General features: G+C 45.1%; 1 protein-coding gene across 1 annotated transcript; it reads right to left on the bottom strand.

The window, feature by feature from the left end:
* Positions 1 to 32,436: 32,436 nt before the first annotated feature.
* On the bottom strand, positions 32,437 to 55,781 carry ACRV1 (acrosomal vesicle protein 1). Its single transcript, XM_077919565.1, has 5 exons — positions 55,644 to 55,781; positions 54,324 to 54,445; positions 34,948 to 35,036; positions 33,614 to 33,748; positions 32,437 to 32,682 (listed from the first exon to the last, which is right to left on the bottom strand). The coding sequence occupies exons 1-5, from the start codon at positions 55,740 to 55,742 to the stop codon at positions 32,534 to 32,536; spliced, it is 594 nt and encodes a 197-aa protein (XP_077775691.1). The 5' UTR covers positions 55,743 to 55,781; the 3' UTR covers positions 32,437 to 32,533.
* Between the last annotated feature and the right edge of the window lie 16,308 nt (positions 55,782 to 72,089).

Here is a 72,089-nt window from a genome sequence, read left to right as displayed (position 1 = left end):
AATAAAGACTTTACAAACTCAATTTGCAATGATAATAAATAAAGAAGTGGAATGGAATATTAAAAGATTGAGACAAAAAAACTTTGAGTTTGCAAACAAATCAGGAAAATGGCTTGCGTGGCAATTGAAGAAGAGGAAGGAGCAGAGTACAATCAATAAAATCAAAATAAATGGAGAGGAGACGGCTGATCCAAAAGAAATAAGGAAGGGATTCTTGGACTTTTATACGAAATTGTATAAAAACAAAGAAAGGAACAAGAAGAAAATCGAAAGATATCTAAAAGAGAAAATGGTGCATAAGATCCCGACAGACCAAAAAGCACAACTGAATGCCCCAATAGAAAAGGAAGATGGATTCACGGCTAGCTATTATAAAGAGATGAAAGAGGTGTTGGTGAACCCATTGACGGAAGTTATGAACAACATTCTGAAAGGAAGAGACATACCAGATACATGGAAAGAAGCGTACATCACATTAATCCCAAAACAAGATTCGGATTTGATGCAAGTGAAGAACTACAGGCCTATTTCACTGTTGAACACGGACTATAAGATTTTCCCTGGAATTTTAGCGAAGAGACTAAAAAGGATATTAAAAAAACTTATACATAAGGATCAAGCAGGCTTCCTACCAGGCAGACAAATGAGAGACAATATAAGAAATATAATTAACATCATAGAACTTCTGTCTGGTAGGAGCGATAAACAGGCAGTCCTAATGTTTGTAGATGCAGAAAAGGCCTTCGATAATGTAATTTGGGAATTTATGTTGAAAAATTTGGAATTTATGGAGGTGGGTCAAGAATTCTACAATGGCATAAAGGCAATCTATACTGAACAGAGAGCAAAATTGATAGTAAACAACGTGATTACAGAAGATATAAAAATATCTAAAGGAACAAGACAAGGCTGCCCATTATCGCCATTGTTATTAATAACGGTACTGGAAGTCTTTTTGAATGCAATAAGGCAAAATAAACAAATAAAAGGGGTAACAGTTGGGCAAAATGAATACAAAGTTAAAGCCTTTGCTGACGATGTTGTAATGACTATGGAAGATCCAATAGAGAGTACAAAAGAGGTGTTGAGAGAGATGGAACAATTTGGGAAGGTGGCGGGTTTCAGACTAAATAAAAATAAGACGAAAATGATTGTGAAAAATATGGAACAGAACATGATTGAATTAATGCAGCAACAAACTGAGATAGAGGTGGTGAAAAAGGTCAAATACTTGGGAATTTGGTTATCACCTAAGAATATTGACTTGTACCAAAATAACTATATTCCGATTTGGAAAGGTATAAAGAAAGACCTGGAGGTATGGTCCAGAATGAAATTATCGTTTTGGGGAAGAATATCCATGGTTAAAATGACGGTGCTACCAAAGATGTTATTTTTATTTCAGACTATACCCATATTAAGGGGTATAGGAATATTCAGAGAATGGCAAAAGGTGATTTCAAGATATATCTGGCAGGGAAAGAAGCCTAGAATAAAATTTAAGTTATTGACAGATGCTAAAGAAAGAGGTGGCTTCGCCCTGCCGGACATGAAACTGTATTATGAGGCAGCATGTTTATGCTGGGTAAAAGAATGGGTAAAGTTAGAAAATAATGAATTATTGGATCTTGAAGGTTTTGATAACAGATTTGGTTGGCACGCGTACCTATGGTGTGAAAAAAAGAGGGTTCATAAAGGATTTGGAGACCATATCTTCAGAGGTTCATTAATAGAGGTGTGGGAGAGATATAAAAATATATTGGAACCAAAAGTGACGCATTGGTTGTCCCCATTGGAGGTAATAAGTGTTAAGAAAATTAATATGAGAAGTAAATGGGGCACCTATGGAGAACTAATGATTAATGAAGGGGGGAAATGGAGATTGAAACCATATGAACAAGTAAAAGAGCATATGTATGATTGGCTGCATTATCGTCAGGTAAATGAAATAATTAAAAAAGATTTGAAGGGAAAAGGTTATGCAGAAAAGGAATCGGCCTTCCAGAGAGACATAATAAACAATGAATATAAAATTCTGTCAAAAATGTATAAAATATTGTTGGAATGGCATACTAAGGAGGAAGAGGTTAAATCAGTCATGATACAATGGGCAAAGGATTTTGGATATAATATTCAATTTGAGGAATGGGAAAAACTGTGGAATGAGAATATAAAGTTTACAGCATGTACGTTGTTGAAAGAGAATATAATGAAAATGTTTTATAGATGGTACATGACTCCTGTAAAATTAGCAAAGATGTACAAGATTGATAACAAATGTTGGAAATGTAAAGATAAAGAAGGGACATTCTTTCACCAGTGGTGGGAATGTAAAAAAGATAGAAGTTTCTGGGAAATGATATATAATGAGATGAAAAAAATGTTAAGATATACTTTTGTGAAAAAACCAGAAGCTTTTCTTTTAGGGATGGTAGGAAAGGATATAAGAAGAAAGGACTTTAAACTTTTCCAATATGCTGTAACGGCAGCCAGAATCCTGTTGGCCCAAAAGTGGAAACAAGAGGAGATACCGACAATAGAAGAATGGAGATCGAAACTGTTAGACTATGTTGAATTGGACAAATTAACTGGGAAAATTAGATATGCTAAAGACCAAAAGTTCATCAAAGACTGGGAAAAACTGGTTGACTATCTGAAAAATACATGTGGTTTTAACACAACGTTGGCGGGACTTCAAGAGGCTTTGTAAAAGACAAATAAGTATTGTTTATTAAAAATAAGAGGAGTAAGGGGGAATAATGGCAATATGGAAAAAAAAGGAATGTGTATTAAAGTCACAAAACGAATGACTATCAGAGACGCTGAAGGAAGTTCAAAACAGAAATAATTTGTATTAATTTGTTGTAATTTGGATAAAATGTATAATTGGATGAAAATTTAATAAAAATTATTATAAAAAAAATAAATAATTTTGAGCAGCAGATGGAAACTAAAATATAATAGTAATGAAATTACTGTGGAATAGCTAATTTAATACAGCATATATGGGTGGGATTAACACCACCTTGGAAGAAGGGTGGGGACAACTTTTAAAGTATGTATTAAATTTGATATTAAAATTAATGTTAATTTGGTTTTTTTAAAAATGAAAATCAATAAAATTCATTGGCAGAGAAGAAAAAGAGAATGAGTACTTTGTGCTCTCTAAGAATAACAGTCTTCTAGATTCACCTTGGGTAGTGAGACGAGTGAAGCAGATGTTCTGCGATGGGGAACTGCACTGAGTTTCAGGCACCATGCAAGAGTTATCTTCAGCAACATGTTTACATTCAATGCATGTGATAGCTCCAGCTGGGCAAGAAGACGACAAAGGGGAAACAGTAAGAAATTGGCTGCTCAGAGAATTTGCCCTATGGCCAACATTGGATATGTAACAAAGGAAATCCCCTGTGCTGCAAAAACAGACAAACTTAAGCAATAACAGGCAACACGTGGCTAATAATATACTAACAAAATCAATATTGTATGAACAAAATTAGAGAAGGTAGTCAATCAATATCACAGAGGCAAAGAAACCTTTCAATAGTCCCAATCCTGTAATCATGCGATAATAGAAGCTCCAAGCGTAGCATTTCTTAAACAGAGAATATGTAATAGAAACACAGCACTGTTGCATGAACAAGATTAGACAATATAGTCCATCGGTACTGAAAGAGGCAAACAAGCCTTTCCACAGTCACAATCATGTAACCGTGCGATAATGGATGATCCAAAAAACGTAGACAGTTTTCCCAGATGACAAACTGTTTCGATGGTAATAATTCTTCATCAGCTAGCGATGATGTAAAATAAAATCTATTATATTTGCATACAATATACTGGTAAATATAAGAATGACAATCCTGTAAACATAACCAATCATGAATAATAAATACATACCATATGAATGGTCCTAACAGGTACATCAAGTAGCATAAGATCAGCACTCACTAAGGAGTGTAGAAAACTGATACTAGAGGCTGAATCCGAGGCCATCCCGAGAGTGCTGAGTCATGTACAAATTCAGAAAATTTAAAGATACATAGGAAATGGACATGCCTGTCTCAAAAGCAACACATCAAGCTAGGGATCAATGTGCATTAGGGCTGCAGTGATTAATCCAGTAGACTTCAAAGCATTGAATTAACAACAATAAAATGTTCCCTTGAAGAAATGAGCAGGAGAGTTTTATGGTTTTGTTTTTTTAAATTAGTAGGACTGCTTCTAAAAACATCAGATGGTCAACACACCATCATAAAAGAGGCTCATTCCCTTTTCTCACAGGAAGAATGTTGAAACCAACACGAAGCCTACTAGGATAGATAGATGCAGTGGGTTTTTCCCTGGGGGTACTCAAGGGTATTCAGTGCTGGCACCTCCCCCCCCAAAAAAAAAGGTTGAAAGTGTAGCACTTACTGTAACAACTTCATGGTGAGTTCCAGAGCCATTTCACCCTTTTCTAAAGCAGTGCACAGATGCATCATTTAAGAGCAAACAAACTGTGCTTCTTGCTTGAGAACTGTGTTTACCAAGCTATGCGTCAACTCTAAGAGATGAATTGGGGTAATTTATGGATCTCTCCCCCCGCCTGTCAGGATGCATTGTCAGTAAGACCCCCTCCCAAACGTCATATCAGAGCCCCCACAAACCTTTGGTCACCCTGTGCCCTGTTGTTTCTGCAGTTCTGTATCACTTATACCTCTGTATTGTCATATATTTCTATTTTTCTCTATGTTCGTGGGCTTTGCAAAAAGCCAAGATACCCAAAATGTCACCTGAAGAACACTGAAGAACACTGCTACATTAGTTTATGTTAGAGCACAGCAGTGGAGAAGTATCCCACCCTTTTAAAAATCTACTTTGTTCCATGTGAGGAGGCAATAGTGACTGGTTCATACCTCTGTCAATGTTTGCAGGAAGCTTCCCTGGTAATAATCAATGTCAGGTTAGAGGGGACACCTCCTCCTCCGAGTATGCAGAAATAAAAAAGAAACGTTGAGAGGGTGTTGTGGGCTTCAAAGAGAAAGAAAGGGGTGGAATGGAAAACAAGACAACTCCAGGAAAAACCCAACTGCAGCTGATGCTTACTTCAGGAATGTAATAAGGTATGGAGAGACGTTTTCTGGATGCTTCATAAAGTAGTAGCAATAAATGATAACACAGCATAAACAACAACAGCAAAAGGTAAGAATTTCATTAAATACCCGGGAAGCAATGCAAGCAGGATTTAAATCTCAATTTAAAATTGAGAGGAAACCTTTTCAAACCCAGTACCCACTTTTAACCCAAACAAGACCCATTTCTTAACTTCATAGAATATATTTGCAAAGTGGCACTGCTCCTGTTGCAACCCAAATTGGGTCAGGCCATGACCCATAGTGGAAGACCTGTGCTCTAGGACAGCCTTTGCTTATCAAGTGACCAGCACAGGTGGTGGCAGCTGTAGTCCAAAGTATCTAGAATGCACTGGGTTGGCAAAGGCTACTCTCTAATGTTTGGTTTGTATTGTGTTTGGGACATACCTGTGTTAAAGCACAGCCAGGCTAAGACGCCCATTTCCAAGGCCTTGTTCATCCTGAGTTCCTTCCTCCAAGCAACAGTGGAAGAAAAGCCAAGGACCTCAAATATAAGGGGACAATGCGAAGTGGCAATCTTTCTATACTGGATGATGGGAAGAACAAAGCGGGTGGATTTCATTGGCCATCCTCATTATTAGAGCCTTATTATTGTGGGCACTGAGCATGAAGGACAGCAAGATACACATGTACTATCTGAAGGTCTGTCATGTTCCTGAGGAAGAATGGTGTGGGTGGGTGTTCCTCACAGTGTCTGAGGCCTTCACTCTTCATAAGACTGAGTCAGAGTTGAGGCCAAGGATGGACCTCAGAGATGAAGTCAAATGAGCCCAACAGTCCTGGAGGCTCACAAATGACCACCCTGAAAGTGTGGTCCCTTCCAACCACGAAGTTCTTTGATTCTATGATCATCTTGCCCTGGGGGGAAGGGAGAAGAAACTGTAACAGCTTTTTCTGAGCAAGCAAGTTGCCTATTCTATTCTATTCTATTCTATTATTCTATTCTATTCTATTCTATTCTATTCTACCTTCTACCTCAGTGAATCATTGTGCATCAAATTTCACCAGTTCTCATTGTGCATGTGCCATGTGTGAACATAGCATTGGGGGAACTTCAGACCTGGGGAACCACTGTGCTTGACCCTCAAAACTTTCTCCAAGCCACACACCTCATCAGTTTCCATGAGTGTTTTTGCCTGACTGGAGTGTTCCTTGAAACTCTGATAATGGCCTCTTGCTTGTCTAAAAGGAGGATGGTGTGTGTGTGTGTGTGTGTGTGTGTGTGTGTGTGTATGCATGGATTTTAGTCTACTGCACAAAGGTAAAATTTACAGTAATTGTTCTCTCAGGACCTGCCCACCGCGAGTCTGTGACTCCTGGAATAATGCCCGGAAGGGAAAGTGGTCTTGAGGCTGAGAAAGGTTCCCAACCTTTGCATCCATAAGTCTGCTACTGTGGAAATTCAGTCAAAAACATAAATTCATTCCCAATAAAGATTTATTCTTCATCTCTCTGCTCAGAACTATTTATTTGTTGTGCCACATGTTGTGTGTGTTGCAAAGGTTTCTCACGCAACACATCATTTTCTCATCGCGTTGACTTTTCATATTCTTTACGCTGCGACAAACCACAGAGCATCCCCGATCCACACTTGAGGCGGCTCCTGGGTAAAAGAGAAAGAAAGACAAAAATGTACCATGGGACACCCCAACTTGATAAGCGTATTTCCCCCGAAAGAACCTTTCCTCCCTTACCATGTAATCACAGGTAGGATTAGGAAGGGTCTAACACATTCATTGCCATTGTGAGCGACACCCTTGGGATATTCCAGGGTGCTGGGTCCCTGCCCATGGGTGCTTTGGGTTGATATTGGAGCTAAGTAGCCCTTGCCTCTTCCCTAACTGAGAACTGCATGCATTCCAGATAATAATAATAATAATAATAATAATAATAATAATAATAATAATATATTTATACCCCACCCATCTGGCTGGGCTTCCAACAAAATATTAAAATACAGTAATGCATCAAACATTAAAAGCTTCCCTTAACAAGGCTGCCTTCAGCTGCCTTCCATATGTCATATAGTTGTTTATTTCCTTGACATCTGATGGGAGGGTGTTCCACAGGGCGGGTGCCACTACCGAGAAGGCCCTCTGCCTGGTTCCCTGTAACTTGACAGTGAGGGAACTGCCAGAAGGCCCTCGGCGCTGGACCTCAGTGTCCGGGTAGAACGACGGAGGTGGAGACACTCCTTCAGATATATGAACCGAGATGTCTCCTGGTAGACAATGGCCCAACAGACTTGCAAGATTAAAGCAAAAAAACAAAAAACCCCAGTCACGTGGAGTTTCATATTTTTTTAATAGTAAGCAACAACAAGCTAAATAAATTGCATTAATGATAACTATAACAGGATTAGCAGAAATGCCTCAGTTAGTACAGTGGGGAGGTTAGCTCTGAAAGGTCCTCCTGAGCTTCCTTTCGGTACATTCAATAGACATGTGATATGACATTTCTAGACTTGTGTCTCCCTCTCCTGTAACAAACTTCAGCCATTTACAGAGGACGAACTCTTACCAATTACAGCCATACCTTGGGTTGAAGTAGCTTCGGGAGAAGTATTTTTGGGTTGCACGCTGTGGCGACCTGGAAGTAACAGAGCACGTTACTTCTGGGTTTCACAGCTCGCGCATGCGCAGACGGTCAAAATGAGGTCACATGCATGCGCGGAAGCGGGTTGCGTTCGCTTCTGGATGCGAAGGGGCTCCGGAACGAATCCTGTTCGCATCCAGAGATACCACTGTACGGGGCAAGAGTATGAAAATGATGGTTTCATCTTTAGTGGAATGCAACCTTAACACACATTTCCCCCCCTATTTCCTATTTCTATTTTTTCAGTTGAGATAGCGCGGTGGCAGGGTTTTCATGGCAAATCACCTATGTATTTAACAGTACAGGTAACAAGCAAATATCTACCTAGAGCCAGTGTGGTGTAGTGGTTAAGAGCGGTAGTCTCATAATCTGGGGAACCGGGTTTGCGTCTCCGCTCCTCCACATGCAGCTGCTGGGTGACCTTGGGTCAGTCACACTTCTTTGATAATATTTATTAATTTTACAACAATTTAAACACTACAAAGAAAGAACAACAACAACAACAAAAAGACAAAAAACAACAACAATACAATGCAATGCAAAAAAAGACTAACAAAACATATCTTCAGTTACAGATGGGTAGCCGTGTTGGTCTGCCATAGTCAAAACAAAAAAAATTCCTTCCAGTAGCACCTTAAAGACCAACTAAGTTAGTTCTTGGTATGAGCTTTCGTGTGCATGCACACTTCTTCAGATACACTGAACTGTATCAGTGTATCTGAAGAAGTGTGAAAACATATCTTATCTTCCTTTCCCCTATTTCCACGACCTCCTCACACCTCCCTTTTTGTATTCCACTTCTATTAATTATTTCAGCAATTCCTTTCCATCTTCCCCTGTTTTCTATCCTATAATTATCTTAACACATTTTAACCTTATTTTTCCTTTAATACTCTATTAATCTATTTATACTTAATTCCTTATAACATTTCTACTAAAGCCATATCACTTCACTCCAACGTTCTTCTAGCATTCATTAATTTTACAAAGTTTCTGTAAATAATCTTTAAACTTCTTCCAATCTTCTTCCACAGACTCTTCTCCCTGGTCTCAGATTCTGCCAGTCATTTCCACTAGTTCCATATAGTCCATCAACTTCATCTGCCATTCTTCCCTGGTGGGTAAATCTTGTGTCTTCCAATACTTCGCGATGAGTATTCTTGCTGCTGTTGTTGCATACATAAAAAAAGTTCTATCCTTCTTTGGCACCAATTGGCTGACCATGCCCAGGAGAAAGGCCTCTGGTCAGTCACACTTCTCTGAAGTCTCTCAGCCCCACTCACCTCACAGAGTGTTTGTTGTGGGGAAGGAAGGGAAAGGAGAATGTTAGCCGCTTTGAGACTCCTTAAAGGGAGTGAAAGGCGGGATATCAAATCCAAACTCTTCTTCTTCTTCTATCTTGGGACGCGGGTGGCACTGTGGTCTAAACCACTGAGCCTCTTGAGTTTGTCAATCAGAAGGTTGGTGGTTCGAATCCGCATGATAGGGTGAGCTCCCATTGCTCTGTCCCAGCTTCTGCCAGCCTAGCAGTTCGAAAGCATGCCAGTGCGAGTAGATAAATAGGTACCAATATGGCAGGAAAGTAAACATCGTTTCTGTGCACTCTGGCTTCTGTCCCACTGTTCCATTGTGCCAGAGGCAGTATAGTCATGCTGGCCACATGATCCAGAAAGCTGTCTGTGGACAAATGCCCGCTCCCTTAGCCTGAAAGTAGGATGAGCTCTGCATCCCCATAGTCACCTTTGACTGGACCTAACCATCCAGGGGTTCTTTACATTACCTTACCTACCTATCTTGCAGTCTTTTGAAAGAGAGTCTGGAAACTGGTATGCTTGTATAGTGATATACAAAGGGTATATATCGGTATAGAGAAGCAGCTATTCAATCGATAGACAAATTAAACATGCCAAGGATGACCAGCGGGACCAGAAATTCTTGAAAGATTGGAGTAAATATACAAGTTATCTGAAAGACAATTGTAACCAACTGACTACGCTTGTAGGACTACAAGAAGTTTTGTAAGGAGAACTATATGAAATATTGCAGAAATGATTTATGAGAATGGATTTTAAGCTATGGATTATTAAAAGTAATAGGATCAAATGTAAGATTAAGAGATGAGGTTTGAAAATCATTAGACGTGGTTGATGGAAGTCTCAGGCTAAAATAGCCAAAATGTTGTATAAGATGAGATGAGATTATATGTTCTGTTTGGAAAAATATGTAAAAACTAATAAAAATGTATATTAAAGGTAAAGGTAAAGGTACCCCTGCCTGTACGGGCCAGTCTTGACAGACTCTAGGGTTGTGCGCCCATCTCACTCAAGAGGCCGGGGGCCAGCGCTGTCCGGAGACACTTCCGGGTCACGTGGCCATCGTGACAAGCTGCATCTGGCGAGCCAGAGCCGCACACAGAAACGCCGTTTACTTTCCCGCCAGTAAGCGGTCCCTATTTATCTACTTGCACCCGGGAGTGCTTTCAAACTGCTAGGTTGGCAGGCGCTGGGACCAAGCGACGGGAGCGCACCCTGCCGCGGGGATTCGAACCGCCGACCTTTCGATCGGCAACTCCTAGGCGCTGAGGCTTTTACCCACAGCGCCACCCACGTCCCTAAAAATGTATATTAATAAAAAATAAATAACATGTCAAGGGTGAGTGGCACAGCCCCCCAACATCAGTAGGTCTTCACCAATAGGAGGCAACATCAGAAAGTGCTTTCTGTATGTCTGCAGCAAGATCTTTCAAAATGTATTTTAAGAACAAGCTGGATTATAACTATTCCAGCAGAATTCTCTTTCCATTGTGTGTGCAGGATCCCAAAAGTAATCATTGCCTCCTGGACTCACCTTCAACCTTCAGCCGGGAATAGCAGAATCTCCACAATCTCGCTGAGCATGTTTTTTCTTCATGCGTACAGGTGTTATCCTGTGCAACTTTTTTACATTCCAGGCACTTTAGAGCTCCAGCTGAGCCAGATGAAGAGAAAGGGAAAACATTAAGTGAGTGGCTACTAAGAATGGGAAAATGTGTCGTCATCTCTTAGAGTAATCAAATGAAACATTAACACATGGCGTGATCAAAAGTCTGCAATTTTATCAGGACAAGTTACTTGTGGTTTACTGTTGTAGCAATTGTTTTCTAAAAAAATATTTTCTGTACCATGAAAATGAATGAAAACAAGAAAGAAAGAAAGAAAGAAAGAAAGAAAGAAAGAAAGAAAGAAAGAAAGAAAGAAAGAAAGAAAATGGCTCCCCAAGCTAGAACAGGCAACAGCCATAGCTGCATGAAAAGCAGCACACTCGACAAAATATCAGGAGAAGTTCTCTTATGCACAAAGTGGGGTGGAGCTATCCAAGATTCTGACCCCCCCCACAAAAAAACCCTTCAAAGCCATGGTTCTGCCATCGCAGGAGAGAGCAATGATGACCTCTCGGCGCACGGTCAAAGCCTCCCCTCAGAAACCCCTTTAATGGGGAACCCTGGTATCGCCGCTTCAAAGAGGAAGGGGGCGTGGGTCACCGCTGCACGCCCCTCCGATTCAGGAAGATAGACTAAAGGATTCCGCCCAAGGCCTGATACTGCCAAAGTTGTGACGTTTTGCTACGGGAAAGGCAAAACCTGCCAACACACTCAGCAAGAGGTCAGGGGAAGTTCTCTTATGCTCAAAGTGGGGTGGAGCTATCCAAAATTCTGACACCCCCCCCCCCACAAAAACCCTTCAAAGCCATGGTTCAGTCTTTCTCCTGTCACAGGAGGGAATCAATAGCATCAATATATTTCCAATTACTGAGAGCCGTCTGTCCACCTTCTCTGCTTAGCCAGTCTAAAATAACTTGCAATGGATCCCACCTTTGGAGAGGAAACAGTTTTTTAAAAAAGCAAAACTAAGCAACTCTTTTGACTAGAAAAAGCTAGGGAGAAAATGTCCGTGCCCATTTGTCCCTGCTTTTCTCACTTTTAGAAACCATGCCTCAAGGCACATAGCCTAACCTCAGGCAGCAGGAGCCACACGAGCAGCAGATCCCAGTGTAGATCTTTCTCTGCCCTGCCCCCTGTTCCTGATGTAGATCTTCAACCACCCCGTCTTCCCTGACGGAGAGGGGGAACCATTTTGTGGTTCACTTCTGGTTCCAACATGTCTTGGGCCAGACCTGGGTACTTGATTTCAGAGGGAATCTATTTTTCCCCAATGGGGGATGAAGGAAAGAGAGAATTCTGGAAGCTTCAGTTGAAATTACAAGCTGTCCCATATACCGTATTTTTTGCTCTATAAGACTCTATAAAAAAGTAAGGGGAAATGTGTGTGTGTCTTATGGAGCAAATGCAGGCTGTACAGCTATCCCAGAAGCCAGAACAGCAAGAGGGATTGCTGCTTTCACTGTGCAGCGATCCCTTTTGCTGTTCTGGCTTCTGAGATTCAGAATATTTTTTTTTCTTGTTTTCCTCCTCCAAAAACTAGGTGCATCTTGTGGTCTGGTGCATCTTATAGAGAGAAAAATACAGTCATTTTCTTTACATTTAAGTGTAGAACTGCTGGTTTAAAATGCTCTACCTGGGCTTTTTGTGGTGAGGGGGGAGGCAAACATTTAAGTTTCGCGCGACACATTTTAACATGGTCTGATAAAAATAAAATTAAACTTTATTACTGAGCATTTGCTCAAGCAAACTTGGGCCTTGGGATAAAAATGGTTCCTCACTCCTGCTATAATTAATCTTAGCTTTTACATATAACTTGATATATTATAGGCCAGTGGTGTCCAAACTTCTTTCAAAGAGGGCCAGATTTGATGAAGTGAAGGGCCTTGGGGGCCAACCAAAGGGCCAACCAAAGTTTTTTTTAGGATTGAAGTTGTTGAGCTGCTTTTTTGGAGTTGGAGTTGTGAGGGATTTTACCCAAGGAAATAAACTGCCACAGGGGCTGGTGGGCCGGATTAGGGCCCCGAAACAGATGGAATATAGGCCATCCAAATGTCCAGTTAGGTATCCAAATGAAGGTGGCACTTCTGAAAAGTGTGTTCAAATGCAGCCAGGGCGTTAATGTTTTCAGACCCCTGTGTAATAGATAGTGGGTGTTTATCTTTGATGGTCAACATACCATCTTAAAAGAAGCATGCCCCCCTTTCCCCCATGCAAGCCCCCAACTTGCAAGAGTGCCTTCACACTTAGAAAGGCTGAGCATATGGCAAAGGGTAAGAAATTGTGCAGGGAATCTCCACTGCTAAAGAAGATTCTCTACTATTATTTGTTACTATTATTCTCCACTACAGCAGTAAGCTATAGCAGCTTCAACAAACACTGGGGTTCTCAAGACTGGGTGGTCTGAGTTAACTAAGCTCTCGCCAATGGCTTTTGCGTGCTGAGGTCCCCCAAAACACCCCTACCCCAATAACTCACACATCACTCATAAATTTTTGTTTAAGGTTTTTGGCAGAATTTTGGCCACAACTTTATTAAACATACAAATTGTGAGTGGTTGCTTAGGCATTGGTTATGACTATCTGTCCCCCCCGCCTTGGGGGACAGCACTGACTCCCGGATTCCAGCGAGAGCCAGTGTGGAGGAATAAGATCAGGGATAACTGGAGCTGCGGCACAGACCCTCAGCTTCTCCCCGCATGCTCCCAGGGGCTTACGAGGACCGATTCCAGGGGTTTGGACGAAAGAATGGTAAGCCCCTGAATTCCTTTAACGGAATTCCCATGCAGCAGCAGCATTGGAGGGGCAGGCACAGCCAATCCATACCCCTCCACCAACCAATTTAAACCAATGCCCAACTGCCAACCTTACAAGTTGTGACGATTTGCTACGCAGTAGGCAAAAACCAAATGACACACACTAATCAGCCAAATGGAAAAATTCCTACCAGGCCCCCGCACCAAGGCGGACGACCCCATGACAGGCATAGCAAGGTCAAAGCACAAGCCCAAAAGGGAGGGCGGGCGGGTGATCCGGATCCCACAGCGAAAGAGAAAGCAGCTTGCTGTGAACCTTGTTTAAATAACCTCTGTTCCCACCCCCAAATTGGCAACATCAATTTTACCCCAGCAACACAAACAGCCAATCCTTGCCAGGCCCCTCTATCTTATCCTGCCTGGCAACTACGGGGTGTCTTGCTAGGCCCCATCCGCAACACGTGCTCTCCTTTAGTGAGAACACGCTTTGTCCAAGCAGGTCCCTTTTACAGCGCTTTGTTCTTCTTGACTCTGTGACTTACCAGCATGAAGGTAGAGCAGGGCTAAGAAGCCTATTGCCAGAACGTTGCTCATCTTTTCGTTTCTTTCTTCCAAGGAAGGAACAGAAGCCGAGGACCTCAAAGTCAAATAAAAGCAACCGGTGAGACATTGCAGCCTCTTTGCTCTGGATGATGGGAAGCAAATTCTGGAGGACTTCATTTTACAACCTTGACCCTGGTGAGTTTTCTTTTCTTTTTTTTAAAAGAGCTTTATGAGGGCGAAGAACAGTTAGAGACTCGTGTAGATTTGGCAGGCTTGCCGTGTACTTGTAGAAAAATGGTGTGGGTGTCATGCCTGAAACAATCTTACTGTCTTCATGTGGTTGAGGTTAGGACTGTGTGTTTTTATCACCAACCATTCGGGAATGGGAAAGAAATTCCATTCAGTTCACATTCAAAGCCCAAACCAGCAAATTTGGAGCAATAAGAGAACCAAGATGTAGCCATTCTCTGAAATTTGTCCTTGTCCAAAGTTTGCAATGCAGCTCTCCCACCAGTGTTTATAAAATGCACGTTTAAGGGAAACGAGTGCATAAAAATGAATATATTAGTAAAAATACCAAAATATTAGAAGATGTGACGGGATGTGTAGATCAAGGTGTGATCTCAGGATACAAAGGGATCCTGAGATACCCGACAAGCTGGAGTGCATAAGAAAGATCAAATCTGATATACCGTATTTTTCGCTCTATAAGACGCACCAGAACACAAGACGCACCTAGTTTTTGGAGGAGGAAAAGAAGAAAAAAAATATTCTGAATCTCAGAAGCCAGAACAGCAAGAGGGATCGCTGTGCAGTGAAAGCAGCAATCCCTCTTGCTGTTCTGGCTTCTGGGATAGCTGTGCAGCCTGCATTCGCTCCATAAGACGCACACACATTTCCCCTTACTTTTTAGGAGGGGAAAAGTGAGTCTTATAGAGCAAAAAATACGGTAGGTCTTTAGCTTTAGGAACTGTGGTTAGATAGGGAAAACTGAATTATGTTTACATCTATGTTTGTTTGGCTGTACTTTTGCTCCATTGGGAGAAATTGCTTGTATGCATTGTAAACTGTCTTATGTTTAAACCTTTTTGTTTCTAAGAACAACTTTTTTATCCCATTAGTAAAGTGTTGATTTTGTTTCATCAATGACTTGTGATCTCCATTAATATTTCACTCCATGCTCAAGAGTCAAAGTCTAGGCCATCTTCAGGGTTCTGGAGGAGAAATAAGGAGGAGAAGAAAGGAGGTTTTAAGCAGTGCTATTTTTCTACAGGGATGTGGGTGGCGCTGTGGGTTAAACCACAGAGCCTAGGACTTGCCAATCAGAAGGCTGGCGGTTTGAATCCCTGTGACGGGGTGAGCTCCCGTTGCTCGGTCACTGCTCCTGCCAACCTAGCAGTTCGAAAGCACGTCAAAGTGCAAGTAGATAAATAGGTACCGCTCCGGCGGGAAGGTAAACGGTGTTTCCGTGTGATACGGAAGGGGGGGGCATGTCTTCTTCACCTTCTTCTTCGCTACAATATATCCATTTATTTCCAATTGTCAATGTCAAAAGGGACTAAAATCTATAAAATTCATAGAAAATCAACATGCCAATTTGCTCAATTTCTCTAGGACTCCATGACACCTCCCCTGTCCTCCATAATCCCTCAAGTAAGGTGTCAAGACCCTAATCCTGTCAAATCACTCTGCCAAGCCTTTCCTCCGGGCAATGCCAGGTGACAGAATATGCATACATGGACCATTGACTTATCATCACCGTTACTCAGGAAGTGCTTATCTGCGCATATTTCCAGCTCTGCATATTCCCCCTCCCTCCTCCATATGTTAATCTGGTGTAACCCAACCTCTCCTTAATGTATTCATGATGTAACCTGTGTAACCCAACCTCTCCTTAATGTATTCATGATGTAACTGGGATGTATTTTGCACTGTATTCTGGGACATGGAGGGAAGTTTCAAAAGTTCATGTCACCCCTTTCTCGCGGTTCAATCTCGTCTTGAACCGGTTGCGCAATAAACTTGGATCTTCTGCAGTTTGCTCCTGTCTCCGGCTGAGCTCATTTTCTTCCGCAGGGACCCGCGGACTTAGTCCAACGAGCTGGGTGGCAGAGTAGCCCCACACCCAGATTTTACCGTGACACGTGCGCTGCTCTGGTTCGCCAGAAGCGGCTTAGTCATGCTGGCCACATGACCCGGAAGCTGTACGCCGGCTCCCTCGACCAATAAAGCGAGATGAGCACTGCAATCCCAGAGTCGGCCACGACTGGACCTAATGGTCAGGGGTCCCTTTACCTTTACTATTTTTCTAGAACAAGAGGTGCTGGAACTCACCATGAACACCTCCCTTGTTCTCTCATAATGGCAATGGCACCCATCTGGGGGGGGGGGGAGCTCTGGTTTTATGGGTGATTGGTAAAAGGCATCCTGTAGGAAATAAACTTTTTCACCTGGTGGCAGAAAGAGACTAATGGGAAGGGTGGGCAAGCAGAGGGGGAACACCCTGTTTTAGCTAGATCTCCCTTCCCCTCAGATTCCGCACCCAGGGAAGCTGTGGTGCCATGACTGGTATGTTTTTCATGTACATTTAAAAACGGGTTGAAAAATCTGTAGCACCTGGAAGTAACCAACTCAGAGAAGTATGAAATCTAAAGGATAACTATGTCTTCATCTGTGCATTAGTGTGGAAGGTATAAGGTAAAAAAGTAAAGGTAAAGGACCCCTGGACGGTTAAGTCCAGTCCAAGGCATCTATGGGGTGCAGTGCTCATCTTGCTTCAGGCTGAGGGAGTTTGTGTTTGTCCGCAGACACCTTTCCAGGCCATGTGGCCAGCATGATTAAACTGCTTCCGGTGCAATGGGACACTGTGACGGAAGCCAGAGCACACGGAAACGCTGTTTACCTTCCCGCCACAGCGTACCTATTTATCTACTCGCACTGGTATGCTTTTGAACTGCTAGGGAGCTCACCCCATCACATGGATTCGAACCACCGACCTTCTGATCAGCAATCCCAAGAGTCTTTGTGGTTTTGACCGCAGCACCAACCACCATGGAAGGTATAATGTAGGTTAGTTTGCTTTAAAATGCGAACCAAACAAAATTATCTTCCCTCTGTATCTTGCAGCATTTTCAGTGGAGAAAATTTCCCAGTCTCCATGTTAAGGTGACAAGAGGAATGTATGGTTGGAAACCCCATTTCTCCTCTCCCATGACATCTTATTTTGTCCTGAGATGTATGGTAAAGAGACTGATGACCTGAAAACACAAACAGGCGTGACCTATAAACATAGCTCTTGTACCTACAAACAAGGGAATTTCTGAAGTGATAAATGAGTGGATTGTTCCAGTCTTTCAAAGTAGCTACCATGTGTCAGGTACATGATGAGTTACTTCCACCTGGCTGCTGTATAGACAGCAAGCAATAGCAGTGAGCTCTGACCAAACACAAATAAAACAATAAGGTTTAGATCCCATGCTGGGAGGAACATCCTAAGAATCAGGCTGGTGAAACGCTATGTCAGGTTGCCCCATGATTCTCTTCCATCGCTCAAGGTCTGTAACAGGAAGTTGGCCAAACATTTGATTTTGGTGTGGGACTCTATCTATGATACAAAAAAGATGAAGTGAGTACTCTCTTTAAAACAATATCTAGGCACACCAAAGAAGTGTTTCAGTTAAATGCATTGTAAACCTCATACGCGGTGTGGGTTAAACCACAGAGCCTAGGACTTGCCGATCAGAAGGTTGGCGGTTCGAATCCCCGCAACATGGTGAGCTCCTGTTGCTCGGTCCCAGCTCCTGCCAACCTAGCAGTTCGAAAGCACATCAAAGTGCAAGTAGATAAATAGGTACCGCACCAGCGGGAAGGTAAACGGCGTTTCTGTGCACTGCTCTGGTTCACCAGAAGTGGCTTAGTCATGCTGGCCACATGACCCGGAAGCTGTACGCCGGCTCCCTCGGCCAATAAAGCGAGATGAGCGCCGCAACCCCAGAGTCGGCCACGACTGGACCTAATGGTCAGGGGTCCCTTTACCTTTACAAACCTCATACAGGAAAATCCGGTAGGGAAAGACGGGAGTCCACAGCGCCATCTGGTGTCACAGTGTTATATCACATATATATCACATATAAAACAATTTTTCTTTACTGATCTAGCTGAGTTCCTAGTTCAATATATTTTTGTGACTGTCATTGCCAATGAGGGGCATCTCCAGGTTTTAGGAGGCCCTTGGCAAAGTGTCCTTGTGGGCCTCTCCTCATAGCTGTCAACTTTTCCCTTTTCTTGCAAGGAATCCTATTCGGAATAATGGAATTTCCCTTTAAAAAAGGGAAACATTGACAGCTATGCCTCTCCTACTCTGGTGGGTTTATCTAACAATGATGTTGGTGATCTAATCTGTCTTGCAAATTGCACTTTAGAAACCCAGTGAGTCAGGGGGTATAGCATAACTATTGATCAAGACCAACTGCTTTGATATTTTATTACAATCAAGTGGTATATAAATCTTGTGAAATTATATGCATTAATCAGGCTGCAGTAGAAATGAATTCATTGGCTTATTGATACACACTGCTTCATCCAGAAAATGGATGAAGGAGAAAATATTATGAACTTTGAAGAATGATGTAGGGAAACATAAAGGGATAAAGGGAAACATTATATAGCATTTACAAAGTAACACGGATTAAAAATGGCATAAATGTAACATGTAATTCCGTTGACAAAGCAATGCAAGCAAGATGGGTTGTGATTGGGAGTAGGGGAGAGAATGGGCACATTGCTACACAAGCTCCCAGAATCCCCGTCAAACCATTGTTATGCTATGTTATGTTATTATTAGCTCTGATGGGACATCATGGGGCCAGATATTTTCCGTATTGCAGTAATTAGTTCGACAGCACCAGGTAAGATTCCTATAGTGCGCATCTCGTCGTAGATGAATACAAGTACCAACGCAGCCTCGGTCCACGAACAGCGTTGCATCATCTGTGCCCATGAAAGGAGACAAAAATAGAGAAGAGTCAGCCTTGGGTGGCAACGGATTTGTGGTGGAAATATTTCAAACATTCCCGAATGTGAGAAAACTCTATTTGGAGAGGCATGCAAAAATGTAGTTATGTTTTCCTAAGTACAACTGCTACCGCTAATATTTGAGGAGGTTCAAAAACAAACACTTCTCCAATTGCATTAATTCACTTTGCATCCCCCTTTACAGGAATTCAGGAGTCGCCTGATTAGGACACCCAGGTTTGCTGCTGTCACACATCTATTTTGGCCTCAAAGTTGCAGTGCGGGCATTCCACACAGGATTAACTCGGCACATATGGCGTTCAGCAAGGGTGAATCCACAGCAAAGTGCTCCACAAGTCAGCACTTTGAAAGGGGCTTCTGAAGTTCCAACAATGCTTTCAAAGAGAATTAATGAGATTCGGCTGCCAGCCGATTGTTGGGTCTTTAGGTGCCCCATGCAAAGCACTATCTTTGTAAGACCCATGTGGGCAAAAAAAGGTCAACTGGTGTCATTGTGACATCAGCATTTGTGGCTAGTGCCCATCGAAAGCAGACAGGCCAACAGTAGGTGAACACAGAGCCAATGATAGGCAGACCAAGCTTTAGTTTCTGCAATGGGGGATGACTACAGATCCCAGTTTGTTGACATCAAATAAAGACATGGCTCTAGTTCAGGGGTCAGCAACCTTTTTCAGCTGTGGACTGGTCCACCGTCCCTCAGACCATGTGGTGGACGAGACTATTTTTTTTTTGGGGGGGGGGGGAATAAACGAATTCCTATGCCCCACAAATAACCCATAGATGCATTTTAAATAAAAGCACACATTCTACTGTACTCATGTAAAAACACCAGGCAGGCCCCACAAATAACCCGGAAATGCATTTTAAATAAAAGGGCACATTCTACTCATGTAAAAACACGCTGATTCCCGGACCTTCGCGGGCTGGATTGAGAAGGCGATTGGGCTGTATCCGGCCCCCGGGCCTTGGGTTGTCTACTTCTGCTCTAGTTTATCTAGCTATCTCTGCCTTTCCCTTTTCTTCTGGTCTGTGGTGGTTGGTGCTCTTTGGGGCTGGTGGGGCAGCAAGCAGGGAGCTCTGACAGTAAGTGAAAACAGAGTTCATGGAAGAGAGCCAATTCAAGTGTCCTCCCCCCTCAATCCTCCTCCTCATTGAGATTCAGGAGGAGGAGCTGACCCCCCAGTTTCACCCTCTGGACTGGTTGTAATTAAGAAGGCAGGTGTTATGTACTGAGTTGATCCAAAAAAGCAGCAGTCTGATTGGTCCTAGAACAATAGGATTCAGAATGCAGCAGTCTGATTGGTCCTAAACAATAGGGTCCAGAATGCAGCAGTCTGATTGGCCCTAGAACAATGCAGCAGCATGATTGGTCCGCAGGAGCCACCCAATCCAGCTCCAGGTGGAAGTGAATCCGCTACCTGATTGGCCTACAGGAGAATCCCCAGAATTAGCCAATCACATGCGACCCATTGTGTAAATAATGTATATAAAGCAGATATTTTGGGGGAACTTTCATTCCTCACTACTATGAGCTGAATAAAGAGCATGAAATCCACACTCGACTCCGAGTATATTTCAGCAGGGCAAGTGAGGGCTGGCTGAGGGCAGACTGAGTTTGGTGGGGCAGTGTCTCCTTGGCCCTAATAGGCCAGCCTTCACTGGGCATCAGGTGACTGAAAGTAGGATAACTCTGTTCACCTGTCAAAACCTGGTCTGCAATGGCTGAGGGAGATAATAATCTGGCTTGCCAGTCAAATCCAACTCCCCATCCCATTTTCCCTTTAAGACTCACCGTAGCTCACCATTCTGTTGTAACAATATGCAGTGCTTTCAGTAATACAGGTGAATTTGTGCTTTGCGCATTGATTGTCCGGTTGTACATCTTCACAGCCATGACACCTGAGATCTCTGCTATTCGCTTTTACCTCTGAGGGGGGGAATTCAATACACTGATTAACTATGCAGTCCCATGTGATGTGATGTCATCAGTGCCATTTTTCTAGAAAAATAGGTGCCGGAACTCACCATGAAACACCTCCCTCATTCTCTTAGAATGGCAATGATGGCACCCACCTGAAAGTTCTGACTGGAAAAAAATAATCTCTGGGTGTGACCAATACATGTCCACACAACTAGAGTTCTCCTACAAGAGAGGGGAACCTGAATAGACCCGAGTCTTTCTTCACACACTGAAGCTCTTAACACAGAGTCCCTTCATCCACTGCTGTGGGACATGTTCACTGAACACCACAGTGAGGGGGCAAACCTAGCCCAATTAGGCCTAGCCTCTTGCTCATCTAGTACTAAGACAGGGGTGGGGAACAGGACCCGGCTGGCAAGACAGATCCTGGGTTTCCCTACCCTTGGGGGCCCATATCAAGAGGTGAACAGAAACTGCCTAGCCAAACAGGGCTTGAAGTGACTGCTAATGTTCAGCTCTGCTTTTCTGCTGGGATCAGTATTGCAGCTGATCCTTTTATGCTGAAAGCCAGTGCCAATCAGCTGATTGCCAGTGCACAATCAGGAGCATGCTTCAAGCCCCCCTGCATTGCACATTGGCAGCCACATTGCTACCTGACCAGCACCTGATGTCACATATCACATCAAGTGTGGGGTGGGGGGTGTGGTGTAAAAAGGTAAAGGAACCCTGACAGTTAAGTCCTGTCGCAGATGACTTTGGGTTTGTGGTGCTCATCTCGCTTTACAAGCCAAGGGAGCCGGTGTTTGTCCGCAGACAGTTTTTCCAGGTCGTGTTGCCAACATGACTAAGCTGCTTCTGGTGCAATGGAACACCGTGACGGAAACCAGAGCGCATGGAAACGCCATTTACCTTCCTGCTGGAGCAGTACCTATTTATCTACTTGCACTTTTTGGCATGCTTTCGAACTGCTAGGTTGGCAGGAGCTGGGACCAAGCAATGGGAGCTCACCCCGTTGTGGGGATTCAAACCGCCGACCTACTGATCAGCAAGCCCAAGAGGCTCAGTGTAGTTTTAGACCACAGCAGTTTGGGGTAAATGGTCCCAGGGGAGAAATTGGGACTCATGGCATGTCCAGTTAGGCCTGTGGGCTAGACATCCCCACCCCCACTAAGAGAATATAAGCTTTTTCCTCTTGTTGGGTCTCCTAAAAGGGGGTGACTATATAACCCCATTCACTTCCTCTTCTGTTAGTGGGGCAGTGAAGCGATTGTACCAGCTGTTCTATTTCAGTCCCAGTGTGGGATCTCCTTTCTGGGGCTTCTGGCAGGAGGGACCTGTGGAAGAATGGCTAGTGGCCAACAGACCTGCCTAGGAATTGGCTTTGAAAGTGGCTGCTCTAAACCTGGCTTGTTGGGAATTGCAAGAAGGCAGGAGAAGCTGTGCAGAACTGCCTGCATTTCAATTCCAGGTGCAAGAGAAAGCATAGTTTGTGCTCCTTGCTGTTACAAAACAGCCATCACAAACGTAGCTTTTCCTATCAAGGGTGGAAAAGATGCCTTTACATTGGAATTCTAAAACAAGGGGCTATGACCTTTAGAACTGGCTCAACAGAATACCTTTGGGAACAATAATCTGTTTGTTATGGATACAATGTGGCATATATTTGATTTTTGTAATTGAAAATTAATAAAAAATATTTTCAAAAAGGAACAATAATCTGTTTATAGTGAATCTCTCTCTCTCTCTCTCTCTCTCTCTCTTGTGTGTGTGTGTGTGTGTGTGTGTTGCAAGTTGCAAGTGACCTTTTGTTTTCCAATCATTTTCCCCCTTGATTTTTGAGTGTATGGTGAATTGGACTTTGCATTCCTGCCTATCTGCTTGCCTGCATATGTGCATATGGCAAGTTGCAAAGCTGGGTTCACACCACCATTGAAGAAACAACTATGATCACTCTGAAAAATGTTCCCATAGCTTATGACTTCGACTTTCACTGAAAGATCTTTGTGAAAGATTCACAGCTTAATCCTAAGGGTGCTTACTCAGAACTAAGTCCTACTGAACTCACTGAGACTTTTTCTCAAAAAGGTTTGCACAGCCTTGCGACTTTAGTGGCAATGACACCTCATTTGGATTGAGCAGATAAAGACTTACCAATGGTCTCCAAGCAGAGAGCAACTAAGAAACTGACAGCTGGCATCTTGTACAACATCTTCATTCCACTGATTTAAAATGTGGGACGAAGTTGCAGCAATAACAGAGAATCCAAAAGTCAGCCAAAGAATGAAGTGCTATTTATGGTCAAGGTTATAAACTGGATTGTAGGATGAATGGAGGTGGGTTTATATATTGGATCTTAAGCAGTAATCTATTAAAAATATCAGTGTGCAAATTCATTACTGAAACACAAGGCCCCTCATATCTCATGCCCTTGGTAGGAATAATCTGTAACTCAAAATGGTGGTAAAACATTCACTTACAAGTAGCATGCTGTGATTTCTAAAACCAGAAGAATTCCAGATCATTAGAACCTATCCCCCCTTAGAATCATAGATTTGTAGAGTTGGAAGGGACCCCAAGGGTCTTCTACAACCCCCTACAGTGTAGGAATAAAAACAGCTGTAATCCAGATAAATTCTAAAACAGCTGTAATACAGATAAATGCAGAAGTGGTCTGGTAGGATTTTGTTAAGATCAAGCATTACTGAGTCTACGAAACCACGAACTTATTGGATAAGGAAAGAACATTGCCAAGAAATACAAAAGGCAAGTTGCAGAAAACGGCCATTTCATCAAGGGAGAAAGGGGGTGGGGGGTGGGGATGCTAAATCTTAGCCTTAACCTGCCTGAGTCTCAAAATTCGTGTGATGGCTCAGTTCTTCTCCCCTTGACAACGGTGCTGTAGTAGCAAATTCAGAAGTGATGAAGTGGGGTAATCACAGCTATGCCCTGTTATAACCATGCACCTCATACATCCTTCTAATATTATACTCTTTTTTTTTACAATTATACAGTAATAATAATTTGGGGTGCAGCAATCAATGCATGTTTTGCCTTTGAACTAGATCTATTCATCTGTTATAAGACCCAAGATCTTATGACGAAGGGGGGTATATATACAGTGGTACCTCGGGTTAAGTACTTAATTCGTTCCAGAGGTCTGTTCTTAACCTGAAACTGTTCTTAACCTGAAGCACCACTTTAGCTAATGGGGCCTCCTGCTACTGCCGCGCCGCCGGAGCCCGATTTCTGTTCTTATCCTGAAGCAAAGTTCTTAACCTGAAGCACCATTTCTGGGTTAGCGAAGTGTGTAACCTGAAGCGTATGTAACCTGAAGTGTATGTAACCCGAGGTACCACTGTAAATAACATAATAAACAAATCTGTTATGAGAAGGACAAAATGGACATAGGGAAAAACCAGGAGCACTGTCCTGAACTCCTTGAAGCATGGGCAGAATAATAATAATAATAATAATAATAATAATAATAATAATAATAATAATTAATAATAATAATAAAATGAATAAAATGTCTCTGTGAAGTTTAGTTAGTGGGTTGTAACAATAATAAGCATTTCTCTGTCCAGTGTACCTATCACCTGGGATTTGGAGAGGTGTCTGTTTGTGTTATAAAGTTTTAAGCATACATGACTCACAGCTTGATTCTGTCAATGTTCATTCAGAATTAAATCCCACAGAGCTCATCTCAAGGTGCTGCATTGTACTGCAACCAACTGTTGTATGGATGCCGGAGAATACTGGCGAAAACAACAACAAACAGAAGTGCAAATTGCCAATGTCCATTTTCTCTCTCTCAAGTCCGGAACAGAAATCAATCCAGTGAATGCCAATTCACTGTTGTTGTTGTTTTCAGTCCAAAAATGTTGCATAACTGGTGGTCTTTCTCCCTTCATTGCACGGGATCTTTTTGCTTCTGGTATATTATTATTATTATTATTATTATTATTATTATTATTATTATTTCTTTACCTTCCTATAACCGGAGGTCTCAAGGCGGTTCACAGAACAAAATTAAAATATAAAGCCACAATATATATAATCAGAATAAAAACAACAACCTAATAACGCCCCCCGAAACCCCCCCCACATTTTAAAAGGGCATAGGATGTCAATCAAATCAACCAAAGGCCTGGTTAAAAAGGAACGTTTTTGCCTGGCGCCTAATGGTGTATAACGAAGGTGCCAGGTGAACTTCCCTGAGGAGAGCATTCCACAGACAGGGAGCCACTGCAGAGAAGGTCCCTTCTCTTGTTGCCGCCCTCCGGACCTCTCGAGGAGGAGGCACACGAAGAAGGGCCTCAGAAGGTGATCTCAGGGTCTGGGTAGGTTCATATGGAAAGATGATAACATCACTTTTAATCCAAACTGGCAGAGGAAGAAACAGAAAATGTAATTCTTAGATGATGAATAAATGGATCTCTTTGTTCCCCCTTCAAAAGGTAGAACATTCACAGAGGGACCCACACATTTTATTTCTCCTGCAGGTGTTTGCTAGATCTGCCAAATACATGAAGGTGCCTATCTCTTCTATCTTCAATAAGATTTCAATCAAACTCCCAACTGTGGCCCGGGAACAAATCCTGCCTGCCTGCCTGCCTTTCCCATCCTCTAGTGTAGGAGGTGCTCAGCAATTCATTTGTTGTCTGTAGCCATCAGATTGTTTTCCTTCTCCAACCTAACTTTTCAGGATGAGCACAAAGGCATACAGGTCTATGACTCTAGGGCTCCTTTTTCTGCTTTGCTTTGAACTAGGTAAATTGCCAGCAGAAAACCCAAAGTCCTCCTCCTGCTGCTGCTGCTCAAGAAGCTTTTCTGTTGATACAATGGCAGGCTGAGGATAGAAAGCATCTTGAAGAAATGGTAGCTGTGGAACGGTTAGTTCCAGAAGACAAAGTAAGGACCCTCTAATCCCTCCCACAAAATAGTGGCAGTTTGCAGACACAGTAAGTGTGCATAGGACTTCAGTCAATATGAGGTTTCAGCTGAGTCCTGGAAACTGCTTCTGATGCACCTGCCATGACATGACATAGATGAGTTCTTAAGGAGATGCTTTCTATTTTCTGCAGAATCCTTGTTGCTTCTCCATTCTAAGTGACCATCTTTAATGATTCCCCTTCCCTCTGCTGCTTTACACAGATGAAGCTATCAAATGCCATGTCTGTGACAATGTGAAGAAAGACAACACCTGTTTCCATAAATCATACATCTGTTCTGGGGGCATTACAGAAAGCTGCTTCACTCGGAGAGTTTCTCTAGGTGAGTCTTAAGAGGTGAGGTTGGAGGTTCCATGAAAAACCCACCATGCAGGAGGGTCCATGAAAGACCCGCCATGCAGTTGGTTGCTCTAATGCTGGTCAGAACAGAGTTTTATGCTGATACTAAGGAGGGGTGCATCTATCAATTGTAGTTTCTCATTTTCCCAGTTTAAGGGTTGCATCCCATGCTAGTCCTGCTCAGATCAGACCCTCTGAAGTTAAGAGACATGGCCACCTTGGGCCCATTCATTTCAACGGGTCTACTCTGAGTAGGTTAGTGGAATATTTTTCTGTATTTGACTTGTTAACATTTCCCCATCAATTTCTGAATTCTTTTAAATCCCCAACAAAAAAATTAGTACAAATTTCCCACAATATACACATTTTTGCATACAGTTCTGGTGAGTATACACTCTTTTTGCAAAGCAATTTCCCCTAATAGAATGTATTTTATTTTCACCAATATATGCACACTTTGCACTAGCAGATGCATGTTCGCACAGATATGCAGCACCCTTCCAGGTTAGAGGGGTGGGGAGAGGGAGTTGCACTTCTCCATAAAAATTCCATCTTTCTGATCAGGGGATCAATCTACTCATGTCTGGCTTCAGGAGATTGTTTGTGGTGCTGTGCTAGAGAGACAGAATAAGGATGCTGTTAGTGTATGCCCTGCCCTACTCCTCTGTAACCTACCTGACCAAGTTGGCAGAGGTAGTCTCAAATATGGTGTTGGAGAACCCTCACACGTGTTGTTGGGGGACCTCAAAATCCAAGCCGAGGCTGCCTCAGATGAACTGAGGGCTGTCTCAGAACCTCAATTATCCAGCACATGTGGTGGGGCATACCCTCAACCTGGCCTTTGACACAAAACAGACTGGTAATACTCTTTTGATTAGGAGGCTCATGATCATGGATGGATGGTCCATGGTCATGGATGGATGGAATGAAGGTAGCTACAGCAGTCGGCAAGAATGGGGGACCCATTGAGTTGATCCACCCTCAGAGACTTATGGACTCTAACGGATTCCAGAATGGATTCCTCTGAGGGATTTCCTGGCTGGCATGGCTGGCACTCCTGCTGAGGCTCTTGCCTCACTATGGGATGGTGAGATGCCAAGAGCCCCGACTCAATCACCCCTGAGCAGCTTTGCTGTTACTGTGGAACATGTAGATCACCTTGGTATTCTAGTGACCTGCATGCAATGAAGCAAGGGGATTGGTGGTTAGAGGGTAGATGGTGCAAGACTAGGTCCAAACCTGACCGAGGTGGCATCACCGTGCCTACCACATGGTGGTAGAGGTGGCAAAGGAGAAGAAAGCTTACTTCTTTGCTACCATTGCGTCTGCAACTAGATGTCCAACAGAGCTTTTCTGAGTGGTGAATGGGCTTTTCTCAGCTGGGGAGAATTCTCATAGCTAAGCAGAATTGGCTCAAGTACAGATCTCCCCAAAGGATCATTTCAAGTTTATTTTGGAATCCACCCAAAATAAATACACTGCCATCCCATTGAGACTTCTGCTCAGGGTGACATAAAACCCTTTCTTACTGAAGGTGGCTGGTGAGGAAGCACACATGTCCCAAGCCTCATAATTTGGGGGAAGTAACAGTGACAATTAACCAAATGTTGCAGCTCCATCCCCAGCATGCAACACCAGGCGCCTTCACAGCAGTGCATCTCTTCCAAGAAGTGTGCACTGCCAGCCTCTCCCACTTGAGAGCTCAGTGACTTTGCATGCCTCACAACTGCTTCTCTTTCTGCCTCCTTCCTTAGGACCGGTGGTCGTGAAGATTCAGCGAGGCTGCGGTTCCACCTGCTATACAGTTGCTAGCAACCTCCACTTCCGTAAAATAGAGTTCTTGTGCTGCAAGAAAAGCTTCTGCAATACCCATAACATCTGGCCTGAGACCCCAGACAAGAATATTCTATGGACTTTCTGAATATGAAAGAACACAAGAAGAGCCCTGCTGGATAAAATCAAAGACCTCTAGACCAATGTCCCATTTCCCACAGTGAGCAACCAGTTGTCTCTGGGAGACCAGTCAGCACAACGTGAGGACTCTTAATCTCAGGGTTGTGAGTTTGAGCTCCATTTGGGCAAAATATTCCTGCATTGCAAGGGGTTGAACTGGACGACCCTTGTGGTCCTTTCTTCCCCAGTTCAGATCTTAATTTGAGCTGGAGAAGAATTTAATGGCTTGCAGAGCTCCCCTGTCACTTGAAGCAGGTTTTGCAAATCCCATAGCTGGAGAACTTCAGCAACATCTCACATCACAACATGACACAGGGAGGGGTTGTAACATTTGTCATTAATGGCAGTGTCACCGACCAAGAGTTGTTTGTTGTACTCACACAACCCAATTCCAAACAGCATATACAAAAGGCCACAGGATTGCCATGATTTTAAAAAGTCAACATCCACATGGGACCTAGGATATGGTTACCAGACGTCCCCGTTTCAAGGGGACAGTCCCCGGATTTACAAATCTGTCCCCGGACAAAACCCATCCCCGGAATGTCCCCGGATTTCATTTAATGTACCTGGATTTATATTTTAAGTGTTGTAGATTTATTATTAGGGAATGAATGTTGCGTGATTGGCTCAACGGCACAAGACACATCATATGGGGACTTCCGGTGAGGCAAAATGGCGGGCGCCATGGCAGTGAGCAGCTCCTGAAGCCAGCCAGAGCCAACTGCACTACCAGGCTGGCTCTGGGCTGCTGCGACTGCCACTGCTGCTGTCACTGCTGAGAGGGAACTGGGGACGCCTGGCGTGTCAACTGGGGAAACCGCTGACCACCAACCCCCGTGACCCAAATCGAGCCGGGAGTGAGAGCACCTGGCCACCCGGCTGATGGCCCAGCGGTGCTCTGGGGCCAGTAAAACCCCTGGAGCTGATGCAGAGAGAAGGAGGAGAGGAGAAGGAGAAGGAGGAGAGAGAAAGAGGATGGAGAAAAAAGAGGGGAGCCCTGACCTTGCTGCGCCGCTGCCGCCGCTGAGGAAGAGAGGTAGGAGAGCACTGGGAGGGCAAGGACATGTGGCCAAGCCCAGGCCCAACCCGAGCCTACTCCATGGTGGCTAGCGCCCCAAGAGGGCAGGCTGGGGCCCAGAGGAAGGCCGCACAACAGAGACCACAGAAGAGAAGATATTGCTTATTTTATTTTTTTAAAAGAATTAATAACTTTTTTTCTCTTTTCAAAAAAAAGTGTCCCTGAATTATTTGAAAAAAATCTGGTAACCTTAACCTAGGATAACATGACCCTATTGATGAATGGCCTTCATCTTCAACTTGAGTGAAGCTAGCCTAATACTAGCCAGCCGCTAGTCATGATGGCTACATTCCACCTCCACTGTCAGAGGCAGTATGGGAAGTTGTGGGAAGTCACAGATGGGGAAAGCACCCTTGCATTCTGGTCCTCCTTTGGCGTGCCCCATGGTCATCTGGTTGGTCAATGCAAGAAAAGGATGCTGGACTAGATTGGACTCTGGCCTCATCCACTAGTCCTCTATTAGGTTGAATCTGAAATTCCAACTTTGAATTTTCACAGATTTCACAGAGTCCAAATACAATTTAAGAAGACGAAGAACCTAGAGAATTAGGAAAGCAGTTGCACTGTCTCACCAAGTCAGAAAATTACCTCTGCAGCCAAGAAAACCTGATGAGATTCTAATGCTAGCTGGGATAGGGTTACTGCCTACATCCAGACATTTCTCTTAAAATATCTCCAAGTTCTTTCTACAGAGCATGCTATTGTCCTTGGGTAGAATGGGGCATTCTGACCTCTGTGCAATTGAATTCAAGGACAGCTTTTTGGCAGCTCAGGGTGTTGTGAAACTACAAAGACAAATGCCTTGGGTTTCTGTGGTCCACCCAGGATGAGAAATCTTTCTTTTTCCCCCTTTAATGTGATTACTCTGGTGCCAATAAGCCAACTCTAATATCAGTGAAGGTTTGCCCCTCAGCCCACTCTGTGCAGAGGCTTAGCCTCCTAGTCTGGTCCCCATCTCTGACCTGGTCAATAGTTTGGATATGATGCTTTATTATTTCTTTCCCATCTCCAGGTATCATTACACAGAAGATGGTTTTTTAAACCTCGAGCCTCTGAATTTTGTTCGTACCTATTGCAAACCAGCACATTATTATTTTTTTACAAAATCTGGGCCCTTTAAATTCTGTCAGACTCAGAGCAGATCTATACTTTGGTGTTGTTTAGTCGTTGAGTCGTGTCCGACTCTTCGTGACCCCATGGACCAGAGCACGCCAGGCACTCCTGTCTTCCACCGCCTCCCGCAGTTTGGTCAGGCTCATGTTTGTAGCTTCAAGAACTCTGTCCAACCATCTCGTCCTCTGTCGTCCCCTTCTCCTTGTGCCCTCCATCTTTCCCAACATCAGGGTCTTTTCCAGGGAGTCTTCTCTTCTCATGAGGTGGCCAAAGTACTGGAGCCTCAACTTCAAAGTATTGGAGCCTAAACTGGTGCAAGGCTGCAATTGAGATCTATACTATGAACCTTTTATTTTTTTGAAAATCAGATTAACAATCCTGGCTCCTCCCCCCCAATAATCCTGTGAATTACAATTTATTGAATAAATGAGACCCTTTAAAGATTTCTGCACACCAGGATTCCCTGAGGAATTACAAATAAACTGGTGCAAGGCTGCAATTGAGATATGCCATCATTAATACAATATCAAATATGAGCTAACTTTCAACAAAATAATTTGACTTTACCCTCATTTTTCATCAGTGACAATATTATTATTGTTGTTATTATTATTATTTGCCTGTACATCTTGGAGGCAAGCACATCAGTGAAAAAATACAGTTAAATGTGTTTTTTAAAACATTAAGAACAACTAAAAGCAGTTTAAAGCAATCAAAAAATATAAAACATTAAAAACAAAAATTACTAGTTGCTTTATACCAAAAGAAAGTCTCAAAGCAACTTAACATTACAAGTAACTAAATCATGTATTTGGCTATGCCTGCTGCAAGTTTTCTTTCCTTTTTTAATTCAATCTTTCTTGGTTTATAAACAGCACAGACACACAAAGAAGAAGAAAAACAGCAGAACATAACTCTTTTCCATCACATTCACTAGTTCCATATATTCAAGAAGTTTAACTTGCCTCTCCTCCTTTGATGGAACATACCGTATTTTTCGCCCTATAGGACGCACTTTTCCCCCTCCAAAAATGAAGGGGAAATGTGTGCGCGTCCTATGGGGCGAATGCAGGCTTTCGCTGAAGCCTGGAGAGCGAGAGCCTCGGTGCGCACCGACCCCTCTTGCTCTCCAGGCTTCACGCAGCTCTCCGCAAGCCTTGGGAGCCCGGCGCTGGGCTCCCATGGCTTGCGGAGAGTTGCCTGCATGCCGAAGCCTGGGCTTCCCCCGCCCCAGCCCCGCGCCTGGGGGGAAAATATTTTTTTTCTCCTTTATTTCCCCCCCCCAAAAAAAAAACTAGGTGCGCCTTATGGGCTGGTGCATCCTATGGGGCGAAAAATACGGTATTTTCAACAGATATCTACTGAAGATTCCTCCCTAATGTCAACAGGCAGAAAATTCCAGGCCACACTAAAGGAACTATTCCTTCCAGCAGTGTTAACTTGAATAAAATATGGGGCGAGGGGCAGGTAAGCCCCAACCCACATAATCACATGCACACTACCTGAATGACAATGCCCATCAACTTGGGGGGTGGACCCCCTCAAATATTTTATAGGGTGCATGTGAAGGGACCTCAGCCCCATGAGTTGGCTTCTATGATTTCTTATTAATGCAGAATAAACCCAGTGAAACTTGCATGAAGATGGGTGAGAAATTTGGTTAAGTCTGCCCTTTCATAGGAACCCATCTAATTCACATGTCCTGAAAACAATGCATCAATCAAAAGGAAACTATCGTTCAGAATCCATGCTTCTCAGGATTTTGTAATACAGTTACCCAATTAAGAATGCATATAAAAATTTGTATATTAAAGGGAAATGTGCACAGAAGGACAAACGTAAGTGAAAATACACTGTATATGGGGAAGTCCTTGATGAGTGTATTATGCCAAATTATATTAAAAAGTGGCAAATATTAGGAGAAATGCTATAACTTCTTTTTGCGAGGACTTTTAAAGAAAACCATAAAGTTGTACTGAAATATGGTCAAGATTTGGAAATACAGTCACAGCTGGAAAATGAGGAGGGACCAAAATTGCCAGACTCTCACAGCACTATTTGCAAATAAACATGTTTAGGAAGATCAAACACTCTTGAGTCTGCTCAAAGATGAGTTTATTGGACAAAGAGTTCACATTCTCCATATATAAAGAAGTGCTGAATTAGGGATGGGCAGGTTACTGCTCCAGCTTCTATTAGCTGTACTTGGAATCATCCCAGATGTTCACATTGTTGCACTTCGGGGTGCTGCCGCAGCAGAAGGTAAAGTTCCTATAGTTTGAGTTTTCTTGTAGTCGTCTACATTTGGAAGTGCAGCCCCTGTCCACGAACAGAACTTCATAATCTGTGATGATGAGTTGAGAAAGAATGAGCTTCGAGGGCCAATAAAGTTCTGCAGGAAATATCTCAAACACTCCCTGACCTGAACACACACCCTCCAACATTTCTCTAATGAAAATAGGGATGTCCTGTTCAACAACAACAACATCATTTTAAAAAAATGTATACCCTGTACATCTGACTAGGTTGCCCCAGCCATTCTGGATGGCTTCCAATAGCATAATAAAGCTATTCAGGGCTGCCTTCAGATGTCTTCTAAAGGTTGTATAGTTACTTATCTCCTTGATTCAGGGATCGCATAACTCCACACCCTCCAAGATTTCGCCAATGAAAATAGGGATGTCCTAAGGAAAAGTGGCACATTCCGGGATCAAATCAGAAACAGGGATGGTTTTTGGAAATCTGGGACTGTCCCTGGAAAATAGGGACACTTGGAGAGACTGTGAACATCAAAGGAAATAACAAACACAATGTAATTTTAATTTTTTTTTTCTAAGAAGAAATCTACATGTGCTTGTGACCTTTTTAAAAAATAACAAACCATTCCTCTGGACTAAAGCCCTCCAGGACATTGGACTGGCAGTTCAACCACCTCCAGTCCATCTGTCCACCTGCCAGTCTTAGGACTGCAGCCATAGGAGTGCATCCAATGCTAGCCATACTCAATCTATTGAAAGGAAGGGGCTTTTAAATTTCAGAGAGTTTACTCTGGAGTAGAAGTTAGTTGGATATAGCCCTAAGTATCCCAAGTATGAATGATGTTGGATTTAGATCAGAGGTCACCAGTGTAGTGCCTGTAGGCTCAAGGGCACCCTTGAGCTCACCCTCTGGTGCCCACAAAAACCTCAGAGCAACCCCAAACACTGCCCCTTGGGTTACCCCTTTCTCCCAAGAAGATACATAGTTTCCCACCATCCCTTCCCTTTAATACTCACTCAGGCTGACCATCCGGTTGTAGCAGAGCTCGTTCTTTTTGGTGATACAACTGCCTGATTTATTTGCACATTTACCATCTGGTTGTACATCGGCACAGGTAAGACATATGAGAGAACTATAAGCACGAGGTACTTCTGTGGAGGGGGAAAAATCATTGGTTGAATGGCTGCAATCTATTGAGTTGGTTAAACTTGGTCTAATGCACTAGAAAAAATTTCTTGGGTTACTGTAAACAAAACAAAACAACCCAACCAAAAACCCTGGGACATTTTGCCAAATTTAAAAAATCCACCCAGACAGAAATGTTAATCCTGAAAAAGAGGACCTGTCTGGGAAAAGAGGCCATATGGTAACCCTAACGTAATGATATTCAAGAAACAATCCCGGCTTTGTCGCCTGAGTGTTTACAAAGTCTCACTGAACTCTTTGGGATTTACTCTGAAATAAGTCCACATAGGATTGCAGCCCTGGTTGCAACTATGCCTCATTTGGACTACTGTATTTTTCAGTGTATAAGACGAGGGTTTTATACTATAAAATAAGGTTGAAAAACTGGGGGTGCCTTATACACGGGTAGTGGGTAGGGGTGGCAGGTGATTGGTTGCTGCTGCGAGCTGCAGGTTGTCATTGGCGATTTTGTGTGTGATTGGTGGCAGTGGCAAGGGTTGCTTTGTATTGGCTGATGGTGTGTTAAGTGTGTGTGTGTGTGTGTGATTGGTTGCTTCTTCAAGGGCTGCTGTGGATTGGCTGCCGCTGTGGCAATTGTGCTTGCTATTTCCTGCTGCTGTTTGCACTTGTTGCAGACACGATCGATTGTCAGCGATTTCAACTTCAGTGGTACCTTGGGTTACATACGCTTCAGGTTACAGACTCTGCTAACCCAGAAATAGTGCCTTGGGTTAAGAACTTTGCTTCAGGATGAGAACAGAAATCGTGCTCTGGCGGTAGTGGGAGGCCCCATTAGCTAAAGTGGTGCTTCAGGTTAAGAACAGTTTCAGGTTAAGAACAGACCTCCAGAACGAATTAAGTTCTTAACCTGAGGTACCGCTGTACATCATTAAAGACAGGTATTTTTCTACACTGCAGCAGGAGGCCCCATTAGTTAAAGTGGTGCTTCAGGCTAAGAACAGCTTCAGGTTAAGAACAGACCTCTGGAATGAATTAAGTACTTACCACTGTATTGGGTTAGTGGTTTACTGCACTCCCCCCCCCCAAAAAAAAAAGCTCAACAACTCTGGGTCATTTTCTTAAATTGGAGTCTCCCAAAATAGAAGGCACCTTATACACAGGGGCATGTTATACACAGAAAAATATGGTGATAATCATAACTTACGACTGCTTGCTAGGTAGACTGCGACTACGTAGCTCAGTGCCAGAGTTTTGTACATCTTCTTTCCCTTTGCTTCAGGGCACACGAGGAAGCTGCAAAGACAAATATCAGAGGAACAGATAATCCCAAAGCCAGCCAGAGGGGGGGGGGGATGTAAACTAGACGAGCCCTGCTGGCTGAGCCCAAAACACCACCATAGTCCAGCATCCTGTTTTCACAGTGACCGACCAGATGCCTATGGGAAGCCCAAAAGGAGGACCGGAACGTAAAAGCTCTCATCCAGGTTGGTGCCCATCAACACAACTTGTGGGAGTGGATTCAATAAGCGTTGTGTGAAGATGATTTTTATTTTATTTTTGGGGTCTCTCTTGGAACTTCCAATAATCGACTTCATTGGATAGCCCCAAGTTTGAGTATTATGAGAGAGGGATGCAAACTTCTCTCTATTCATTTTTCTCACTTGTATACATCACCATCATGTGCCCCTTTGCTCACATTCCGCCCCCCCCCAAACTAAAAAGACCTAAATGTTGCAACCCTTCCTCTCTCCTTTCAACCCACCGTCCTTTTCTCCTCCTGGAGTGGAGTTGGGTCTTTTTATGAAGTGGGACATTTGTTTGTTTCTCGCTCTTCTACTGCCCCAAATTTATTTTAAAGCATAAAATAAACCCTTTGTATTGTCATCTATTTCAGACATCTTAGGGCTGTCTTATCGTTGCTCTTTTTCGAGAGGCGGGTGCCTGCCCAAACAATGAAAGGCTGAAAGCAAACGAGAAGAACGACGACACATTTCCTCAGCTGTGACCACACACTCAACCACCCTACCCCATCCATTAGAAACTGACCCCTGACCATTAGCTTCAGTTGTGACCGACTCTGAGGTTGCGGCGCTCATCTCACTTTATTGGCCGAGGGGGCTGGCGTACAGCTTCCGGGTCATGTGGCCAGCATGACTAAGCCGCTTCTGGCGAACCAGAGCAGTGCACGGAAACGCCGTTTACTTTCCTGCCAGAGCGGTACCTATTTATCTACTTGCACTTTGAGTTGCTTTCGAACTGCTAGGTTGGCAGGAGCAGGGACCGAGCAACAGGAGCTCACCCTGTCGTGGGGATTCGAACCGCCAACCTTCTGATCGGCAAGTCCTAGGCTCTGTGGTTTAACCCACAGCGCCACCCGCGTCCCCTTCATTAGAAACTACGCTAGTATAATTCAATCCAACACACACACACAGAGAGAGAGAGAGAGGGGGGGGGGAACTAATAGAAAAAGGTGCAATGAAACAAAACTGATAATAATAAAATAGCCAAGACAGAGGACCCCACAGAAAGAAAAAGAGGGGGGCAGGGGAGAATGCAGAGGGGGGAATATGCAAAGGAAAGACAAAGGGGGGAACATATGTGTATATATGCATATATGATTTGTTACAAGAAAAACCTGCTCCTTTTCCCCTTATGGGGTATCCAAGAGCCCGTATAGAGTCCTTATGTAGGTTCTCTATTGGTAGGAGAAAATAACAGAGGCCAACTAGAGAATATTGAGAAGCAAAGCAGTTAGTAAGCCTGTTGCAACAGGGTCCCCCACTCGCCCCACACAGGGAAGGTGGAGAGAAACCCAGAACTTTGGTGTGCAAGCTCTTATATAGACTTTTGGAATTGCCTCCCCTGTAGTTTTATCTCCTGCTCGCTCTACTCAAACTTCTGCCATTGCTTAAAACTGCCTCTTTCCTCTCCACCCCGGCTTTACTGAAGCTTTTGCTGTTGTTTAAAACAGCTACTTTCCTTTCAGTGTTTCTCCCTTCTTGCTATACTCAAGACCCCCCCCCAAAAGAAACACCATACATACATCACAGAAAGAGGTGGTCCCCAGCAGAAATTTGTGTGTGTTGCTTCTCTCCTGTCTGCCAGGATACCTGATAATGCCTTATCTGATTGCCTTTTCTGGGTGGCCTGGCCATTCCTTTGAGATGGTAAATACTTAGTTCCTGAATCTCTTACGCATATTGATAGTGTGCTCAGCTTAAAAGATACTTGCCAGACTGTATTTACAGGGAGGTGTAAGCCCCTATAGTCCGAAGACGATTGGAAAGCTTTTCCCATTGCCTTCCTCCTTGCAGAGAAATATTTGAGGTCCATTTGGGAGACCCAAAAGGGCTTCAGAATTGTTCTCCCGTACTATTTCAGACACAGGTTTATATACTTATGTACCGTATTTTTCGCACCATAGGACGCACTTTTTCCCTCCTAAAAAGCAAGGGAAAATGTGTGTGCGTCCTATGGAGCGAATGCAGGGGGGGAGGCAGGCGGGAAAAGCCCTCAAGAGCCGCACACAAGCTTCGTGCGCTCTTGCGGGCTTTTCTCCAGGAGGGAGAAGGGACTGACTGGCTGTAGCAGTCCCTTCTCCCTCCTGGGGGAAAAGCCCCCAAGAGTGGCGCCCTCTTTAAAGGCTGTGCGGCTCCTGCAGGCTTTTCTACGAGGTGGGGGAATCCGCCCACCTCCCAGAAAACCCAGGAGAAGCCGCACTGCCCCTTTAAAGAGCGTGCGGCTTCTGCGGGAGGTGGGGGAAGCGGCAGCAGATTCCCTCCTCCCGGGCTCCCTTTGAGGCGGCAACGTAGGAGGGGAGCAGCTTACACTCGTGTAAGCAGCTCCTCTCCCACTTTCCTCCTTCAAAGCAACTACGGAGGAGGGAAGGAAGAGGACCATGGATCCTCCGCTGCTGGAGGCTTCAGCGGATTCCCCCCTCCGTGATTGCTTTGAAGCAGGAAAGTGGGAGGGAGGCAGCTTACACTCGTGTAAGCAGCTCCTCTCCCACTTTCCTCCTTCAAAGCAACTACGGAGGAGGAAAGGAAGAGGACCATGGATCCTCCGCTGCTGGAGGCTTCAGCAGATTCCCTCCTCCCGGGCTCCCTTTGAGGCGGCAACGTAGGAGGGGAGCAGCTTACACTCGTGTAAGCAGCTCCTCTCCCACTTTCCTCCTTCAAAGCAACTACGGAGGAGGGAAGGAAGAGGACCATGGATCCTCCGCTGCTGGAGGCTTCAGCGGATTCCCCCCTCCGTGATTGCTTTGAAGCAGGAAAGTGGGAGGGAGGCAGCTTACACTCGTGTAAGCAGCTCCTCTCCCACTTTCCTCCTTCAAAGCAACTACGGAGGAGGAAAGGAAGAGGACCATGGATCCTCCGCTGCTGGAGGCTTCAGCAGATTCCCCCCTCCGTGATTGCTTTGAAGCAGGAAAGTGGGAGGGGGGCAGCTTACACTCGTGTAAGCAGCTCCTCTCCCACTTTCCTCCTTCAAAGCAACTACGGAGGAGGGAAGGAAGAGGACCATGGATCCTCCGCTGCTGGAGGCTTCAGCAGATTCCCCCCTCCGTGATTGCTTTGAAGCAGGAAAGTGGGAGGGAGGCAGCTTACACTCGTGTAAGCAGCTCCTCTCCCACTTTCCTCCTTCAAAGCAACTACGGAGGAGGGAAGGAAGGGGACCATGGATCCTCCGCTGCTGGAGGCTTCAGGGGATCCCCCCCCCAGCTTAAGTGGGGTGGGGGAAGTGTGGCAGGTAGGGGGGTACCTACCTAGACAGTGAAGCCACATGTCTCTCCAATGAAAATTGGGAGTGGGCATTGTGTGAAGTGGCTGTGGATCTCCTGCCGCAGAACTGTAGGACTGTATAGAGTTGGGAGGGCCACCCGAGGGTCATCTAGCCCAGCCCCCTCACAATGTAGGAATCACAGCTAAAGAACGCCAGGCAGATGGTCCCCCAACCGCTGCTTAAAAGCCTCCAGTGGTGGAGACCCCAAACACCTTCCGAGGTCATAGAATTGCAGGGTTGGAAGGGAACCCCAGGAGTCATCTAGTCCAGCCCCGGTGGACAGCATGCGCAATCCATCCCGTTGCACAAGACTAAAGATGCTGCGCAAGGCTAAAGAAGAAGCCAAGGCAGTGAGCGGGATGGATCGCGCTTGCTGCCTTGTCTTCTTCTTTAGCTGCACTGGAGAGGTTTAGCTCCTGGCTGGAGAGGTTGTGCGGCTATGGATCCCGCACGCTGTCTTGGCTTCTTTGCTCTTTGGGGCTGGGGGGGGGGAACCCGGGCTTCCCCCGCAGCCCCGAGAAGGTCTGGGAGAAGTGGACAGGCTTGATTTCCCCCTCTAAAAACTAGGTGCGTCCTGTGGTCCGGTGCGTCCAATAGAGCGAAAAATACGGTATGTGTTTGCCTTGTATATTTATGAATATATATATATATATATATATATATATATATATATATATCTCATAATATATATATGACCTTAGAATTCCTATAACAGTATAGTGCAGAAGAAAAGTATTCTGAATTAGGTGGCTGAAAATTGGTTGTAGAGGGGGATGTTATCTCTAACTCTTTTATCCCAATAGCACTTTTTTTGAGGTTCAATAAATGAAATGGGGTAGCGGGGTGACTGATTGTTCTCTTAAGGCCCCCTTAACAAACTACAACCCCCAGAGAAGTCCTAGGACTCAGCTACACTAGCTAAGAAAAAGTGCTTTATATGCATTCTACCAATGTGACACCAGATGGCACTGTGGCGTCCCGTTTTTGCCAACCTCGGTTTCTCATACAAAGTTTATAGTGCATTTAACTGAAACACTTCTTTGATGTGTCTAGATCCAGCCCTAATTTCTGATCTGCCTCGGGGGCCAAAATGTCTGATGATATGACTGCCCTCACAGGGCTCCAATAACCTCCCCATTTGCATTCCCTGCTCCCTCTAAGGAGCTTGAGGCTACCTACCTGGATATTCCCCCTGCTGTTTCTCAACTACAGTAGTAGTAGTAGAAGAAGAAGAAGAGTTTGGATTTGATATCCCACTTTATCACTACCCTAAGGAATCTCAAAGCGGCTAACATTCTCCTTTCCCTTCCTCCCCCACAACAAACACTCTGTGAGGTAAGTGGGGCTGAGAGAAGTGTGACTGGCCCAAGGTCACCCAGCAGCTGCATGATGTGGAGGAGCGGAGACGCGAACCCGGTTCACCAGATTACGAGTCTACCGCTCTTAACCACTACACCACGCTGGCCTCTGGTTACGTAAACTTCACATTACAAAAGCGGCAAACTCAGAAGTATTGGACCGGGTTTCGCCATGCTCGCATGTGCAGAAGCAGTCCTCAGGTTGCAAAAACCTCAGGATCTAACCAGTCCTCCAGAACGGATCCCATCCACAACCAGAGGTAACACTGTATTGTTGCTGGATACTTGCACCAGAAGTTTCGCTCTTTAACGTTCCTTATGGCAGTGTTTCCCAACCACTGTTCCGCGGCACACTAGTGTGCCGCGAGATGTTGCCTGGTGTGCCGCGGGAAAAATTAAAAAATTGAAAGATTATTTTTTTTTTAAAGTCAAATTTTCGATTGGGGCGCCGTCACTAGATGACCCCTGGGGTTCCCTCCCTCCCTCCCGCTCTGCGCCTCCCTCCTCCTCCGGGGAGGCCCTTCCTAGCTCTTGGCCAAGGCTTGGCGGCTGCCACTCACTCACTCGCTCGCCCACCCGTCCCTCCATCCCTGCACCCGGTCTCTCCCCCTCCGTCCCCGGCGCGGGGGCTGCCGGGATCCGTAGTCCCCTCGCCCTTGGGCTCCGCACCCGCGCGGGGTGCGCAAACTACGTTTCCCAGCGTGGCCTGGCGGGCCGGGCGTTTTGTTTGAAGCGCTCTTCTCCCGGCCATGGAATGAGCGCGGCGGCGGCGGCTGGGCGGGCAGGGGCTCTTCCGCGCAGACCCCGCGCAGCCTGCCTGCGCCCCCACAGAGATCGGGCGGTAGGATGGAGGCCAGGGATCCCCGCGGAGGCGGAGCGGCGGAGGCTGCCCCCCAGGTAGGGCTGCGTCGGGGGTTTTTTATTTTTGCAATGCTGCATCCGCGCCGGAGGGGACGCATCGGACTGCGGGGAGACCCCTTGGCGGGCGTGCAAGGCAATGCATGCGTGCAGGCGTTGCATGGAGTGCAGTGCAATGCAATGCAATGGCAACACGGCGCCCTGCATGCATGCATGCAACTTCCACCGGCGTTCCGGACTTGGCAGGTGAGGGGGGTCCCCAGTGGGTGGCAGAGAGAGCCGGGAGGGCGAAGGGGAGCCGGGGGGGAGCAGCGCTGCTCCCCGAGCCGAGCCCGGGGGGAAACTTCGGCGTCGTTGCGCCGGGTGTTGGAAGCGGAGGCTGGCGGGGGCCCCTCACCCGCAAAACCTGGTCGCCTCTCATATATTTCATGCATTGCATTCATCGCCCGCTTTCTCCTCCAAGGAGCTCCCGGGGGCGCGCGTGGTTCTCCCCGTGTTATCCTCGCAACAACAGCCCTGCGAGGTGGGTCAGGCAAGTGGCCCAAGGGAGCACCCAGGGATTGTCCTGGCCAGGTGGGGTGATTTGAACCCTGCTCTCTGCCCGGTCTTCGTCCTCATTTAGCCCCCACATGTGCATGACTGTGCATGACTGAGGTTTCCCCCCCTCGTCTTGGCTATGGTGTGAGTCTGTGCTGTTAATTAATGGGGTTCTGCCTTCGGAGAAGATGAGCCAGCCCTCAAGGAGGTGATTATGTAATTTGCTAGCAATTCATGTCCCTCCCGGCGTGACGCTGCGCGCTGACGTCACGGGGCTGTAATGGTGGTGTGCCTCGAGATTTTTTTCATGAAACAAGTGTGCCTTTGCCCAAAAAAGGTTGGGAAACACTGCCTTATGGCAGAGTTAAGTAAAGCAACAGCTCCACCAGCTGGGAGCTAAAATCCATGCAAGGTAATGTAAGAACTCTGAAGCTGGCCCGATAACATATGGGCAGCCAAGACAAGCTTTTAAGTTATTTCATCTATCAAAATTTAGATACCAGTTATCCCCCAGTGTAGGATACTCACCAGAATTCCCTTTTAACCCATTAAAACCAAGTGATAGCTTCGCTAGCTGGAAGTTAAAATCCATTAATAACATTTCAATGTTTTCAGTGCTTTAACAACCAAACAAAATAAAATTGTGCTTACCTGGGAGATGCATCCGGATGGAGTGAAGGAAGGGAGAGGTCAAGACAGTGTGTAGAGCAAAGCGTTACTAAGGAGACTGGAATGTTGGGGAGGATGGAACTTGAAGCTTTAGGTACCCAGCTAGAGAGTCAGTGAGAGGAGCAAAAAGGAATGAGATGTGAAGATGGGGAAGTGGAAGGAGAGAGATATATATTTTTTAATGTCCTCTCAATGGTTCTAAGAATCATTACAACTTCAATGTGATATAGAAAAACAGGGGTGGTTGGCTTTTGCTCCCAACTCCCCAAGGGACTGAGTCCCCTAAGTCCATGATCAGTCAAAGATGATCGGATGGAGGCAGGATGCCATGAAAGCAACAGAGTTCCCTCCCTCCTAGCAATGAAGCAAGAGAGACCCAGAACCAAGAAGAAAGATCTCTTTGAAGGGTTTGCATTTCGGCGTGGGGAAGGAGGACATCCCCTCTACAAACAGTCAGAAATTATATCACACATAAGCTGGGGTTACTGTGGCTCAGGCAGGCCAAGGTGTGATATTCCTCAGGATTTAGCAAGTTTTACATAGTTCCAGACACAGTTTACACACAACATTAGCATTTGATAAGACAATCAGGAGGCTCATCAGACGTCCCTCAACGCAGAGCATCTGGGCAAACAATGACAATTAATACAAAGGAGGTTCATAGATATAGGAGAGGAATCCCTTCAGGAACTCCCCCTGATTGCTATTTGCCTACTTGTTCTCATGCAAAGGGGGATTAAGGAGGCAGAGGAAATATTTAGAGTCTTTAGGAGAGCCAATATGGCTTTTGGATTGCTCTCCTGTACTGTTTTAGACATCTGGTTTATATACTTAAGTATGTGTGTTTACCCTGTGCAATTATCAACATTAATTATATATTTGAGACCTCAGAATTCCTATAACAAACAGTGCTTATAAAAATCACCTCAATGTGATAACCTAGCTAGCTTTCTAGCTGGCTAATATCTTTTGAATAACACAAATAAATGAATAATTGCAACGCTTTCTGGGATCATTCCTCCAGGAATAAGGAGGCATATCACACTATCCTAGCCCTTAAACCTAACCCAGACAGATGCCCCAGAAGGATACTGCGGTCAATGGTACTGAAAGCCACCAAGTCCAGGGGAACTAATGGAGTTATGCTGCATCATTTATTCGCTTTCACAAATCATCCACTCAGGTGACCAAGGATATTTCTACCTCAAACCTAGGCCTGAAGCTTGTTTCATATGCTCAGTATCTTCCAATGCCATCTGGATTTGAGAAGCCTCTTGAGTGTGATCTTGTGGATGAACCGGACTCATGCCGCACACAACTAACACATAACAATTTAACAAACCACAGTAACGTTTTGAAAACCTGCATGTATGTTTTTGATCAATGGGGTGGGGATGGCGCCCAACTAACTTCTAGGGTGTGATTACTAACTTCTAGGGGCAAAACAGTGATGGAGAGCAGCATCTTTACCCTGCCCAGAATCTTACCATCCCTTTATTATTTGCAATAAACTGAGTATCTCCTCTCTGCAGCTTTGAACATGAACATTATATAGTGCTCAAAATTCCTATCATGTGTTTTTCTGACTTAAAACCCATGAGATTTTTATTACCTCCTGTGCAAAAGGAGAAGCTTGTGAAAACTCAACATTTATGGCATCAGACCACAACGGTAAATATTGTTTGTATCGCTTTCATGCGGTTTTATAGTCATAATCCAACTTCAGGCTTGACTAGAGGAAAGATGCAGGCGTCTGCATACTGTAAACAGGGAATCAAAACAGTTTGACACTGCGGCTTGCTGGTCAGCAGGTGGCAGACTTTGGCTTTGGAATATCTAACTCTGGTTCAAAAAATAAATAAATCCTGCAAGCAGCGTTCTTGTGGATTCACTCCCACTATAATAAACACACAAGAGCCCATGCATTTTCAAGATGAGTGTTGTACCTCATTATGTGCACAGTTGCATATGCAAAGGAATCGTATGCAATAAGAGGCATAGCCTGAAAAGCAGGTCTTTATTGGTCACCTTGAATTGCCAGCTCATAAAACTATAGGTGCGGCCATGAAAACTTGGTGAGATTCTAATGCTGCCTAAACCAAAACATTTTGCTTAAAAGATCTTCAAGTTCTTCAAATAGAGCATGCCATTATCTCCAGGTGGAATGGGGCATTCTGACCTCTGAGCAGTTGAATTCAAGGACAGCTTTTTGGCAGCTCAGGATGTTGTGAAACTACAAAGACAAATGCCTTGGGTTTCTGTGGCCCACCCAGGATAGATGGGAGATCTTTTTAAAAAAGAATGTGATTGCTGGTGAGCCAACTCTGATACCAGAAAGGCTATCTGCCCTCCCTACCCAGGGAAAGGATGAGCCTTGTAGCATGTTCCCATATCTAAACTGTTAGGGAGTTTCGAAATGATGCTTTATTATTGCTTTCTCATCTCATGTAATTGCAACATTGAAGTTGCTTTTTTTGGGGGGGGGGATATCATTAGTTTGAGCCTCTGTTTTTTAAAACTTCTTACTGCAACTTGCATAATCCTGAAAGACAGAATTCAGAAACTTAGGCTGCATAATCGCTATCCCTTTAAAGCGCATTCAAAGCATGTTCTCTCCCTCAAAGAATTCTTGGCACTGTAGCTTGTTAAGGGTTGCTGGGGATTATGGTGGCTCCCTGGGCAACTTTGGAAGTTTCTGAAAATACTTCTGATGATGACCCAGAGTGAGCTGTGGGTAGCTGGGTGGTGAGGAGACAACAGTGTCCTTTCCAGTGTAATGAATAAACATGTAACTTCCATAATTTTTATTGTTTATAGCCAATGGCCATCACAATACAGTGTGAGCACAAATCACACAGCTACAAAACCAAAGACATTGCATGCACCGGACCAAGACTAATCTACAATGTCCAAAATTAAGGAACGTTCCTTCTAGTCAGCATCCCTACAATTTGGCACTTGCACTATTCAGAAATGTTGCCCTTATCTTTATTGCCAATAGTGCAAATAGTGCCACCCTATAGCTGATGCACTTATCGACATCTGCCAAGGATAAACATGTACCGAACAGTTTCAAAATTATCTTTGATCTTTGTGTTCCTTAGTACTCTAAGATGCTGTGTTCCATAGCCCCTCCCACCATACGCCTAGAGTTAAGTTTGTAGCTGCATTCCAATATTCCAATATTTCTAGCTGCAAACATGAAAAAGATTAAAGGTAAAGGTACCCCTGCCCATACGGGCCAGTCTTGACAGACTCTAGGGTTGTGCGCCCATCTCACTCAAGAGGCCGGGGGCCAGCGCTGTCCGGAGACACTTCCGGGTCACGTGGCCAGCGTGACATCGCTGCTCTGGCGAGCCAGAGCCACACACGGAGACGCCGTTTACCTTCCCGCTAGTAAGCGGTCCCTATTTATCTACTTGCACCCGGGGGTGCTTTCGAACTGCTAGGTTGGCAGGCGCTGGGACCGAACAACAGGAGCGCACCCCGCTGCGGGGATTCGAACCGCGACCTTTCGATCAGGAAGCCCTAGGCACTGAGGCTTTTACCCACAGCGCCACCCGCGTCCCATGAAAAAGATTAGCAGGTCCTTAAACAGTAAATTCATGTAGCCATTGGATCAGGTTGTATCACCTGCCCCATCATCGAAAAACCTTTTTTGACTACCATTTTCCAAAAGGATAGTACTGATTTGCATGCCCGCCACATATGGAAATATGAACTTAGCCGTCAACATCCTCTCAAACATTAAGAACTTGAATGAGAGTTTAACCTGGGGAAAATATCCTTTCGATCATTTTTTAACTTTGCCTATTTTAAGGCAGGGTGAGCAGGTGTAGTACCCTCCAGATGTTGTGGGTTACAATGCTCATTGGCCCCACGTCAATACAGGCAACAGCGAAGAAAGATGGGAGTTGTTGTTCAGCAAAATCTGGAGGCAACACCTTTGGCTACCCCTGTGTTAATATCATCAGGAGTTGTCTTCATATTATTTTACTATGCGCATCAATAATTTCCATATCCTCTTTCCCAAATCAGTCACAATTTTATGTGCTTAGATCATACTCCCCTTCACACACACCCATTTATAAACTGAAGAAAAGCAAAACCATAACAGTTTTGTGTCTCTTCTCAGGGGAAAGCTGCCTCACAGATTAACAGTGCAAAATTAAAATATTCAGAGGAGAAGACAGCTGGATTTTTGAGACACTTACAAGCAATCTCAAAATCTTAGATTCCCACCCTCAAAATAGTTTAGCAAACAGAAACAGAAATTAATAAGCATGGCCAACTTAGAGCCACTAATTCCAATGGGTCTCATTTGTGTACAAGTTAGTTGGATACAACTCTGGCCAGCAATATCCCTTTCTGCGTGGAGAATATTTCAATACCAGAGAAATGTAGCGGGAAGAGGAGATCCCTTAATGAAGGAGAGGGCAAGCTAGCAAGTAGGTAACTCAAAGCTTGGTTTGTGGCATTTATTGTGATAAATGATATGCAGGTGTGTGCTCCTTGCTCCTTCTTATCTTGGTTGGCTCATTTATAATCTGCTTTTTGTCTTCTAATGAAGTCTTATTCAGCCATTACTGCAAACTGGAAAAATTCACGTGTCAAGGAGAGGGCAGGAACATTCCTTCCACCCTCTGCAAGTTCAAGGGTGAGTGTCTCCAGTGGGGAGCCTGCATCTATCTTCGTAGGCTCCTTGGCAGGATGGAGAACCCTGATTTTTCCAGGGCTCTACATCAAGCTGAAGCATCCACAGCTACATGAGGGTTCTATGCTGCAAACAGTCACTACTGAATTCATGGATTGCACTAGCAATGGAGGCATAGCTTAAAAAACAAACAAACCACAACCCTCACACCATGCCACTCCTCAAACTCAGAACTTCCAGTCTGCAGTAACTCACAAACAGGACTTGAGATGTTTCTTTTGCAATGGATGAAATTACATTTGGCAAAATCTGAGGTTGTTTGGGGGAAAGGGGGAACATTCTCCACACCTCCCTCTTTCTCCATCTTTTCCCATGGAGGCCTGTTACATGCCCTTCCAAAATGGCACACCCGCAATGGAGCCCATTGCAAGGAGGAACTGGAAAGAGAATTTTGAAGTGTGTGTGTGTGTGTACTGGGAGACCCTGTCCAGTTTTGGAGGGCAAGCATGGAGCCCAGCTTCTTGACAGAGAGAAAGCGCACCTGGCAGCCTTCTGCTCCCATAGCAACCAAATTTGTAAGCTTGTTTCTTGTCAAAGAAACATTCAGCTCAGGAGTAAAAGATTGGCTTGGGTACTGAAAAGATGAAGGTTCCAGCCCTTTCTTGTTAAAGCCACATCAGGAGGAGGTGGGGTTGCGGGCTCCACGCCCCCAACACACGCGCGGAGGCTGGTTTCCAGCCCCCATGTGATCAGGGGAATCCTTGGGACTGCGTCATCGCCTGAGCCAGCCAATTGGCTGGCTCGGGGTGTGTGGCTTGCCTCACTTAAGGCAAGCTCGACCCCGGGATCTCCCTCTTTTGCCTGCGCAGCTGTTGTTGTTTCCCACCCACCCGCCCTTTAAGGTTTCTCTTTTGACCTTGCTATGGACCTTAGTTAGTCACAGTTAAGGGGCCTGGTAGGAATTTTTTCCACTTGGCAAATTGGCACCGGCCATTTGGTTTTCCGCCTACCTCGTAGCAAATCGTCACAACTCCTTTGGTTTTGCCGGTTAGGCATTGGTAGGGGTATTGTTATGTAGATGTGTTGGGGGGGAGGAGCGCCATCACCTCCCCCATATACTGAAGGGTAGTCTGGTAAAGGATTCCAGGGGGCATTGCCTTGTCCGAAGCCTATGGAGGTCAGGGCCTAAAGTGCCCCCCCCGAGTGGTGACCCCGGGGAAGTCCCTAGTTGATGTGCATCAGCAGGGCTCCCCCTGCTGGTGTTAACCCTTCCCGGTCTTCATGCAAGCAGGGTGAAGCCGGATAGTCTGATAGGACCAATGCCTAAGCCAATACCGCTCTTACCTGTAACCAACAAAGTTGTGGCCAATTTTAGCCCATTAACCTAATACAATGTTGTCCCGTGTCTTTATTTCCATTGGGGGGAGGTGGGAACTCGCCACACAACTCCTCTGTAGTGAACCAAAGGTAGTGTGAATTTAGTCGTCGTGGCTGCTAGGGCTTGGGGAGAAACAGTGGCGTAGCGTGGGGGGGTGCAGGGGGGGCGGGCCGCACCGGGCGCAACATCTGGGGTTAGGGCAAATCCACAGGTTACAGCCATCCCACCTTAGGTATGCTCAGGCGGCAGAGCATGAGACTCTTAACCTCAGGGTCATGAGTATGAGCCCGACATTGAGCAAAAGATTCCCGCATTGCAGCGGGTTGAACTAGGTGGTCCTTGTGGCCCATTTCAACTCTACAATTCTATAATCCTTCAATATCTGCACTTCTCTGAATTTTGCAATGCGATTCTCCATTTAAATAATGTGTAAGAAAAATGCACATACAAGGGTTACAGCATGCATACAAATACATATTGTCATGGGATAGTGGGGGAACAGGAATCCTCCAGACCCCTGGGTGTCAGATTTCCCCCTCTAGATTCTGATGGATCTTCCCATGCATGGTGGAGATTTGAGCGGGAGTGCTCAGTGAGTTCTGGTCTCCATAGATTGCTCTCCTGAGACAAAGGTGAGGCCTAGCCAGTTCCTGGAAGTGAGTTTACAACCACCCCCAGAGCCATCTACAATGAGATGACTCTCCTGTGGCAGGCAAGCCCATGAGGAAAGGCTCCGCCAACTTCAGCGGTCCTTAGTCAACAGCGAGACTCTTTCCTTTTGAGCATCTAGGAAAAGGAGAAAGCAAATTCAGGCCCTCTGTTATTTCATCTCAGCCTCTCCCTGGACTTCAGGGGAAATTCCTTCTCCAGACCCAATGCCTGTGCCATGTCTCATCGGTTTGGGGCTATTTACCTTTATTTAGCTTCATTTATCCATCAACAAGGCCCCTGAGAGCCCTGAGTGACTGTCCCAAAGATGGCTTGGATCTAAATCACTTTGATCTAAATTACAGAGGTCAGGAGACTAACTGAGGGTGAGGGGAGCTGGAGGATAATCAGAATGTCAAGCAGCCTTAATTCTGTCTCTTTGAAACCAAAGAGAGAGAGAATGTGTATTCTCTGACATAATTATCTTTTCCTCTTTCCCCTCTTGTTTCAAGCAAAGCAGGCCTTTCTTCTAGGACTGGGATGGCGAACCTTTGGTGCTTTAGATGTTGGTGGACTCCATCTCCCATCAGCCCCAGCCAGCATAGCTCTTGGTCAGTGCTGATGGAAGTTGTGGTACAACTATATCAGGAGGGCCTTAGGTTCCTCATCTCAGTTCTATCATACCCTCCAACATTTATCTGATGAAAATAGGGACGTCCTATTTAACAACAACAACAACAACAACAACAACTTTATTATTTATACACCACTGTCAGGCTCTGGGGAATTGGCTTCCTCCCCCATGGCCGTAAATGAGTAGATCAAATGAAAGGGAATTCTTACCAGTTTATTTCCTTGATAAACACAGCGAAGGACAAAAGAAAGCATCTAACCAGAGTGGCAGTGCTCCTAATTAAGGTCACTCCCCCCTCCATCCCTATTAGTCTACGTCACTTCTACGTCTTGTAATCTGAGCTTGTACCCTCTTTGCTTTCTGTTCCTACACTTTCTTAATTCTCCGTGACTTCGGGGAAGGGGAGTGGATACCATCCAGAGACTGTGAATCTGTTAACTCTCTCTCTCCCAGTCTTTCTTCTCCTAGCTGTTCCCCATCCAGTATTTCCCAGCTTCTGCCTTCTGAACTATGCTCCTCTGCAAACCACTGTTCCAAATCTATACTGTCCTCCTGCTCCTGGGAATATTCAGGATCAAGATCAGGAGGAGGAGGGGGTGGCTCCCACCATTCTTCCTCAGTGCAGCCCTCCTCAGCATGGTCCTTGACATCCACCCATTAAACATTTTTTTAAAATCCCTATACAGGGCTGCCTTCAGAGGTCTTCTCAAGCTTGTATAGTTACTTATCTCCTTGGCTCAGGGCTGGCATAACTCCATGCCCTCCGGCATTTCTCCAGTGAAAATAGGGACATCCTAAGAAAAAAGCAGGGCATTCTGGGATCAAATGAGAAACCAGGACAGTTTCTGTAAATCCAGGAGTGTCCGTGGAAAATAGGAGCACTTGGAGGGTCTGTTCTGTGCATAGCTGTCAACGTTTTCCCTTTTTTTAAGGGAAATTCCCTTATTCCAAATAGGATTCCTTGCAAGAAAAGGGAAAAGTTGACATATTAAGCAGTTTTCTGTTATGTGGTGTTTTGCAAGAAGTGCTTAACGGTTCTGTCAAAATCCAGAAAACCACTCTGTGTGTGTGTGTGTGTTTGTGTTTGGGGGGGGCATGGAAAGGGACTTGGATCTCTGGCTAGCACCCCAATGCTATGCTCATTTTATCAGAACAAACCACACTGTCAACCACCCCGCTTTGAGCGAGACATCCTAGAATTACAGAAGCTATCTCGGCTTCTGATTGGATCCTGGTATGCCCCATTTTTGCTCCCACAAGAGTGTGGCCCCAAAAGATGCCCATTTTGGGGGGCCATGCTCTCGTGTGAGTCACCTGGTTCCTATGAGAGCACCCCCCCAATGCCATGCATTTTGGGAGGCCCTGTTGTTGCACGAGTTGCATGACTAACACGGGACCACGGGCATGAAATACTCATGTTCTTATTTTCCTCTGTGGCATGTTGGACAGTATGACATACTCCTTTTGTTGATCTCATCACACTATGCATCTAAGTGAAGGGTCCCAGGATCACTCACGGGCTCATGCCTCCCTTCTGTTGTCGATCAGTTCTGGCTTTATGCATCAAGGGATCCTTTATCATATAAAATTTATACAAAGTGAGTGTCATGCATTCTTTCTGGAGTTAATAGAATAATAGGAGAAGGGGCATGGGGAAGGAAATTGGGGGCTATAACGAGAGGACAGTGCTTTGTGATGAATTCTGAAAAAGAACCTTGAGGGATCAGTGCCAGAAAATATGATTCATAGCCTGGAGAACAGACTTGTTTGACAGGAGAAAAATTGGGTATTGCTGCATATAACTCGTTCCAAATTGGAACAGGGTGGAATCAAAACCACATTTCATCAGAGTTCAGACACAGACCGGTACAAAAGAATGCTCACGTAGCCAAACCATAAAAGCCCCTTCAGAAAGGCTGAAACCAACCTATATATATATATATATATCTCCGGAAGGTTCATCCCTTTCACCCAAAAGGGGGTGGTAAAAGGTAAAGGTACCCCTGCCCGTACGGGCCAGTTGTGTCCGACTCTAGGGTTGTGCGCTCATCTCACTTAAGAGGCCGGGAGCCAGCGCTTTCCGGAGACACTTCCGGGTCACGTGGCCAGCGTGACGAAGCTGCTCTGGCGAGCCAGCACCAGCGCAGCACATGGAAACGCCGTTTACCTTCCCGCTATAAAGCGGTACCTATTTATCTACTTGCACTTTAGGGGTGCTTTCGAACTGCTAGGTGGGCAGGAGCTGGGACCAAAAGACGGGAGCTCACCCCGCCGTGGGGATTCGAACCACCGACCATGCGATCGGCAAGTCCTAGGCACTGAGGTTTTACCCACAGCGCCACCCGTGTCCCTCAAAAAGGGGGTGGAACCTGACATTAATAGGATCACTGAGCTGTGGTGTACTGGTAAGTTTTGAAGTGTAGGATCCCCAATAGCCATGCAAAGTATACACCCTTGTGCAAATTAATTGAAACAAACAATGTAGTTTATTGTACAAAACTCACATATACATGTACAAAACTCACATATACGTACATTAATCAACATCATGACAATCCTATGCATAGTTTCTCAGGAGAAGGTGTGCCTGAACCTGTGGTGTATGCTTCTTTTATATATATATAAATATTTTTATTTGTTTTCAATAACAATAATCCAATGTACACATCATTGTCTCAATAACGAATTATAATATCAATTCCAATATCAATCAATCAAATATCCAATTCTGACTGCATAGATTCAATACACCCTGAAGTTTAACAAAAGACCTTCAACCAGCTGAAATTCAGCCTTTAGCTTCAAATTGGAAATGCAAACAAATCTAAACTGCGAGCATGAAGTAGGAATGCCATCAAAGAAAATAAAAAAGTATCCTGTCTCTGCTTGATTCCATTCCCCCTTCTCTGGCTTTCTGTGTGCTTATCTGCCGCAAACTTGAAAGCCTCATTCTCACCTCACCCGATTACCAGAGCAAACAAGGCCTTTCAATTGCCCTGAGGTTCCAGCAGATTAAGTCATTGCTTCTGCTCTGAAAGGTCCTGGAGCTGCGCTGCCCTGCCCTGCATTCTCACTCTCTCCAGCACACCACAGTCTCTGAGAGAAGCAAACACTCTTAAAAGCAACCGAACAAAGGATGTAGGAGTTAAACTGGAGGATTCCATGCTATGTCACCAGGAAAAGACTCCAGACTCCTGCAATGAGGAGAGAAACAGCAACACAGCCTGTATCCATTTGGGTGGATTTCAACCATAGGCTGTTAACCTCATTGTTGTGGGCTATTCCTCATCTCCGATTGATTTGGAAAGTATTTAATTTGGAAAGCATTGGAGACCTGGCTGTTGTTGCCTTTCTTCTTTCTCTTTTTTTCACTGATAGCAGGAACCATTGAGAGCAGTAAATGGAAAACATCGTTTTGTGTCTCTAAAGGGAAGCACAATAGGTTCTCGGAAATACAAGCTGACCCCCAAATAGGGAAATTGATTCACACACTCATTTAAAACAACCTTTTAAAAAATTAAATCATTTGTTCTCTGCTTGCCAAGGCCCAGATGTGGGATGACGAGGCCTTCAACGAAGTTGCGAAGCGAGACCGAGGAGGTGGGTTCAGTTTCTCTCACGTTTGTTCGAAGGCTTCCATAACTGTATCCTCAGGCCTCACCTCAGCTGTTTCATCCATTCTCAGACCAACATTGTTGTCAAAGGGCTAAATTCACTTTGGGGATAAAAGTGGGTTGCTCAAGTGATTTCATTAAGGTTACACTTCTGAAATATACTCAGAGTCGAGTGTGGATTTCATGCTCTTTATTCAGCTCATAGCCATGAGGAATGAATGTTCCCCCAAAATATCTGCTTTATACCGTACATTATTTACACAATTGGCCGCACGCGATTGGCTAATTCCTGGATTCTTCTGTAGGCCAATCAGGTTGCGGATTCACTTCCACCTGGAGCTGGATTGGGTGGCTCCTGCGGACCAAACATACTGCTGCATTGTTCTAGGACCAATCAGACTGCTGCATTTGGATTCTATTCAACTCAGTACATAACAACTTCTGTGTCCATTTTCCTTGTCAAAATAAAAATAAAAAATAGAAAAGTGGAACAAAAGCCCCCAAGGGGAGAAGAAGCAATCAGACCAGAGGAACTCCCATCAACCAAAGCAGAGAGGGTTTTTTTAAAAAAAAAAAACCTGAGAGCAAAACTAGGTGTGATGTAGAGAAATGTGAAAGCACGTTGTTTTCCCCAAAGAATTCTGGGAGCTGTAGTTTCTATTCCCTTTACAGAGCTGCAATTCCAACCAGCTGTTAGCAGGCTGAGCCTAGGCTCATTGTAGTAGAATGATGAGGGAGAGATGGACTGAGGGGCAATGATTCTCCTCTGACGGAGAGGGCAGGGCAAAAGGAAGTGGTGTGCACACAAACATGCTTGTATGAGGTAGATAGAAGTCAAAAGATCTTCATCCATCTAACTGCTTTTCATCCAATTGCTGTTTGTGTGCCCTTCGCAGTATGTCTGCATAGGGCACTTCTGGATACACGGTGTGTGGAATTTCACATAATTAAATTATGTAATTAATTGCATTATTCTATGCTGTTAATTTAAGGGACACAGGTGGCGCTGTGGTCTAAACCACTGAGCCTCTTGGACTTGCCGATCAGAAGGCCAGCGGTTCAAATCCCAGCGACAGGGTGAGCTCCCATTGCTCGCTCTCTGCTCCTGCCAACCTAGCAGTTCAAAAGCATGCTAAAAGTGCAAGTAGATAAATAGGTAGTGCTCTGGTGGGAAGGTAAACGGTGTTTCCCTGCGCTGCACTGATTTCGCTGCTCCATTGCGCCAGAAGTGGCTTAGTCATGCTGGCCACATGATCTGGAAAAACTGTTTGTGGACAAACGCTGGCTCACTCGGCCTGTAAAGCGAGATGAGAGCCGCAACCCCAGGTTTACCTTTTTATGCTGTTCACTGGTAAACAAAGGAAAGATAGCACATAAGCAGGAACAGACATCAAATAAGTATCATTTGCAGACTGAGAACAACAACTGTAGCAAACCCCAGTTGTACTCACTGGATTGATTCCATTGCAGACATGGGATGAGTAAGAGAACACCAGCAATTTCTGCTCTCATTTCTGTTTCTGTCAGGATTCTCACATCTACGTGTGCATCTTGCCTGTGCATTTTGTTCATGCTGGGTGGAAAAAACAACATGTACTGTAGATCCCTATCTGTGTCATCACTGATTCTGTATCCTGACTCATCATTCCATAAAGCTCTTGGGTCCACCATTAGCTCAAGTTCAACAACCTATTACATTTGCAATGGGGGCATGAACTGGTTCTGTGCAAGTGTAGATAACCCCCCTGGTTTCACATTCTGATGCCATTAGCCACACCTGGCCCCGGCTGTTTAAAGTTATGCTTGGCCTGCTAATTATGAGTTAAAAGCTTTGGCTCCCTCTAGCATCGAGGCATCGAGGGAATGCACACCTGCCAGGGTCTGAAAAAGCCTAGGTTTTTGCTCCCTTCCTTGACCTCGTAGTTCCTGCCTCCTGGAAGCAAGGCAAAGAAAGCCAGATCAGGTATTCTAATATTTGGATTCATAACATTCCTAAAGTTATGCTAAAAGTGAAAACCATAAAAATACTTTGTGTTGCCATGTTTTACGGTTAAGAAAATAGACTGAAGCTGTTTTATTCTGCTCTGCCTACAAGTTCTGAGTTACATGATCATTTATTCCATCCTCATCAAATGGCTCGCATTTTCATTAGTCTACCATGCAGTGCAGGGACGCGGGTGGCGCTGTGGGTTAAACCACAGAGCCTAGGGCTTGCCGATCAGATGGTCGGCGGTTCAAATACCCGTGATGGGGTGAGCTCCCATTGCTCGGTCCCTGCTCCTGCCAACCTAGCAGTTCTAAAGCACATCAAAGTGCAAGTAGATAAATAGGTACTGCTTCGGCGGGAAGGTAAACGGCGTTTCCTTGTGCTGCTCTGGTTCGCCAGAAGTGGCTTAGTCATGCTGGCCACATGACCTGATAGCTGTCTGTGGTCAAACGCCGGCTCCCTCGGCCAGTAAAGCGAGGTGAGCGCTGCAACCCTAGAGTCATCTGCAACTGAACCTAACAGTCAGGGGTCCTTTACATTTACCATGCAGTGCAGCCAAATCCCTCTCCTACTGCCAACCTGGTCACTTTTTGAGATGATTGAGACTGGAGACACAAACACTCCTAAGCACCTTCTCCCTCTAGAGAAAGCTTGTTCAAACTTTTTTTTTAGGGGGGGTCCTGCCAAGCTTCCAGGAAGCAATGGAATAGATGGGACAATGGCTAGGATGCAGGTGGAGGAAAGCCCGAAGCAAATCCATCTAGTAAGGTCAGACAAAACTCACCTTAAAGCTGTGGTGGAAAACCTGTTGCCCCATCTGGAGGATTGCAGATTTCCTATCCCTGGTGAAGGTATTAAACAACATGAGTGGGTTCTGTGTCATATCTTCCTGAGAGAACCTAGGACTACCATTGAATTTTTCCAAAAGAAAGATCTGGGGTGAACCTGGACTGATGTCTAAGGAATTCCAAGGGAAGAAGAAATAACTTCAGTAACCCCACCGCAAACCACTGAAGGTCTCCACCCCAATTTTGAAGCCTGAAGAAGAAGCTGTAAAAGCTGGACGTGTGGGCAGGCAGTGAAAGACAGGAATGTCGACCCAGCACTGTCTGCTTAGGAGAAACCTCTGGAAGAAACCTCAAGGAAAGCAAAAAGACTTCCAGTAGGGCCCGTGGCATTTCTCAAGGGGTGGCTGGGTCTGCACATCATGGGGCTCTGTACTTTACCAACTGCACAGGAGGCAGGAATTCAACAGGGGCAGCTTTTTCCAAAGTTTCATCTTCATGATGAGGAAAATTTTCATCTTCATGATGAGGAAAATTGCATGAGCTGACTTTTGGACTTTCTGCGCACCAGTTAAAGGCACAGAACTTCTCTCCAGACCTCAAGATGTCAATATCCAGACTAATTTTTCTATGTTCCCCAGTTACCCCTCTGCTACCTGCATTCTGATGTTCTGAAGGATGCTAAAGCTTGTGCGCATTTTGTCCTAATGAAGATATTGCCCGACTTCAGGTTCTGAAGGGGTTTCCTGTATGGACTAACATGGCTGCCTGTTTTTTCCCCTTCTACTGTCCAGATAAAAAGAAAGTGCCAAATCTGTATGTGCAGAACCTGGCGTGTCAGGCAGTGGGGGCTAAGGGGTCTTCAGCCCCCCAAAAAAATATTCAAGAAGGGGGCTGCCCCCCCCCAAATCCTGTGGCCCTGCTCTGCCTACTTCTCCTTACCCAATGCTCTGTGGGGAGAAGGAGGCCAAGCTCTGCGCTCCCCATTCCCCACCTGGTGCATAACACCAGCATTGTGGTGGCGGGACACCTGGCCAGGCATGTGATGTGATAGGCAGGGGCGGGACATGTCACATGATGTGTCACATGATGCACCCCTCCATGTGGGTGGCAAGTTGGCACTCCTGTGCAGATCATTAACTTGGGTGCATCCTTCAGACACAATGTGGGGGTGGGAATGGAAAACACGCTGTGGTTTCTGGATCTGTTAAACCCGTTTAACACCTTTAGCCCAAAACAAGTTACTTGGTTCATGCACAGCCTACAGATTTTGCTTTTGTAATGTCTGTAACCCATAAATGTGGTTTCTGGAGGGAGGAAAAAGAAAGGAAACACCAGACATATATATATATATATATATATATATATATATATATATATATATATCTCCCCCAAAGGTTGAAACAAGGAACTGTCCCTTCTGAGCAGCAGCTGAGTGCCCAAATCCACATATCTACACAGTTTTGTTTTTAAATGCAACCCTCTAGGTTAGCCAGAGAGAAAAGGCCCAGTCTGTCCCATGTTTCCTTTTGCAGAAAAGTCTGCTCCATCTGGCAATTATGTCATGTGCAAAACATACCCCATGACCAGGACTAATGAGGCAAAAGGTGGTTGGGTGGGGGGAGAAGAGACCCAAAACATAAGACTCGTGTATTTAAGAGGGGGGAGTGAGGTAGCCTTCCCTCTGGCTAGAAATTGGCCTGGCTGAATTTCCTCTATCCCAGTGTAAGGACCAGGGCCCCTGCTGAACAGACGCCAAGTCAGAACAGCTCTTGGAATCTGGTCTTTTTCTTGTCTATGGTTATGGAATTTTCCAGAAGGTTTTCTCCCAGTTCTGTTAAAAATGACTGTGGCTGTGTACACACTGTACATTCAAAGGGTGCCCCCCCTTCAAAAAGGGGAAAAAAACAGAATCCTGGGAACTGTAGTTTACCCCTCACAAAGGTACAGTTTTCAGGGAACTTGAGGTGGGGAAAACACACCTTAAATGGGCTTCAAATGTATGGTGTGTGCGCAGCACAGAGGTCAAATTATCTGAAAGGAAAACAAGTACCATATTTTTCGCTCTATAAGACACACTTTTTCTCTCCTAAAAAGTAAGGGGAAATGTGTGTGTGTCTTATGGAGCGAATGCAGACTGCGCAGCTATCGCTGAAGCCAGAACAGCAAGAGGGATTGCTGCACAGTGATCCCTCTTGCTGTTCTGGCTTCAGGGATAGCCGTGCAAAACCTCTTCAGGGCAGTGGAAGCGTTCCTTCCGCTGCCCTGAATAGGTTTTGTGTTGCTTTCACTGAAGCCAGAACAGCAAGAGGGATCACTGCGCAGCAATCCTTCTTGCTGTTCTGGCTTCTGGGATTCAGAATATTTCCCCCCCCCCCTTGTTTTCCTCCTCCAAAAACTAGGTGCGTTTTATGGTCGGGTGCATCTTATACAGCGAAAAATACAGTATACTCATGCAAAGACACTGCTCTTGAAAGGAAGGAGTATTTGGTCCATGTTACAATGAACAAGGTCCCTTGTGGGTAGAGTGGTTTGGTTTGTAGAGTGGTTTGGTCTGGGCGGCTTCCAACAAAATATTAAAATACAGAATGGATCAAACATTAAAAGCTTCCCTAAACAGGGCTGCCTTCAGATGTCTTCTAAAAGTCTGGTAGTTGTTTTTCTCTTTGACATTTGGTGGGAGGGCGTCTGCAGGGCGGGTGCCACCACCGAGAAGGCCCTCTGCCTGGTTCCCTGTAACTTGGCTTCTTGCAGCGAGGGAACTGCCAGAAGGCCCTCGGCACTGGACCTCTGGGCTGAACGACGGGGGTGGAGATGCTCCTTCAGATATACATTGAGCAAAGGAGTCCTGCATTGCAGGGGGTTGGACAATATGACTCAATATGACCCCATCCAACTCTACAATTCTATGATTCTATAATTCCCTCTCTACCTCTTGTAATTTAACTGGTTCTGGGAAGAAAAACTGTGCATGCCAATCAGGGCAGGCATTGGCACATGTTAAGGTAAAGGTAAAGGTACCCCTGCCCGTACGGGCCAGTCTTGACAGACTCTAGGGTTGTGCGCTCATCTTACTCTAGAGGCCGGGGGCCAGCGCTGTCCGGAGACACTTCCGGGTCACGTGGCCAGCGTGACAAGCTGCATCTGGCCAGCGCAGCACACGGAAACGCCGTTTACCTTCCCGCTAGTAAGCGGTCCCTATTTATCTACTTGCACCCGGGGGTGCTTTCGAACTGCTAGGTTGGCAGGCGCTGGGACCGAACAACGGGAGCGCACCCTGCCGCGGGGATTCGAACCGCCGACCTTTCGATCGGCAAGCCCTAGGCGCTGAGGCTTTTACCCACAGCGCCACTCGCGTCCCTATTGGCACATGTTATACTGATGAAAATGCCAGGGTCCCACTACTGCTGACCCCTGCTTGTGCCATTGCCCGTTCCTCTATTAAAAAAATTATAGGAACCTAGAACTTAGACAAGCACTAGGCAGCTGGATTCCCTGATTTCTTTTCTCATTTCATAACACTTCTCTAATATTCTAAGTCAATGTTGTAAACTGCAAATCACCTTGCGGTAAATGCATATGCAAATTTGGTAGCATTAGTAGCTATAGAAATTGTTACTTCTGGTTGTTGTTCTTCTATGTTAGCCAGAGAAAGAAGGCCCAGTCCGTCCTACATTTCCTTTTGCAGGTGTGGGGGACTCCCTGGTCCTGAATGGGGTAACTGTGCCCCTGAAGGACCAGGTGCTCAGCCTGTGGGTCATTTTGGACTCACAGCTGTCCATGGAGGCACAATTATCACAGGTGAATTCTGCATCTAGGGTGACTGTCTACCAGCTCCATCTGGTATGCAGGCTGAGACCCTAGCTGCTTGCAAAGTGTCTAAACAGAGTGGTACATGCATTGGTTATCTCTCGCTTGGGCTACTGCAATGCGCTTTATGTGGGGCTACATTCGAAGGTGACTCAGAACCTACAATTAATCCAGAATGTGACAGCTAGACTGGTGGCCGGGTGTGGCTGCCTGGACCACATAACACCAGTTCTAAAAGAACTACACTTCCAAGTGCAATTCAAAGTGTTGGCACTGACCTTTAAAGCCCTAAACAGCTTTGGCCCTGTATCCCTGAAGTAGCCTGTTCACCCCAGGAGACACTGAGATCTAGCTCTGAGAGACTTCTGGCGATTCCCTCAGTGTGATAATTGAGGTTACAGGGAACCAGTGATGTAGAAAATAGCTAAAGAAGCTGAAAACCAAGACCAAATAAACCAAATGAAGATGTCCTAAGAGAAATATGAACCTTTCCCTCAGTTTTGCCTGTTAGTCTGCTCTGCTCTGCTTTTAATTCGTTGCTCCCATTATTATTATTCTCCTTCAAATCCTTTCTTTCCTTTCTGTCAAATAAAGCATTTTTCTTTCTTCCCTGCACTGCCCATTACCCTATTTCCTGAATTTACCCTATCTCTATTTTTATAATTGTATCCAAGTATTTTCTTGTAATTGTCTCCAGGTAATTTTAAATTGTATCTAGCTATTTCTCTTGTAATTGTGTCTTTACTACATATAAATGTGAAACCCAAAGGTGATCCTTATGCAATTGTTACATTTGGAGTCTTTGCAATGGAATCGACCCCTTTCTATCCTTGTGCCTTATCAGTGTTTGTTCAAATTCTCAATGATTGTATCTGCTTTCAGGAAAATAAGAATTGGAACCCATATGTTCAAATTATCATATCATTTGCCATCTCACCCTAGATTTCTAGGTACATTGGTACCTTGGTTTAAGAACTGCTCAGTTTATGAACAACTTGGATTAAGAATGCTGCGAAGTAGGTGTTTTGGTTTGTGAACTTTGCCTTGGAATAATAACATATTTTGCTTCCTGTTGAGTGCGTTCCGTTCATAAATTGAGTCCCCCCACTGCTATGGGAAAACTCACCTTGGTTTAAGAACGCTTTTGTTTAAGAATGGACTTCCGGAATGGATTAAGTTCGTAAACTAAGGTACCACTGTATTACCATACTCATGTAGATAGGAATTCGCACCCCCACTTTGTATCTTGCACCCAAACCTCCCTTTTGCACCCTGCACCCATGTACCTCCCCCTTACCTTGTAAACTGATGAATCTGTGATGAATAAGACCACCCACAGTTGTGACTGTATAAATTTCTGGGTTTACCTTTAGGCAGGGTTCCTCATACCTTTTGTCACCTTTGCGAAGGGAACCCGGTTGCACCCGAATAAAGGATCTTTGCTTTTAAAAAGTCGCTTGCTTCTTTCTCTCCTTGGTTGGATGTCACCCATCTTCTTCGACCGTAGAGGACCCCTTTGGGGCCCCGAACCAAATTCTCTGTGCTTTACATCACCAGGCAGTGGGCTTTTTAAAAATATATAGTGGTGCCCTCCCTGTGAAACACATTTCCATCAGATGTCAAACAGATAAACAACCATTTAACTTTTAGAATACATCTGAAGGCAGCCCTGTATAAGGAAGTTTTTAAAAAAATGTTAAATGCTTTATTATGTTTTAATATATGTTGGAAGCCACCCAGAGTGGCTGGGGCAACCCAGTCAGATGGGTGGAGTATAAATAATTAAAGTATTAGTATTGACATCCCTATTTTCATCAGAGAAATGTTGGAGGGTATGACTTAATCATTGAAGGCTGCAGTTCTGTACACACTCTTACCTTGGGGTAAACCCTGCTGAAGGGACACGGCTGGCGCTGTAGGTTAAACCACAGAGCCTAGGACTTGCGGATCAGAAGGTCGGCGGGTCGAATCCGTGCGACAGGGTGAGCTCCCGTTGCTCAGTCCCTGCTCCTGCCAACCTAGCAGTTCGAAAGCACGTAAAAGTGCAAGTAGATAAATAGGTACCGCTCCGGCAGGAAGGTAAACGGCGTTTCGGTGCACTGCTCTGGTTCGCCAGAAGCGGCTTAGTCATGCTGGCCACAAGACCCGGAAGCTGCTCCCTCGGCCAATAAAGCGAGATGAGCGCCGCAACCCCAGAGTCGGCCATGACTGGACCTAATGGTCAGGGGTCCCTTTACCTTTACCTTTAAGCCCTGCTGAACACAGTAGGACTTGCAACCTGCCGAAGAAACATATGTAGGCTTGTGCTGTATGAGTCCTGCAAGATAAAATAACCCAGAAGATCTTGCTGGGTCTGAGCCCCCCTGTAATAATATGGTTTAAAAAAACAAACCACTCCATTTGTACAGTGAAAAGGACAGAGGCTGTTTTGTTGGGCTTTGCAATGGGAGAGGCATTATTTGAAGGTATGAGGGGATGGACTGACCAGGTGTCTGTCCACAGCTGTTAATAGGCCTCATTCCTGGTGGGCTCACTCAGCTGCAGAGAAGAGGCCTTCTTGCTTTCCTTGGTTTTAAATCAGTCCCCCTGCCACCCCTTTCACCTCTTAAGATTCCTGCCACGGGCTATACGGTGCGGAATGAAGCCTGATCCTTTACAAGAGGAAGGGAGAGGGCACAGGGGTTGCATTCCAAGGGCAGTGCTGAAGCCTGCAGGTGGACTGCCATGTAACTGACAACTCTGAAATGCGATGGGGGAAATTAGAGGCCCAGGCCACCCATTTGGGTTGCTATAGACAGTTACCTGAGTGATGGTGCATTGTAATTTGCCACTGATTGCCTTTCAAAGGACGGGTGCCTATCGAGCCTCAAAGTGAGAGCGGGGAAATCCTTTCTCAACTTATTGAACAGCTCCCATACGTGGGGCTTCCATATGGACATTACTGGGATTTCAAAGGCAGAATTGACGTGGGAGGGCATTTCTGAAAGGAGTGCTTCGTCCTGGATCTTAGGCAAGTCAATTGAAAAACCGTGGGGTTTTTTCAACAACTTTGGGGTTTGTCAAAAAAAAAAAAAAAGCTCAGGGTGTCCTGGTTTTCACTTTTTGAAATATGGCAACCCTACCATACGTTTTGTGCTCTACTGCATTGCCATTAAGGGTTTTTTTTGGGGGGGGGGTGTTTTTTGGTTTTTTTATTCATTTTTCATTTTTGTTCATTACATACATCTCAAATTCTTAACATTTACTATATATTCCTCCCTCCCTCCCCTCCAAGCTTCCCCCAACTTGCGTTTCTGGTTTGTTTATATTTTCACCCACTTTGCTATCTCTCAGCAGAAAAAAGTTATTAATAACATCACATCAAACCTTAAAAACATAAAAATAAAATTAAATACCATATTTTGCGCCCCATAGGACGCTCCGGCCCATAGGACGCACCTAGTTTTTTGGGGGGAAATAAAGGGGAAAAAAATTCCCCCAGGTGCGGGGCTGGAAGAACCAGGTCGGGGAACAGCGGGAAGGCGCACTCTGCCTCCCCGCTGTCCCCCGAGCTTGTGGGGCTGGCAATGGGGAGAAGTGCGCTGATCCCGGGACTGCAGGCAGCTCTGCGCGGCCATCGGGAGCGGAGCAGGACCCGCTCCCGATGGCCGCGCAGAGCTGCACTGAGCCCGGGACTGCAGGCAGCTCTGCGCAACCCTCGGAGCCGGTCTCCCGAGGGTTGCGCAGAGCTTCCTGAAGCCTGGAGAGCGAGAGGGGTCAGTGCACACTGACCCCTCTCGCTCTCCAGGCTTCAGCGAAAGCCTGCATTCGCCCCATAGGACGCACACACATTTCCCCTTCATTTTTGGAGGGGGAAAAGTGCGTCCTATAGGGCGAAAAATATGGTACATCATCTTATTTCACTATCGTCCAAACGTTTTCTGATGCTAATAATGTGGATGTTTATTTAAATCCTGCCATCAAGTCTATTGCCTTTCTTTGTTTCTGCAGATATAGTATGAATGGTTCCCAATCTTTTTCAAAGTCTCTGTTGTCTTTTTCTCTTAGTCTTTCTGTCATTTTTGCCAGTTCTGCATAGTTCATCAACTTCTCTTCCCATTGTTCTTCAGTTGGTATTTCTCCAGTCTTCCAAGACTGGAAAATTGGCCATTAAGGGGTTTTTGGACCAGACTCAGTCAAAGGCATCGGAGTCACATGGCAATGCAACTTCTAGCTCCATATCTGTGATCCGGGATGACTGGAAGTGGTCGCCTAGGCTTTGCTATTATTGTGCGTAATTTCATGAGGTAACTAAGACGGCAAAGGGTCTCTTTCTGACCCCTAATGTTTGAAAGGCCTCAGCATACAGCTTTCTCTTATTAGGATTATTATATTTATTGCCTGCTATTCCCCAGCAAGTCCCAGGGTGGCTTGCACCAATTTAAAATTTAGAATTCAAAGCAGTTTAATTCCCACCACAGGAATAGGGTGAGCCTTGAAAACACACGTCTCTGGCATCAAAAAGCTGAGGTAAAGAGGTACATCTTCAGCATTCACCAAAAGCTGATAGTGTGCCTCAACTCCTGTTCCTGATTCCCAGTGTCCACCAGTGAGTGCATGGAAATTTAAATGATGATGGCTCATTGCATGGTTATTGCTTCCCATTTAAGGGATAAGAAGTAATTGCTTGCCATTCAGAAACCACATTTAGTGACTTCCCGTCTGGTAAGTGCAATATATGCTTCATGCTCCTTACACTATCTTCAGATGGTGAACAATATCAGGGAAGGGCCTTGGCCTTTCAAATTTCAGTGGTACCCTGTGTGAAGCCAACCCCTTCTGTTCTGCATGTGCACTACATTGTAGTTTTTGCACCCCCCTTCCCTCAACGCCCAGTGCAGGGGAACCGGTTGCACAACCCTTAATCCTCCTCTGACAATATTAGGTACCTCCACAGGAGTTATTTGGGAGAAACGTTCCCTATTCTCTTTATGTGAAGGTGGTTTGGCCCTCTCTGTCTCCAAATTAGGTGGATCTACAGCTTCTCTTTTGGGATGCGGGTGGCGCTGTGGGTTAAACCACAGAGCCTAGGACTTGCCAATCAGAAGGTCAGCGGTTCGAATCCCCATGACGGGGTGAGCTCCCATTGCTCGGCCCCTGCTCCTGCCCACCTAGCAGTTCAAAAGCATGTCAAAGTGCAAGTAGATAAATAGGGACCGCTCCAGCGGGAAGGTAAACGGTGTTTCCGTGTGCTGCTCTGGTTTGCCAGAAGTGGCTTAGTCATGCTGGCCACATGACCCAGAAGCTGTCTGCGGACAAACGGCGGCTCCCCCGGCCTATAGAGCGAGATGATCGCGCAACCTCAGAGTCGGTCACAACTGGACCTAATGGTCAGGGGTCCCTTTACCTTTACCTTACAGCTTCTCTTGCTACTCCTGGGTGCATTGTGCTTTTCCACGAGCCCTTATTCAGATGTCATACTCACCAGTAAGTAGAACACAGAGCAGAGAGAGCGGCGATGAGTGCGCTACCTCTGCTCTCCATCCATCAACTTGTGAAGGGTGATTGTCTGCAATGGGGAGTCTCCTTTATTTCCTGGTTTCTACAGCACACAGTTAGTTTACCCAAGTAGAGGAGACTCCCCATTACAGACAGCAGTCTTCTACTTCATAGAGGGCAACAGGGATGGCATTGGGAGGTGTAACTAGTATGCTTCTTCCAATTTAGGAACATAGTGTCAGTTTGCATTTCTTGGTGCAGAAAGTATTGATCTGATGTGTAGAGATCTTTCCTGTTCTAATTAATTCAAGAGGGTTCTCAAAGCTTCTCTGTGTGAAAGAAACAAGCAGAAGGTTCATGATGTTTGGGTTATACCATCAGAGAAGCAAAGTACAGCTGGTCTAAGCTGGTTCTCTTATAGTCAGCATGACCTTGACAGAAAGAAATAAGGCCAGAAGGAGCCTGGGTTTCTCTCTTCCATCTGCTGTGGTGTTTTGTATGTAGTGTTAAGGTTTAGACTTATTATAAGTTATTGTAAGTTTAAGTTAAGTCTGCTGCAACTGGACTTCTTATGGACAGGGCCAATCCTGAATGTATTGGATTTGTGACCATTATGCTCATTTGCCTTCAATAGCAGTCAAGCTCTGCTGGATGAAATACAATTGCCTCTGGTCTATTTTTTGGGAATCCTGCAACGTGTTTAAGTTTTTACACTGCTAACTATACAATGGAATCTACTCTGGATCAATAATGAGTAGAATTCAATGACACATCGAAGGCTACCTTACACTGAATAAGAAAACTGGTGCATCTAGCTTAGTGTTGTCTCCTCATTATCTGGCAGTGGCTCTCCAGGGTTTTAGACAGTGGACATTCCCAGCCCCACCTGGAGATGCTGGGGATTGAACCAGGGACCTTCTGCATGCAAGGCAGATGTTCTCCCACCAAGCTACCAGCCCTTCCCACTTACTCATAACATCAGAAAAGGGATATGGTGTGCACAGAAACAGGCTTTGGACTTCTAGCTCTTCATCTACCATCCAGGAAGACTAGAAGTGGCCATTAGGTAATCAAGTCATTTTGCAATGTTCTGGTGTTACACTGATTTCCATTTCATAAATGAGGTGCGAATGGGGATTAAGCATCAAATAAATACCGCCGGGTGGCCATGTTTAGCCCTGCCAGCTTTGTTTAATAGTAACTAAGGACAAAATGAGATACAGTAGCTGATGGGTTTGGAAATCACTCTTAGCCGGGGTGGGGGTGGGGTGGAGAGTAGGAAGGACAGAGAACGAAGAACAGCAGATAATCCTAAAAGTGATGGCAGGAGTGGAAAGCGAAGTGGGCCTGGTAAGAAATGAGCCATTGTTCCAGTCCCTGGTTAAGTAATGACAAGAGGCCCAATAAGTAGGCTCAGTGGCTGTTCAAGGAGAGAGTAAGTGCTTCCTAGGGCTCATTTTGCAGCTTTGTTCTTTCATTTGAGGCCCCAGAGTGGTCACTTTGGAAACTACAAAAGTGGTACCTCTGGTTACATACTTAATTCGTTCCAGAGGTCCGTTCTTAACCTGAAACTGTTCTTAACCTGAAGCACCACTTTAGCTAATGGGGCCTCCTGCTGCCACCGTGCCACGGTGGTGCGATTTCTGTTCTCATCCTGAAGCAAAGTTCTTAACCCGGGGTACTATTTCTGGGTTAGCGGAGTCTGTAACCTGAAGCGTATGTACCGGTAATCTGAGGTACCACTGCATATGCTTTGATTCTCACCTCACCTTCTTTCTGTTTTGTCACCTTTGTGGGAATGAGTTCCTCCCCAGGTTCCCTTGGATTTATAACTCAAACTGAGTTGCAGTGACACCTTCTAAAAAGGCAGAGTGAAAAGCCAGGTTGCCATGGAATTATTATTATTTCTTTGTAGTGAGGAGGGAGTGACCCACACCTAGACGTGGCTGAATGTCTACGTCTTGTCTGTGGCACGTTTACATATTTTAATGCATAATTCTATTTTGTGTTTCCATGAATTTGTGCCCTTTTTAAAGGATATAAATGTGCATTTTCTCTCCAAAGCATGTATTTAAAGGTGCCTTTTACACTTAAACTGCCAATGACTGTGTTGCAATGTCTGAGGAAGCATTAAATCTGGTGGGTAGCTAAATTCCAATCTGTACATTAGTCCAAGAAGTGCAGATCCAAGTCATTGCATAGTGGAATTTGCAAATGTCAAAATTCTCCAGGACCTCTACCCACGCTTCATAAATATGATTGTCTCGCTTGGCTCATAGTTCCTCTCTCTTATGTGACTTTCCCAGTAGGCCTCAGCTCCATGAGTAGATATTCATGCAAGTATCATTAAATTTGGCCTTTTACGCCCAGATCCTACAGCTTTACTGTGTAAAAAATATTTCCTTTTAGGAACTCAGCATGTTGTGGGCTGCAAAAATATGGGACAGGAAGCACTGGATTGGCTCCACTGGTGTGCCCATACAGACCCAACTTTTCCACCATTTCCCCTCTCCACATCCCGGTTAAGCAGAAATGATACCGCTATCAGGAGCCTCTTGCTGCAGTTCTGTCCCACCGGGCCAGTCACTCCTGATTTCAAACCCAAGTCTCTCCTAATGCCTAGTCTGACTTTCTGTCTATTACACCACACTAGCCTCATATTATCTCAGTTCAGAGCTTGCCACAATGCGATATCTCTCAGCCAGCGTTGGTTCCCCATGGCTTGGATGCACCATTCGAATCACCCAGGGGCAGTGAGTTCTGTATTGTGGGCCCAGAACTGTCTTCCAGTTGAGGTCAGACAGGCTACCTCCCTGTAGAACATAAGGTGCTTGCTGAATACTTTTTTAAAATTCCTGCAGGCATTTAAACTGCATCCTGATGTTACTGTTTTAACCAATTTTTATTTGCATTGAATTGTGTTCCTTGTATGCTGCTTAAGACATACCCGGCAACATTTCCCCAATGAAGATAGGGATGTTCTATTCATAATAATGTGGGACGTGGGTGGCGCTGTGGTCTAAGCTACTGAGCCTAGGGCTTGCCAATTGGAAGGTCGGCAGTTTGAATCCCAGTGACAAGGTGAGTCCCAGCTCCTGCCCATATAGCAGTTTGAAAGCCCATCAAAGTGCAAGTAGATAAATAGGTACCACTATGGCAGGAAGGTAAACGGCGTTTCCGTGCACTGCTCTGGTTTGCCAGAAGCGGCTTACTCATGCTGGCCACATGACCCAGAAGCTGTACACTGGCTCTCTCGGCCAGTAAAGCGAGATGTGTGCCGCAACCCCAGAGTCGTCCACGACTGGACCTAAGGGTCAGGGGTACCTTTACCTTTTATTCACAACAACAACAACAACAACAACAACAACAAATGCCCCACCCATCTGACTGGATTGCCCCAGCTACTCTGGGCGCTTCCAACATATATAAAATCATAACAAAACATTAAACATTAAAAAATACTTCCCTATACAGGATTGTCTTCAGGTGTCTTCAAAAGTTTTTATAGCTATCTTATCTTCTTGGCTCAGGGGTCGCATAACTCCGTACTATCCAACATTTCTCCAGTGCAAAGAGGGACATCCTATGGAAAAGTGGGACATTGTGGGATCAAATCAGAAACCGGAATGGCTCCTATAAATTGAGGACTGTCCCTGGAAAACAGGGACCCTTGGAGGGTCTGTTAAGAGACAATTGTAATTAAGTAGTGTATAAATCATCTAAATTAATTCATAAATAGCAGTCACACTGGAGCCAACAGCAGGATCCTTTAAATCTGCAGGAGTATCAGGAAGTTCGGAAATATGGAAGCTGGTCTTTCTTATGACCATCCCTGCCACTGGGGTCAGGACTGTACGGAAACAAGGCAGACTCCTCAGCTCCCTGAAGTCTGAAAAAGCTAAGAAACGGGTGGGGGATGACAGGCGGGGCCTGGCAGTTATATGTCAGCACTTGTGATAGGGAAGGCTTCTTCCTAGCTTTGTGTCACTCATCCCTGAGCAATTTAACTGCCATCATGTCCTGCGATTCTGTCAGAGCGGGAGGCACAGAGAAGAGATCAGTCTTTTAATAGAGAAGGGCAGGGGGATGTCACATGACCAAGATGATACACTAGAGGCTTTGTTCCTGCCTTCTTCTTGGGTCACAGTCGGGATCCAGCAGCCCAACTATGGGGGAAGAGCGAAAGAGAGATGCGGGGGGGGGGGGGTAAAGAGAGGAGATACCAGATTTGACTAACTCTTCAGCAATCCTAGCAATTTGCTGCTTTGACTACCATGAGCAGCCCTTAAATGACGCCTGTGTGTTAACTCATTGATTATACAGCAGTTTTAACATTCCATAAGCTTTGCCTAGATTTGTTCTTCCAGCAGGGAAACTCAACTGGTGGCAAATTCCACTGCACTCTTCTCGGGCCTTGACCAGGGTGGAAGGCTAATGAGACCACGGTCTGTCTTCAGCCATGACAAGACTTGTCAGCATGGTACTATCTGCCTGCAAGGATAAGAGAAGCAGTGCCAAGAACGCTGCAACAGATAGGCCATTTTGGGACTTCAAACCCCTGGGAACAAAGATTGATAATGAGATGAGATTAGGCATTGTGGTGCCAGAGAATTAGTAGGCTGTGGACTTGAGGCATGCAGGTATTGCCCAACCGAGGCCTTGGTCTTCTTGTCTCAGAAAAATATAACCCTCTTTCACAAAGGAAGAAAACCGGAGAGCACATTTTGGCAAAGCACTGGTCAGCAGTTCTTAAGGGACATTTTAAGAGAATTCCTTTCAAAACTATGTATGTTTGTGTGCAGATGACCATCTCCAAATGCTGGCTCACATCTTCCGCTTTTGTTATTTTGGGAAGCTTAGTGTAAAGAGCTAATTACTCCATTATTATTACTTCACCTAAGGCTTTCATCTGTTTGGTTTTTTTAAAGTGACTTTTAAGTGGTTTTCTTGCAAGCCAAGACAATCTGGTGACAGTGAGGCCTGCAAAATTTTGGGCAACTGCCATTGAAATGTATGGTGCTAGTATGGTGCATCTCTGCATCTTAATTCTTACAGTTGTTGATTTGGCCATTTCATTGGTTCTGTTGCATTTTTTATGCTTGATATATATCTATAAATTGCAATGGCTGGTGGCTGGTGCACAGTACATTTCTGGAGAGAGATAGAGAGAGAGAGAGAGAGAGAGAGAGAGGATGTTCTGGTTGTGATCTGGCAACCCTACAACAGGGGAATAACAACACAATTGCACTTTTTAAATATTCTGCTGTTTGTAATCCCACCAGTGACAAAATGCCAAGATCAACTCCCTCAGAGCCAGTTTTAGTTTTCATCGTGGCCTCTCCTATCTCCTCCAAGTCCTTCTTGGCAGAAGCCTATGAAAAATCAGCCAGAACAATGTTTTGAAATGCTAAGGATGGGAAGGAAAATGCAGAAGTCCTTTTGGCCAAGAGATCTGAAGCCCTAGAGATGGATGTTTATGGTAACAAGAGCAATTGCTGGAAAACCTCTGAACTAAATCAAATTGTATGAGCCACTGAGACAAAACAATCAGCAGTTTGTGAGAGGACTGTTTTCCCCATATACAAATGTTTTCATTTAGATTAAGAGAAAATAACAAAGGCGGGGGGAACCTCTTGTAGTGAACCTCAGTCATCCATCTTTTAAACCAATTCTTCCAACACCGCACCAGGAGCTTCACTAGAACTATACCAGTGATAGAATGATGTGAAAACTTCAGTCTGTTTAGTTTTCTTTGCTTAACTATACACAGTATGGCTGCCTATCACAATCAGCAGGAGAAACCACAACTTCAAGGGCAGCCCTACTATTAGGCATGGGTGAGGTAGCCCACTTCAGCTGGCAGTTGCTGGAGTACCTATGAAGGTCAGCAAATCAATTATTTGTGGTGTTGTGTTTTTAGCACCAAGGTTTCGCCATTAGAACTTCCCATCGCCGGCACCCAAATCTCCTGGACCATCCTTGAACACTTCTTTCAAATACACATCATGTGAAACAAAACGAAAAGCTTAATTGCTCAGAGCCAGCCCACCCATTGGGTAAGGGAGACAACTGACCTTCAAGTGGTGCCAAGCAGTTCTCTGCCAAGTATCAATTTCCAGAGCTTCTCTCACTTTGTGATGTGCTTTTCCTATTTCAACCACATTTCCAGTCAACAGATTAGGCTCCAAATTGTCCTCGGTAATAGCAGCAGCTTTATGTTTGTACATAGAGTGGGGGAACGGCCCAAGGGGGAGGGGTTAAAAACCCTGTCCTGTTCACTTTAGCAAAGCATGCCTGATGGTGAAGCACCACCACATAGCCCAGAAAGGTGACATTTGCAATTGATTTGACTCTTTATGCAACATGCTCCTCCCTCCCGAGCACCTGATATATTCATTTTTGTACGCATATTCTGTTTGGACAAGTGCACCACAAAATTCAGAGGAGTAACGAATTTTGAAGGATAGCTGTATATTTCAGTCCACATATTGCTCGAAAGCACTCCCGGGTGCAAGTAGATAAATAGGGACCGCTTACTAGTGGGAAGGTAAACGGCGTTTCCGTGTGCGGCTCTGGCTCGCCAGAGCAGCAATGTCACGCTGGCCACGTGACCCGGAAGTGTCTCCGGACAGCGCTGGCCCCCGGCCTCTTGAGTAAGATGGGCGCACAACCCTAGAGTCTGTCAAGACTGGCCCGTACGGGCAGGGGTACCTTTACCTTTACTATTGCTTTGGAAACTGAATTAGGTACCTTACACCAATCAGATAGAGCTTATAACTCATAACTGCTGCCTCCCACATTGTTTTACTATGTTTGCAACACTGAAGTGACCTGAGCAGCATGTATGGAGGTCCTGAGCTGCCCAGACAATGAGACCTCCCTCTCGGCCTCACTGATGTGGTCCAAAGGAAAGCACAGCAACATGTTTAGCACCATCTTTGCTGCAGGAGTTGCCAAGGTGCCATCCAACTGCCTTGGGGACTCCACTCTAGATTTGTATAGGTTTTTGTCCTTGGCCTTTTCTTCTCCCAAAGATGAACTGCAAGGCAGCAGGTGTGGATTGTTCCTTGGGATTTACTCCCCAAGCCTTTCTCATGAATGAGAACAGCCACAAATCAGCAGAGATTTAGGAACAGAGTTTTCCTTCTCCTAGATCA

This window comes from Podarcis muralis, chromosome 15 (genome assembly GCF_964188315.1).
Source record: "Podarcis muralis chromosome 15, rPodMur119.hap1.1, whole genome shotgun sequence".
Lineage (NCBI taxonomy): Eukaryota > Metazoa > Chordata > Lepidosauria > Squamata > Lacertidae > Podarcis > Podarcis muralis.
The sequence above is the reverse complement of the archived record's forward strand: the minus strand, read 5'-3'. Positions and strand labels throughout refer to the sequence as shown.

Coding starts and splice junctions, on each gene's coding strand:
- ACRV1 (XM_077919565.1), bottom strand. CDS start 55,742: ATGACACAGAACCCACTCATGTTGTTTAATACCTTCACCAGGGATAGG. Junction 54,446..55,643: donor TTTTCCACCACAGCTTTAAG/GTGAGTTTTGTC, acceptor TTTTCCACCCAG/CATGAACAAAATGCACAGGC. Junction 32,683..33,613: donor CAACCGGATGGTCAGCCTGA/GTGAGTATTAAA, acceptor TCATCATCACAG/ATTATGAAGTTCTGTTCGTG.